At 39.1% G+C, this 72089-nt stretch overlaps 1 protein-coding gene across 1 annotated transcript; it reads right to left on the reverse strand.

The window, feature by feature from the left end:
- Positions 1-14208: 14208 nt before the first annotated feature.
- Positions 14209-57924, reverse strand: RGS7BP (regulator of G protein signaling 7 binding protein). The gene is made up of 6 exons (XM_082074319.1): positions 57251-57924; positions 54364-54530; positions 29778-29908; positions 19121-19268; positions 17624-17694; positions 14209-15207 (listed from the first exon to the last, which is right to left on the reverse strand). Exons 1-6 carry the CDS (start codon positions 57407-57409, stop codon positions 15116-15118), a joined length of 768 nt encoding a protein of 255 aa, XP_081930445.1. The 5' UTR covers positions 57410-57924; the 3' UTR covers positions 14209-15115.
- Positions 57925-72089: the final 14165 nt, after the last annotated feature.

Raw genomic sequence — 72089 nt, forward strand, 5'->3', positions numbered from 1 at the left:
AAAGACACAAACAACAATACAATCACTAAAGCACAAACAACAAAATCACTGAAGGTACCTTTACCAAATTACTGTTTTCTCTTTAAGATTACTGTTTTCTTATCTTCCTTCCTTCCTTCCTTCCTTCCTTCCTTCCTTCCTTCCTTCCTTCCTTCCTTCCTTCCTTCCTTCCTTCCTTCCTTCCTTCCTTCCTTCCTTCCTTCCTTCCTTCCTTCCTTCCTTCCTTCCTTCTCTCCTTTTCTTTTTTTTTTAATTTCTTTTTTAAAGTTATCAAAGTTACCAAAATGCAAAGACCCAAATGCAAAGACCCAATGTGCTGGTGTCACTACACGTCTCTCACGTAGGCAGTATGCAAAACAAATCAACCAAAGAAAAGTGCCTTATCTCTATTGGTGGGGTTTTACCCACATCCCAAGCTGGTCCAGGGGTCTGTGGTCCATTCCAGGAAGTCCCTGGTACCGGCATAAGGTTCCAGAAGTCTTGGGATCCACAGGAGGTCAGGCAGATTATCCCCTCCTCATCATCAGAAAATGATACTGAAAAGTTGGCAAAAAGACTCTTTAACACTGTTTGAAAGTGATAAAAAGCAGGCACTTTTACTACAACATGCCAGACACTCCAAGGATTGCTCCTCTAATCGGGCGTGCATTCTGCTTTCCCAGCTTGCAAGACAAGGGCATCCTGCTTTGCCTCATGTCCTGTCTCTATAGAGCTGTTGTTTCTCTATTAGGTTTCTGTTACCTTATGCCTCGTCTTGCTACATTATGCCTAGAGGTTTCTGAAAGATTTTTGTTTCAGCTGCTTCTCCAGGTTATTAGATCAACAGGTCCTGACCATTCCTGAGGCACAGGATCTTCTACCATCCCTAGAGGCTGCTACTCTTCTGGTGTGCTGGTACTATGTTGCTGCTCATTACTACTTCGCCCAGTATCATTGCAATTCAAAAAATTCAGAATGTAAGAAGTTTCCCATAAATGCTCCTGGGGTGAGAGCCCAGGCTCCCCCTCTTTTGTTTAGTTAACGCAGCTTCAAGGTCTCTATGAGCTCATTCTGTTGGTGAGGTATTCATGTAACGTGGGAAGTGCCCCATTAATTTAAAAAGAAGTGAACTTTACTGGAACAATAGGCTGGACCATTTTCTGTTTTTATACATCGTGGAACTCCTAAAACAGCAAAATATGTTTTAACCAATGTTTGCAGACGTCATGTGCTCTTTCACCAGTGTCTGCAGTAGCAACAAGAAATCTGGAATGAGTGTCTACAGAATCATGTACATATTTGCATTTACCACATTCAGAATAACACATTACATCAGTTTGCATGCAGTCCCACCCCCCACTTCCCATTTCCCTGGGAAGGGTTAATTTGCTCTGAAGGCTTAAGTGGCTCCCTCTTTACATTAACCCTCAAACAACATTCACTCGCCTGCCTTTTCCACATTTTGGACAATCTCTTGGAGGTACACCCTTTGAAGCCTGGCATGCATACTTCGTGAAATCTTTCTTTGTGTGACCCAGTGCCCCACAATGAAAACATCGTGGTCTCAGTTTTGTTCCCAACACTTGAAACTGTGCTGCTAAAGTGGCAGCTAGAGAGCTAGTATAATGTTCAGTTGACCCTATGTTTTGACACGCTCCCACCATCTCTATTATAGTACACTTTTCCCTATTCCTTATAACCTGTAGCACACACCAACAATCAGCATTAGCATTCTCAAAAGTCAATTGTTTCAGTAACAACTCACTAGCTGGATCATTATCAATTTGTCGCTCCAAAGCAGTTTGCAAGCAGTCTAAAAACTGCACATTAAGGTTCTTGTGATCCTTGCAAGGTTTTTGAAAAAGACATGCTAGCATCTCTCCCAACCTCTGGTAACTTCTGAACTGCTTCCATTGCTAATTTTGCTCTTACACCATATATGTCCCTGGGATATGCAACTTGATTCTCTGGCAAAGCATGAGCACCTTCCCCAACTAAATGACTGCAATCAATCCCTCTTTGCTGATATGCATTATCACTAGTCTTCACAGTACAGTTCTCCCGAAAATCAGCCATACAGTATATTGAGTAGTGGATAAAATAATTTTCAACAAAGAACATCAGTCATGCAGAGTAAGTAGGTAGGAAGAGCTTAACACTCCCCAAAAATTTATAACAAATTACGAAGTAACTCCATTTCCTTTAGCTAATGTCTGCAATTCCTTTACAACATCATACGGTATCTGTTGAAAGCCTGGAGTTTGCCGTTCATGATAGATCACAGGGCATGCCATAACCACTTTCCAGTCTCCTGCTTTCAAAGCCTCTTCTCTGCATTTATCCCACATGGTTGAATTAGTGTGCACTTTTGGTTGCAAAGTAACATCCGGGGGGAATAAATCAGGTTCTCGCTCCAAGTCTGCTGGGCCAGGATCAAGGGCGTTGTCGGGTGACTCCCACAAACCATTTTTTGTCAAAAGCATTCGCTGTAGCCTACAAGCAGGGGTTTCATTATCAGCCAGTGCTTTCTCCGTTACTGCATCTATGGTTAGTGTATTTCGCCCGACACAGTTACAGGATTCCCCTCCTTCCCTGGCAAGGGAGGAGCAGAAGGTTCATAGTTAGTTGTGACCTGCACAGCTACCTCCTTCTGAGCCTCTTTTAAAGTAGTCATTATTTTTCCCCAAGTAGATAAATGTTCACCAGCAGCATTATCTCCAGACACTGCCTGTTCAAATAGTTCTCTTCCAACTGTGTGCTATGCCTCCAACTGAAATGTACCAGTTGTAGGAAAGTCCGGCACATGATTAGCAATCCATTCTAATAAAGTCACTAATTGGACTCCTGGTATGTCCTGATTTTGCTTTCTTAATAAACACTGAAGGACATCTAGGCTTTGTCTTTGTTCAAGGGATAACTTCCCTCCCATGGTTCCCAGTCACTTACCTGTTCTCGGTGATGAGTGTGCACTTTGCTGGTTCCCGGTTCTGTTTCCCAGCTTTGTTTCCCTGGCTCTGTTTCCCAGTCCTGGTTCAACTAGGCTTCTCTACTGGAACGGCTGCTTCCTTTACAGCTACATTGAAAGTCCTTGTCCAGGGAGCCATTTGTAGTGAATGAGGCACGGACTCTCAATAAGGTGCAATGAGAGACCTTTATTACAAATTCAGGCTTGCATTTATACTTGCTAGGATGCTTGCTTGAGCATTACTGATTTGCTCAGTTATGCATTACATAAGTGATGCATTTTGCGTTCCCACCAAAGTTGATACCATAAAAGCATTTATTGATCTATCACAAATTATCCCCCTGTCCTTGATGTATCAATCCTTTATCAATCCCTCTGTCCTTAAGGAATCAATCAGTACACAGTCCTTGCTTCTTGTATTTTTCCACCAACGCTTGTTCCCACATTGTCAACTCGCATGGTTTCTCACAGGCCCGATGTCAGAATACTGCCACACTTTGCCACCTCAACTCCCAAGAGAAACAGATTCTCAGCTTTCACACAAGCTCATAATGTCAACAAATATAAGTTTTCTCTTCTAAAGATCAGAGTGGAGTAAAAGAAACAGAACCATACCTGCATATGAACCCCCTCTCCTGCACTTCTCAACAGATGCATTCTTTTAGATTACACCCTAGATTACATCTATCAAGGTATGAGATTCCACACAAAACCCTTGGACACACAATGGTGCATGAAAAACAGAACAGACCCTGGTGAGAAGTCTTTTTTATGGAACCACGAAATCCACAAAACACTATCATGGCAAGATATCTCACACTACGCAAGTCACAAGTTTGCGATATTTTTTTTTTTTTTTGCAAAGCACAAAGACACTGATTTTTATTGTACTTTTAAAACTTTTTTATCTAGTACTATTCCCTGCAACAGTGACAGACACGCTAGAAACACAGATTATTTTAACATAGCCATGAAATTCCATATATTTGCCCCAAAGAAATTAAAAACAGAATAACAGTCAGTCTCTAACTTACCCTTTACTTTTTGATATGAGTCCAAGAGACTGACAGAGCCGGTGAACAAATGCTCTTTCAGTACTAGTGAAAGAAGAGGGAAATTCCGTTTCTTGAAAGATAATTGAAAAAAGCAAACATAACACATCATGCAGCATTCTTGATGTGCTATCTCTATGCTACGAGTTTTTCAATCCCCAAACCTAAACCTGTCACGACCTCTGGTGAACAACGGAACTAAAGGCAGTGCTGTTCCTTTGCACCTGTGAGCAACACAGGGCTCACAAGCAAGCCATCCTATCCTGGCTCCATCCAACTTCTGCAGTTGAGGCTTCGCTCCTCATGGAAACCTCGAGCTCCACCGCAGGGAGTGGTGGCAGGGTCTGCATCATCAGACTAGACATCAGCCTGGACAACACGGTGCTGCCCACCATGCTCAAATGTGAGGGGCTGAGCCATTTTGAAGAAAACCAACGTGGGCTGACATTTCCCAGTGGGTGCAAGGAGAGAGTCCCAAGGAGAGAAGGCCAAATTCTACCCCGTTCAGTGTTTTGACACTTTCCAGCCTCTTCAACCTCTGCATGGGGAACAGGCAAGACAGAGACAAGTTGCTTCTTTTGACAGAGATTGCGCTGGCTCAGCTGGACCAATTAAGACCAGCAGAGCAGATGATTTTGAAGTATACAGCTGTCATCGTGCCAGTGTTTACCACCCAGCTGCTGTCACACGTTGTTCCCACTGCTGACAGGCACAAGGTGAATTGCCTGTTGGACATGCTGGTGAGCAAAAACATCCTGAGGTGACTGAAAATCATAGAGGTGCCAGAAGATGCCCAACATCCTACTGAGGGGCCACACACCTCTGTGCACGCAGAGGGTGGTAAGTGGTAGCAGTAAGGTGGACAAAGGAGCTCCCAGCTGTGTCCCAGTGGAGGGCGGGCCCGGGCCTGTTTTGGCTGATGGCAACATACCTAGCTCCTGCCTGGAGCACAGCTGAGCACTGTGTCCCCAGGGCTGTGCTAGTGTCAGCAAGGCAAACCGAGCCCTTTCACTCATGCTGCAAACTCGGAGTGCAGCAGCGCCGGTTCGCTGCCACCATGCAGCTGTGGCTGATGCAAAGGCCCTTTGCCTTGCAGGTGTGGAGAGTGCCTCTGCGAGCACTGAGATCATGGCCTGGCCTTCTGTGATCCGCTGTAGCGGGAGGTTGCCTATGAGCTGTGGCTGGAGAGAGAGCGGGTCACCTCACACCACAGGTGTGCTGCCTTTCTGCAGCGGTACGCACACAAATGCAAGAGCTGCAGCGACGGAGACTTTGTCCCCTTGCACCGCTTTGGCGTCACCAGCACCCAGGATGGACAGAGCTGTCAGGGCCCTGCTGACCAGGGTGACTTAGGCACCGGGGCGGCCTTAGTGCTGTCAGGAGAACAGCTGACGAGGAAGACGACTCACATCATTGAGGGCATGCTGTGCACCATGCTCTGCAGCCCGGGCCCTCCAGGAGGCCGGGGGCGTGTGCTGGGGATCGGGTGGCAGGAGATCTGCAAGGGATGAGCCCAGGAGGGGAGGACGAACACTGCATCCCTTCCTCGGTGTGTCAGGACCTTTGCAAGGATGCTTGCAAGCCCCCTGAGAATGGGAAAGCACGTCTGGAGAAGGCCATGGTCAGCTGCAGTCTGGGAGACTGCCAATGGGTGACATGGTCTACCGAGCAAGGAGGGACAGAACCTCTGCACCCTGCTGCACGAGCTACCACGCTGCTGCAGCACAGTGTGGGTGGTGGTCACACGCTTCACATGTTTCCTAATATTTTGGAAGATTCCATAAGCATTTGTTGACCTTCCAGATGCACTGTGCGAGAGCAGGATATATTAATACAAACAACTCCACATCTGGAGATTGTAAAATTTTAATTTAATTTTAATTTAAATACAGAAGCATGAGTTTTTTGAGCATGGATTGGTCCAATGTATGTTTCCGATTTCAGTTATTTTTCACCTAGGAAAAATACTCAGATTTTGGCAAGCTGTAACAGTCTTTCAGAGGCCTGCTGCCAAATTGTGCTCTAACAGTTCACAAACTTGGGCACTATTGCAGGATTTTTATTTCTTTAGAAAAGAATAAAATTACTAGTACAACTTTTTTCATCTTTCCATGTAGTTTTCATGCTTGCTTGCTATAGCTCTTCTTTCAATTCATTTATTCTGCTATATTACTGTTCTATTTGACTTCTCCTTAGTTGTTAACTTACTGTACTATAAGGCTGCCATAAATTAAGTCTGCTCACTGTCAGCGTTGTTTGTGGTCATTCTTAGATTAAACTGAGAGCTTTTTCTGAGCCTCTACTTTGTTTTTTTGTGTCTGCTGAGAGTATTCACACAGTTGAGAGTACCCTGTGTGTTCACTCTTGCATCCTGCATAGTGACTTCCATACCTAAACAGTCGGATTTGCCTTTGCAAGACCACCTGGCTCCTTGTATGGCTTCTGTCACCTAATATGGCCTGTCTGGAGACGATACAAGACTTCCAGACTCGTGTTCACACAAGAATGTGGGGCTGTGCTGCCTGGTACAGGATTTCTGGGCCTCATGTTCACCAGGAACAGAGCTGGTGCAGAGCGGGTGCAGAGCCCAAACAGTGCTTCTGCAGCTCAGTGGTAAAAAGGACAGTCCAGCCAGGGCATGTGCATTCCCCAAGGTTGTTGCCTGGTCCGGGTCACTTTTCTGGAGAGGAAGTCACACCCTGTTGCCTGCCTGATGGCCATTGTCAGATGCCTGGTTCTAGCCCAGTCTTGATGAATTACTTGACTTACTATTGTTACGACACAGATAATTATACTATTGATCTGTCTTTTTTCCTGCACTGTTATTTGGAGATAAATGCTTTATCCCTGAAGCTGTTGGTCTGGTGTCTGTTACCATATTCCAAACCTACAATTTGGCAGGGCAGCCTTAAGCCCTTACACTCTGCTGACAGAAGTGGGGTATGGTATGGTACCTTGCATGGTGACCAGCCCTCACCCTGTAGTTCATTATTTTGGGACCTTGCCCTGCCAGCAGACCTCAGATTCTACTTTGATTAGAGAAAGTCAGAAAGACAGAAACACGAAGAGTTACCCTGCTTATTATCTTATTGTCTTGTTAGCTCTTATTATTATTATTATCTTGTTATCTGTTGTTGTTGTTGTTGTTACTATTACTATTACTATTACTATTACTATTACTATTACTATTACTATTACTATTACTATTACTATTACTATTACTATTACTATTACTATCTTGTTATCTCTTAGCTCATTGCCTTAGCACTACTGAGCAGCCTTTGAATGCAGCTGAACCTGTCGTGGTTGAGACGGACAAACGACATGGACCAAATTCTTTCAAGATGAAAGTAATAGGTGCCATTTATTGCTACAAGTGCATTTTTATACAGTTCTACCAGTTCATATGTCTTTTCACTATTGGTTGCAAGTTACAGCACTAACATCTCATTGGTTAATTTTTCTATCATCCATGTTATTCTTCTATCCCCTTCTCTCTCACGGGTACATCTCTCCTCTCTCCGGATACTCCTTTACTCCCATCCTTCTCAAGGGTAAATCTTAATATCTCAAGGCTGATCTCTACTCCCATATTTTCTGTAAAGTATTCCACAGACCCGCTGCAGTTTCCCACATGAACCCCAAGGTAACTGCCTATCAAAAGACCTGGCCCACACCCAGCAGGACACTGGGGCTGCAACAAAGAAGGCTCCAGCCCCTGCTATGTTAAAAGCTCTCAGGCTAATGTGGAGGAACTAGAGTAACGTGTGGTCCCCCTCTTCACAGTGTCTGTCTGGGAAGAACTTGACCATCACCTGGAAGCTGTGCAAAAGGGAATTTCCTTATGTAGAGACCCAAAAACCAGGGATGATACTTGATCTGATTCAGATTTAGTGCTGTGTCAAATTCCTCCCTTCCTGAAGCCTTACTAATCCAATCCGTTGTTAAAACATAGTATGACGCTAATGGAGGTGTGACAGGTGCCTCTAGATGCTCTTTCATGAGCACAGACAGAACCAGACTAAGCGAGCACTATCACACATCTGTTACTGTGGAAAATTTAACCTGGATTGAAAATAAGTTGCTGTCGGAGACAGAAAAGGTAATGTCTCAAACACTGTGGCAAGAGCAGTTCTGTAACATCCAGCCACAACAGATGGGACCATTTGTGATAAGGTGAATTGCGATTTACAAGCTAAGGAGTCACAGACAGGAGGTGGAGGATGTGTTAAAGGGCACGGAGCTCCATCTCCTGGTAAGCCCAGCACAGCACTAAGGGAAAAGACCCCAGACTGCTGACATCCATTTTGGTTCTAATAAATTTCTCAGAAATTGTTGTTCAGTTGCCCTCTGACTTCCTTTCCTGTTTGCTTTTTCTGCTTTCTCTCATTTTCCCGTGAAGTTGCACATAACTTCCTGGATATGCATTCAGGATTGCTGTTAGCATCTGAACTCAGGAAAGACCTCTCAGAGATGAGTAGTGTTTGGAGAACAGATCTAGGGGATTTTCTTAAAGCTACTGAAGCACTGAAAGTTCAACTGCAAGGAGGTAATTATGCTGGTTCTTAAATGATTATTTCTAAAGAAAAAAAGCAGCTTGCCTCTGAGCTCTCTAATTGTACACTCAGTGCCACAGTGCAGCAGCGCTCCTAGTGACCTCTGAGAGCACATTTACAAAACAGAGTCAGCCAGTAGTTACTGCTGCTCATCCTTGGACTTCTGTCATTCAGCAACAATTTAAGAGACAGTGTGTAAAACTGAAGGTAAATGCTTTTTCCATGAACGGCAATACTGCAACTTGTCTATGCCATGGTTTGCAACAAGCATTGCATAGTGTATTTTATATCCATAGTGGATTTAAGTGTTTCCATAATTGAACTAAGTTACTAGAAGAGGTTATTTTGAATGAAGAAACACTGAATTATGTGATGCATAGTAATCTTGTTTTACTGTGTCAAGTCATTTGCAGAAATATTTCCAAATAAAAATACATGTGCTGTCATTCCTTTCTTCATCTGAAATGAGCAACTCTTTCTTGGTAATACCATAGTAGCACACATTCATGAATTGTAACTTTCAATAAATCAGCATAAATTATTTTTGAGTCAGTCTGGCTGAATGTCTGCAATAAAATATTCCATTCTTGAAGCTCAGAGGAAAGTGGCCTTGTTTTCTCAGGTGAACTACTTTAGTCATCCATACAAATTTTGCTAGGTTTCACTCAGTGGAAATAATGGTGTATCTATGGCCAGACATTACTTAATTTAAATCCATGCAGAATGTCTGCACGTTCATTTCACTGGGCAGTGACGAATTTTTCTGATAGTTCTTTCCACAGAATACCCTGCTCTGGTTTCATGTTATGTCTCTAAACCACTTTGGATGTTTTCGAAAAATGCTCTTTTGAGCCAACAAGCCCATTCTAGATTCCTGAACCTTTGTTTTCACTCCGCTCTTTGTATCACCCTGGTCTCCAAAGAGGGAGTCACCTTGGTAGCTGTGCATCCCTGGGACCAGCTGTTGCTTAAGCTGCGTAAGGAAAACCCACGTCCACGGCAGGGAGGGAAGAGGGGATGGTTACTGCCTGGCTCCCCAAAACACGGTTGCATGAGACAGCAACAGACTGGACATACAGCACCAGGTGGCCTTTTGTACCCCAGAATTCGTGTTACTACCGGTACTTAAGTATATTTAAAAAGAATGGAAAATATAAAAATATCACACCAAGAAATCGTACAGATAACAGGAAATAGGTGAAGTCTCAAGTACAAGTGAACTGAGAGTTGACAGCTAGATGAGTTCAGACAGGAAAACAAAACATATTTGAGGCTGGGAACCTGAGGCTAGATACGGACAGCCCATTATGTATATGCTGGGAGCAGGTTAAGCTGAAAAAATACATTAGAGGGCACAACCACCAGCTGAGGAGTGAAGGTATACCTCTTACCTGAGGTATGACTGAGGCAGTAATTGAGATTTTAAACATACTACAAGGAAATAGAATCTCAGGCAAAATATTTCTAGATTTAATATAAGTGATTCAGCTGTGGAACTGAAGTCTGTGTTTCACACTGTGTCTCTTACAGCGTTGTCAATGTTGTGAAGGCTACGCACACAAAATGTGGGGAGGGAAAAGCAGTGGGGAGGGTCAGGCACTGAGTGCGAGGGGAGGCCCCATGGCAGAGTCAGCCCACGCTTTTCACCTGCTGGTCGCCTCTTGTCCAGGCGCCATGACTGTAGTGGGGAAGGTGGCAGTACTGGGGCAATCACGGTGTGTTTCCCACTTAAAAAGCAGATGGCTCTTCTCTTGCTGTTAATCCTGAGAATGGTTATTTGTGGGAAAGCTGTGACTGGGGGAAACCTTGTTTTGTATTGTGCCTCTGAGCATTTTGCTTGCTCGCTTCAGGATCCACACTTATCAAAGGGCGCAATTGTAAGTTACTTGTATTATTATCATAGCTGATGAGAGGATGCTGTTCCGCTTTATAAGGAAACTGGTGGAGCAACTGGTTGCTGTTCTAGTGCCAAACGTCCTCTCAGCTATGCCTGAGCAGCGTGGCGATTCTGAGTGCAATTAATGTCCCTCAGGTGTCCAAAGATGGATTCAAATCCTGACAGGATACAGGATTTTGCCCATTGGCTTCTTTTATAGAACTCTTGAGTTACTCAGACTTCTACAATGTGATTGTGGAAAGTGTTTCACCAGTTGTTTTTACCACTCACTTCCTCATAATGTGTGCTACTTTCCTTATTATTCAGATATTTCTTTTCCACAAAAATGCATTTGTAATAGTTTTTACTTTAAAGCTTTTTCAAGTGCACACTAGATAACAATCTACATCAGTCTAAAAGGACATAACCATGATGGCATTGAGGCTGGTAAGTAATATGTCCTCATTCCTTCTCTGATCTAAGGAAAACATAAACATGGTGCAACAGTGATGTGATCTGTGCTGGATTAAAAGAGTATCACACCTAAATTGTTTCTGTTTTATGCAAGAGAAGATCTGATCCCACATGGCAAAGATGTTACTTTATATTACATGTTGGCTTTTTTTTTTTTTTTAACTGAAATAGCTAACGAAATTCTGTATCCAGCTAGTTCTCTTGTTGAGAGGAAAGGAATACTAGAACAGAAAATCTTTATAGAGAATGCATTAAAATCCTGGGGTTTTGAAACACAGAAATACTCACATGGCAGAAGACTGTCTATTCTGTACGTTTGTATTTTGCTTCTGCTCTGAAAACTGGGGACTTCACACTGTACATAGACAAGACTTTTTAGACAGTTATTTTTTATGATGTGAAGTATCTGTGAAAAGAAGAAAGGTACTGCAAGTGAATGATGCTTATAAAGAATTTGGTTTTACTCTGAGAAGCTGGAGCTGCACAAAGTTTTAGTAAAAAATACTCAGTGGAACTTGACATATTTGGTGTGTACAGAAATTGTGCTTCTTGTTTCTTACCTTGCAAAAGAGTTGTGGTGCCTTTACCCTACAGCATTTTCAAGTAATATGTTTTAAACCCCATTAAGAATTTACAAAGCAAGTAGTGTTTTCCTCAGTATTTCCCCCAATATTTTCCCTAAGTTGCTTGTTTCTATGCATTCAGGCATTTATCAATGTAAAATTGTGGTTTGTTTTTTTTGGTAATACTTGGGAAATAAACAAATAAAACAGTGGTTCTAAATAATAAATAATCTATAAGTATCTATGTCATTTTCATGTGGGAACTTTTAAACTTTGATCCCGCACTGCCCTATTCCAATTAGCTAAAATGTAGTAATATCATTAACATTTATCCTTCTCGGACCTAGGTAATGTTCTGGGGCTTAAAAAAAGTTTCTTCTGTTACCTTTTGAATTTTAGTGAAACATCATCTTCTGCATTCCTAACTAAGCCAATTTATTCCTTAACACCCTTTCAATTCAGATACTTACCAGGCCTTGGTTCATGGTCACATTCTATTAAAAGGTAACTGGAGGACATTCCATTAACCCCCAACCAGCAATATTCCTTAAGTGGCCATAAAAACTTGGAAATTAAAGCATGTGTCCACTAGGATTAGTAAAATGTATAATAAATATGAGGGATTTGGAAGAAACTACAAAATAGAAGTACAGAAAGGCTTCAAAATGAGCAAAGACTGAAATTTTAGTAGTCTTTAGTTCAGGAAGAAGAGACATGACTAAAGTTTCCAGAATAACAAAAGGTACAATGATGTGCGTATTACTGTACACTTTAAAACAGTGCAAACAAAAAGGACTTTAAAGACAACCTATGTAAATCTGTTTCTGTCACCATATGTGCTAAGGTTGTGCAATTTGTTGTGATACGATGGATGTCAATAGCTTTGCATTTTTAATTAACATCTATACATTTCACTAATATATATTCCACTGCAATAGATGCGATAAAAATAGAGAAATAGGACCTGCCATGTAACGTGGCATGTTAACTTCTGTGTGATCATATGTGGACTGGTACTGCACTAGACACGCTTACTGCTTAATTTGCCCACCTTCCTTTGAACATAGTTGTTAAAAAGACATCACTGACCTGATACAGCAATTTCTGCGTGCGTACCAATATAAAAGATTTTAAAAGAATTGACACGGTTTGCTTGCATGACATTTTCTTTCTTCCTTTCTCTCTTACAGCATCACTGCATACTCGGTCTTGTGTTCATACACTGTTTTTTGGCATTAATATCTACAGGATTAACGTTAATAAAATAATATCAGTCTGTCTTGTTAACTTATGCAGAGCCAAAATTAACTGGTTAATTGTAATTACAGATCATCTCCCCAGACAATATTTTTTAATACCCATTAGATAACAGGAGTTGTTTTCCCGAAGTTTAAACAGCTGCAAAACCTGTTGTTTCTGGGGGGATAGAGTCACAGAGCCAAGTCTAATGGTTTGTAGACTTTTAATGAAAACATGTCAGTGCTGCCATCTTTTGGACATTCTTTAACTAGTTGTTATAGAAAACTGACCAATGAAGACATTGTTCATCTGGGATGTCTGGAAAACCTCAGAGAATTAACTTTGCAGAAATGTTCTGCTGTGGAGTTCGATGCCATTCTCCCTAACAAGGCATTCATGCTGGCAAGCACACAGATTTGTGAGTGCACAGGGATCTCCCCATGTTAAATGCCGTGTATGCTGAAGAATAGTTTGTGACTTGAAATCTGAACACTCATTGCAGCTACCTTTTTCTGTGCTATTTAAATAATATAGTCATGCATTCCTCAGATGGAAATCATTTTGCTTATGGCAAGACACAACTTTAGATTTATTTGTCCTCATTGCATTTAAAGTATTTATTTGGGGACCTGATTATTCAAAAACATATTTTCTCTCAGGGAGACTGAAAGGCAAAAGGTAAACAGACCAATCCAACCTGGAATAAAACAAACCACTCTGCTTTATCTGAATGAAAAGAAAAATATCCTTCCAGAGAAATGCTGGAATCTCAGGTATATGAATGCCTAAACAGGAGTGGTACGGCTCTCCCAGAAAACTTCCTGCCTTCCCAAATTTTTTGTCCTTGCTATAGAAAGTACACTAATATTTCTGATAATGTGGGTGTTTCCTTCCTTCTTCAGCAAACATCATTCCAGGAGAAAAACTTGGCGGAAAAATCAGGCAGATCAAACATTTTATGTGCCAGATAGAGTTCAGGGAATAGCTATCCTAACAAACTGCTCTGGGGAGTGTACTAGCATCCTACCAAAAACCACTGAGAACTTAACTATTTGGGTGTTTCCTGCCAGAAGGGCACAGTACCTCCTTACCCACCACTAAACCCTGACACAATAAGAAGGAATTTGTTTCCCGTTGACAAGCTGGGTCATGGTGAAATATGGCAGAAGGGCTCATAGTCACCTTCCTCACATATAACTGACTACAAGGGTATAGTGACCTGCTCGGTACAGTAGTTACAGATTATTACAGGTTTTGTAGTGTTGCAGCCCAGCACAAGTTTATTTCTTGCCTATCATCCTGAAATATCAATGCAATGAGTCTGACCTGTTCAGAGCTATTGCTACTGCTAGCTGTTATTTTAGGATTTATAGAGTCATCAAAAGTTTTTAACTGTCTTTGCAAACATACTTCTTGAAATAGAAAAATTATCAAAACTTTGTGTAATGCTCTAACAAAACAACAACAACAAAAAGACATTCTGGCAATGTAACTAGAAAGAAGACAACATTTAAATAAAAAATTTATTAACAATGTAAAACGTTTAATATCTTACAATCTGAGACAATTCTGGCATGCCCTATAAGAGTTAATACTTAGTGATGCAGACACCATGCTTTGAATTCTACTGGAAACAAAATAAGTTTGTGTTGTGTTTTACATTGTTTATTTTAATACACCTTATTTTAATAAATTATTTATTTTTTTCAAAAGCTTATAGAGATCCTACTGGCTTCAAAGGAAATCTGTTGGTTCTATGCATTGTACAGTATGTAGATATGACTTCTCTGTATTTACAGGTTCTAAGTATTTTCATATATGGTTTGTGTATCACAAATTAAGATTTTTTCTATGAAGTTTTTAAATTGAGATATAGTGGAAGACTAAATATGAATGAAAGCACAAAAAGCAACTGGAGATTTTGTGCAAATTCTGTTACAATATTATTTAAATGTTTTAGAACTTTAATACTTTTGCTGTTAAATAGTTTTCTATGCTTAAAGACTGTTAGAATATGATGCAGTATTTTAATATGATACTAATAAGAGTACTGTACTATGCACAAACTTTTAGCTGCAGTTCAAACAATAAAAAACTTCAAAATTATAGGTTAACCATAATTCATGTGTCTTTGCGTGGCTGAAAGTAAGCATGCAAAACATACTTTTAAAAGTTTTAAAAACATTATTAGTTATGCTAGATTTATTTCACAGCTGTTTTTTCATCACCATAACCTTAAACTATTAAAACCCTTATTTTGAAAAGTGGGATAGAGCAGAAGAGAAAAAGGAACAGGCAAGTGTAGAAAATGTACTTAATAATCAAGAGTAGCAATGTTCATCTTTCCAGTGGTCAAATAACAGTGGTTTAATTAAAGTTATGATTTTCTTTGTGCCTCTGTACTTAGTCTTCTAACTTGAGACAAGACAACACAGTCCAAAGAATCTTCGCTTTCGTCTTCTTACCAATGGATACGGAGTCAAGTTTAGGAGGCTGCTATCATCTGTGATGAAAAATCCCACACTTTAATACAAGCACGTATACATGCACACACAGAGTTTGTATCATTTTTGTGTCCTAACGGCACCTACATGATCAAGTAACAGATCCCATTTTTCTAGGTGTAAAGCAAATAATAACCTGAATTTTGTATATGAGAGTCTTACAATCTTAATTATCACAATCTCCGTGATAATACAATAGAAATTTTGGCAAGAAGAATACTACTTCTACGAAAAAACCTAAATAAAATTCCATCTTTAGTACTGGGAGACCTTACTGCATGGATGAATAATGTTATAGTCCCAAATGAAACCTAAATATAAGTAGCTTGAGATCTTCATGCAAATCAGTGAGAATTTCCATATAAAAATGCAACACTAGAATATCTTGTCACATCTAAGGAAAAAAGACTTGTCTGGGAACGACAGCACAATATCTTCACTCTGTTTCTGGTTAGCTTTCTACCTTTTATATTAACTGCTTCTAAATTAATACAAAAGGTGCCTATCCTTAGTGCCTATCCTTACGTTAACTCATGCACCGTCAGCAAGCTATCCTGAAAAATCTTTAGAATTCACTTCCAATTTGAGCCATCTTCAGGCACGGTTTCAGGCTAGGAGCTATGCCTCATTATGTTCCCATTCTGGTTACATGAGGGACCTAGTTTTGATTGTAGGCTCGAGACACTACTCTAATACAAATACTTAACTACAGTAACATAGATAAGAGATCATTCAATGTTGTGACTCTAGATTACAAACCTCATCAACTAAATTTCTTAGCATAGTAACTTTCCTGCTGTCACTTAAGAGAATTCCATACAAAAAAACAGCTCTGTGAGCAGTCAGTAACACTATGTAAAGCTTTTGTGGGCTTGCAACCTTAACTCTATTCTGGCTGTCACTGAAATTAACACCAAAATACTCATTTACTGAGAGCACGATTAGGTCCTGTAAAGATGAGCTCATTCAATGGCATTCATTTGTCTCATAATCATTCTCTTAAACAGTACTTGTAATGCATATACATGGCAAAATTGCAGTTCAGATCATAGTAATTACCTATAATGGATTTTGTTTATTTATTTACACTGTTAACTAGCTTTAACTAATTAAAGGTCTTGGAACATTTAAAAAAATGTAAGTGCTGTATGACTAATGAGTATGACTGTCCGTTCCTGAGGCACCCATTCTCAGAGGTCACCTGTAAACTATGACCACAGTTGGAATCTGTGAGAGCTGCAAGAACACCATTTATGATTACCTGGTCCTGAGGCACGTCTCAGAGCTTTTGAACTCTAACTGACATGTTTCACACCCTGCTGCACCAACGATCAGTCATTTTCTGGCCAGTGTTGAAGGGCAGTGCAGACAGCAGACAGTGGAGAATAATTCTGTATGCCTGTATGTGTTCTGAACTCAAGTTTCTATAGGCTTTACATCCCTCAAGTTTGTCTTCTCCTTCCTTATTTCCACCACGCTCCTTTCTTCTAGGCTAGGCATAGAGTTTTTGGCATTTTTCCAGTCTCTATAACGGTACATCTGTATAATTTATCATAAGCGATTTCCTTTCTCCTTTCACATAGTTTTCCACCAAGCCATCCTGCTGTAAACTCTTACTTATATAATCAATTAATCAGTTCTATATTAAGCTCTTACCATATTATGATGATGCTAGACTGCTCAGTTACTTGGGACAAGATCTAGGACCCGTTAGACTTCATCAGATAACACTATGCAAAGACTACGTACGCAGCGTTTAAGAAATACACATTACCAAGAAGAAATCAAAAAGGGTATCACTGTATGTTGTTCATGTGAAAAGAGTCCTTGTAGACATGGAAAATTTAACATTGCTGGGCCACAAAATGAAGGCAAATTGCTAAATATATGCATAGGATGGAGATACTGTCCCCCTGTGCATTGGTACATGGTGCCTTATGACTGGTCCCTGGGAAAAGCAGGCTTGTTAGCAGACTCAAGGCAAGAATCTTTTCTGCAGAGTCAGTGTCATGTCACAGCAGTTACAAGCCTTGCAAGGGTAAAGCACACCCCATTACTAAGCAAGATCCCTATCACACTCTGTGCAACTTACACCTTCATTACCTTTGAAAAAGAATGCCTCCTGACACAAGGATTAGTTGTGCTGCTGCCTTCATGTCACCTTGAAAAGTCTATTGTCACCTTGAAAAGTCTATTATTTTATCTATAGATGCCGTATCTACAAAATTCCAGAATACCTCATATGAAACTCGAGAGGCCAAAGTTCACATACCAAATTCTGGCTCAACTTAATCAGTAGGGATAGATTTTTCTTTTTATAACTTCTATTAAACTACACTAGATTTTTTTATCTAGTAGAAGGCAAAACCTTTCATTATCTTAATTTTCCTTACAGAAAGAAAATACAAAACCTACCTTGATTTTTCAGTGGTAAAGGCATAGTCTCCCTGAGTTTACTTAAAAGGTTTTTCATTTCTCTCATATCTCTGTGGAAACAAAAGTTGAAAGAGATACAATGGAACAGCAGTTGAAAAATGAATGGGGAATGGCTCACAGTATACCTTTATATGCTGAAATAATGGAGCAATAAATACAAAAACCTATTGGGCAAGAATTTGGTTCACATACGTGTAACAGAAGAAGCACATCACAATAAAAGGCAGTAGATTTAATCAGGGAGCACTTTTAAGCCCGTCTGATATTAACTACTTGAATCTGGTCCAAATTTATCATCTAATCTGGCACTTGTGTATTCCATACTAAGTGAGTTGGTGGGCACAATGTGATCCTAGTGGCAAAGTACACAACATGCCTTAAAATTAGCACAAGCAAGCACTATTGTCAACTTAATACTCTTTATCAGCATTTCGTATCCTGTGCCATGAATGCATTTCATTGTTCAAAAGGAAATTAAAATCCCCAACATTTAAGCTCCCTGCACATTAAATGAAAATTTCAGAAACAGAGCTGTCACTCTCACCCCTCTTAGGACTCTGGCGCAAAATTTTCTACAAGGCAGAAGACAGAAAATATGATAACAAAATACCATCTCACAAAGCAAGTTACGTTTGGATATATTTTGAGAAGCAAGAAGTTGCAAAAAGGTTCCTGTTTTACAGATAGATGGCAGACTAGCAATTCTGTGTGCAGGTTTGTTATGTCTTAAGCCTTTCAGGATTTAAAAACAATGTGGTCTTGACTCATTCATCTACATATAAAATGGTTCTTAGAAATGAAGCAGCATGACTAACAATAAATTGCTGTTTTATTCTCCAAGTTAATCTCTCAGTAGCATAGAACTTCATTTTATATAAATAAACATGGTAACCATTAAAATCTCAGCAGCAGTAGCAAAATAATCAAATCCATAAAACCAGGTATTTTTGGCAAAAACGTTGGCAATCAGGTTGCTCCCTACTGCATGCTCTCATTTTTGCCTTTCAGCTGCACAGTTAAGAGAGTAAAAGAAGTCCAAACCCATGGATGATGTTCCCCTCCCCTCCTAAGACTTCCACATTGATAACTATGGGCAGAAACAAATGAACTAGATTCTGTGCTTTTGATTTATGAAACCAGAACCATAGGCTAGCAGATTTCACATACAAAATCAGAAACCACTGAAGATGAGACATAAGCTGCCTCTTTCAGAGAACCCGGTGCACTAGCAGCCTCGTTTCCCATACTTTGTTTTTAACAACTACCCTCTGGTAAGCAGCGTAATTAAGGATGTCACTTCTCTCCGCCTTTCTTTCAGGAGTTGCTCTCAGATGCATTAAATGTAACAGAAATGCTAACAGATTATTTGATTTACTAATACCTTTTATAGTAGCAACACTGGCTGCCTAATTGGAAAAAACTAAATAAACCGTAGACAGAAATTTGTTTTGTTTAGGAATGAAGTGCTACACATACCTGTCAGTGTTTTCAATATCTGTGGAAACCTGCCATAAATGCTGTTGAATATCTGTTGGTGATGATGATGTGTCTTCTAAAATAGGTACTTCAGAACTCTCCTCCACTTTAGTATCTAGGATCTTGGGTGGGGCACAAGGTTCTTTTCCTTTAAAATATTTAAACAAAACATACATCCCCATTAAGTTCTGTACTCAGATTATGTAATTGATGTTTTTGAGCCTGATCTTGCACAATATAAATGAAGTGGTGAATGCAAACTCTGAGGAAGAACTGTTCATAAAGAGAGCAGACCGCACCAAACTGCTAATCAGTGCTGATACTAAACAAAACTGAGAGAAGACCCATGCAAGCATGTGTCACCCGTAGAATTGTACACAGTATTATGAAAGGTTTCAGTTAAACTCCAGTGACTCACATGTGACACAAAAATAAGAGCCAGAGGACAAAACAGAACAAAACAAGTACAGAAAATACAGCATACATTCTGAAAGCAACTTGAAAATCTTTGACACTAAAGAACACTGTAATTACAGCAATACTAAGGGAAAACAAAAGACGAAAATGTGCAGCTTTTTACTTCAACATTTTAAAAGCAATACATAGCTGCGACCGCTCACAGTCCAATATGCATTGTATTCCGAATTTCCATGCTTACACTTGCCTAATTCATGCTCACTATATGAAAAAGAAATGCGGTGTTGGAATTGAACGGGGGCTTCCTGACAGATCTGCCAGAGCTTTTGTCAGGGAGATAAAGTATGTGCCCCATGACAGTGGAGCATGCAGGAGAGTTAAGCACTGGTGGGGTTTTTTGGCAAAGTTGCAAACCTCCTGTGGGCTGTCTGATGGTACTCCTTTTCTGTAGTGGCACGTACAGTCCTGGCACCAAGTACATTTAAATGAAAAAAATCAAATTAGAGTGCACCTCAGGCACATTATCGAGAAGTTAAAAGCTCTTCCCCCTCTGAGTTCTCCTTAAATGAAGAAGACAATCCCAGAAAACAAAACAAAACAAAACAAAACACCCAAACCTTTCTAAAAATAGAGAAAAAAAGAGTGAATGTTTAAACCAGTGGTATAAGGAGTTGAGTAGGAAATATTTTTTTCATCTCACAACTGTTGCAATTCGAAAACCTTCCACATCAGTAACCTGAGTAGTTAATATAAGGTTTGACAAAGAACAGGAAGAACAAGAACAGCTAATAAAGTAGTGGTCATTTAGCCCGTTCTTCTGGTACACTAGAGACCAAGGTTGCAGATCATGCTATACTGCTCTTCCACATCACAAGTAAGTATCCCTGCTATCAGGCTTGTAACCTTGTTTTTTTTAAACTAGAAGTTTCTGGATCTTAAGAAACTCCTTTTTTTTTTTTTTTTTTTTTGGCAGATTCTCTACATTGTTGTATTCTGGTAAATTATTCCTTTGCTGAAAAAAAATATTCTTAGCTCTTTGCCTGAACATCAAACTAGACATTACCTAAATTACAGAAAATCCTTGCCAAATGTTTTCCTTACTCTTTAAAGTTGGTAGGAAGCCCTTTTCCCTGCTTCCCCCCAGTAAAGTCATCTAGCTATGATTCCAAGAGATTGCATGATCTCACATAACAAGTTTATAATCTATAAAAGAATTATGTCCTGTGTCCCTTCTCTGCTGGTTACTTTGGCATCCACTGCTAACTTGTGCTTTGCAAGATCCCTCAGGTAGGCACTTTAACCCATCAAATGGTAGAAGATTACTTCAAAAATAGGAAAAGTAAAATGTTTAAGTTTTCTGATGTTGCAGTGACATAAGTCAGGTCAGTAAACAACACGACATCTTCCAGAGCAAGTGCAAGATGAGGAGGAGGATGATCACTGCCAGATGCAGTGGAAGGGAAGAAGTGAAGGCATGATGAGGGAGGGGAGATGGAGAGGAAGGGATTAAGATCTTTCTGTTGGTAACAAGTAATTATTCTGACTCAATTGCTTGTAGAACAGCAGCCTAAGCCTACTTCCCAGATAGGTTTTACTCCGTACCACTTGCATTTTTTTCTAGTTCTTAACTGCAGAGTATGCTGTTACTTTAAGGTAGTAAATATCGTACAATTTAAATTGTTAATTTGTGCACACTTCATCTTTCCCATTACAAGAAGCCCATAACACAAGACACTGTAACCAATATCTCACTTATCCCTTCTTTGTGAAAGAGGGTTGCCCCAGGGAAACCATCTAATTTGCCACTGATACCACAAGGTGTTATTGCTGGAACTGGGTATTAGTTAATTCTCCCATTATTTTGAAATGTTATGTTGGAAATCTGACCTGGCCTTTGGTGACATGCTGTCAAGAACAACCCTGTCTATAGATGTATCCTTCAGGGATGTGAAAAGTGTTTCAATGGAAACAATAACAATAGTAGATGAAATAAAAGTTAATGGCTCTTTTTCACAACTTGAGAACAAGAAGCACTGAAACTGTAACATTCTTTTTGTTAGCACAAAGGCAAGCTCTTGCAGATTTAACAGAATGAACAGCACAGATTTCAACTGAAATAGCTTTTAACCGTAATTCTGTTGTATTGTGAACAATTCATGAAGCCTTTATTGAATTTCAGAGCATCTGCTCAGTCACTTGAAAACAGCTAATAATAAAGGCTTTGCTTGAATAATAACGTATATGACTCAGGCTTAACATGTCTACTACACAGCCCGCAGAGAAACAAAAGCTCTTCAATCTTCTCATCCTTCTTGTGGGGGTAAGGATATCTTTTGTATTACACATTCTTAAAGTACAGATTTGAACCCTGAATTTTACTTTCAATTTAGTTTGTGGACTTTCATTAATTTCAGTTGGAGCTTGATCATGCACAGTATTTTCAGAGGTATCCACAGTCACTTGTTCCTGCCAGTGGACCAGACAGAGTTTCATTTTACTGTGAAATTTTACTATGAAGCATGATGTATTCTTTGTCTTCTCTTTGTCTTCTTTTTTTTTTTTTTTAACAAGCAGAAAATGCCTTTGGTATGATATTAAATTCACTGAATTAAATAATGCTGCAGATTAAACTTGCATGAGAATAAATAAGAGGGTAGCAAATGATCAGTTCAATAAGGATACATATATCATCTGTGACCACTGGTCTTCATGTGCCCCACCTGTTGTGCTCCTTACTGCTTCCGTGGTTATCTGTATGTGCTTCTGTTGTGCTGCGCTGTGTACCTGCTCTTAGTCATCACCTGTTTCCCAGAGAAAATTTCATAATGAAAAAAAGAAATCTGTTACAGGTCCCTCAGAGCTAGTTAGGCTTCACTGCAGATGAACTAGAAAGATCTTTAAGAGGAATAACAAAATTTAACAAAGCTGAGAGAAACCCTCTCTCAAAAAGAAGGCAGCATTTGCATCAGACTTCTAACCTGGCAATTAAGGATAAATGCACAAGCTATAGGTCACAGCTAAAGTAAATTAAATGTAGTACATACAAAGGGGAATAGGAAAGAATCGCGTAGGAAGTAAAAAAGAAATGTGGCAAATATGGCTAACAATCTGATGAACTTCATTTCTGACTTACACTTGGGACCTGCAGAACTCAGAAGTTGTCTCACTGGAAATACTATTATTAAGAAAAATGCAAAAGAAACAAGTCTATGATAGAGATTGTATTTTCCTCCTTCCATGCTTGCTTTTGTTCCATTCATTTTGGCCTCTTCGCAGTGTCCACACAAGAATGGGTGATTCCCTGGATTTTTTAAGCGCTTGTTCCTCCATACCTGTGTGGTTCTCTTCCCTCATGCATCTTATCCCTCTTGTGTAAGTAATATGTGTAAGTAATTACACCTATCTACCAGTCTTTAAACAGAATGCTAAAATCACAGCACATCCATTAAACAATCCTTCCTTTCTCCTTCAAAACTCTAAATAACATGTAATGTAAACAAAGCCAAATAAAACAAAAATCCCTTCACTGAATTGAGGATTTATTTTTATAAACTGTAATACAAGCTATCACAGGCTTTTAGTTACTATTTTAAAGAAATATCTGTTGTTATCACAAAACACATACTGGAAAAAGAACAATAATGGTATGAACTTCTTATATGGTAGATGATACACAGTTACTTGTGATTTGCTATCATTCTCATGTACCAACAATGCAGGGATGAGTTCAGTCTGAATTTATGTCACAAAAGCCTAATATTTTCTGTCCATAGTATGCACACATGATTTCCCCATAAGATTCAGTCCTTCTCTTTTTTACCTAAACATGCAGGCACCTACTACTCTTGTTAGTGCTGGTATCATTCTGCCCTCAGCTATGTTTATACACCTGAATGACAACACAGTCACTGGTCCCAGCCAGCACAGGTTCCTGAGGGGAAAGTCCTGCTTAACAAGCTTAATTTTGTTCTACAACAAGGCTACCCATCTAGTTGCCCAAGGGAAGCCTGTCAATGTGATCTTTTTGGATTCCAGTAAAGCCTTTGACACTGTCTCTCACAGTATCCTCCTGGACAATAAGTCCAGCCCACAGCTGGATAAACACACAGTGCAGTGGGTGAGCAATTGGCTGATGGGCCAGGCTCAAAGAGTTCTAGTAAATGGGGTTATGTCAGGCTGGCGACCAGTCACTAGCGGGGTTCCACACAGATCCATCTTAGGGCCAGCATTCTTCAATGTCTTTATAAATGACTTGGACACAAGACTGGAGGGAACGCTAAGTAGGTTTGCCGATGACACAAAATTGGGAGGAGCAATTGACACTCTCAAGGACAGAGAGGCCCTGCAGAGGGATCTGGACAAACTGGAAAACTGGGCAGTCACCAATCACATGTGCTTTAACAAGAGCAAGTGCTGGATTTCACACCTGGGACACAGCAACCCTGGCTGGGGGATGAGAGACTGGAAAGTAGCTCTGTGGAGAGGGATCTGGGAGTTCTGGTTTATGGCAAGTTGAACATGAGCCAATAGTGTGCCCTGGCAGCCAAGAGGGCAACCGTGTGTACCTGGGTGCATCCAGCACAGCATTGCCAGCTGGGCAAGGGAGGTGATTGTCCCGCTCTGCTCTGCACTGGTGTGGCCTCACCTGGAGCACTGTGTGCCGTTCTGGGTGCCACAGGATAAAAAAGATATAAAGCTACTGGAGAGTGTCCAGAAGAGGGGTACAAAGCTGGTGAAGGGTTTGGAGAGGAAGCCGTATGAGGACTGGCTAAAGTCACTCAGTTTGTTCAGCCTGGAGCAGGGGAGAGTAAGGGGAGACCTCATCATGGCTACAGCCTCCTCACAAGGGGAGAAGGAGGGGCAGGTACTGATCTCTTCTCTCTGGTGACCAGTGACAGAACCCGAGGGAATGTCAGGAAGATGTGCCAGGGGAGGTTTAGGTTGGACATTGGGAAAAGGTTCTTCACCCAGAAGGTGGTGGAGCACTGGAACAGGGTCCCCAGGGAGGTGTCACAGGCCCAAGCCTGACAGTGTTCAAGAAGAGACTGAACAACACCCTCAGACACATGGTGTGAACTGTGGGGTTGTCCTGTGCAGGGACAGGAGTTGGACTCAATGATCCCTGTGCATCCCTTCCAACTCAGGACATTCCGGGATGTCAGATGGGGCCCATATATCTCTGTTTACAGTGGTAGAGCTGTACTTCTTTCTTCAGGGCTTAAAATAGGCTTGTGGTAAAAATAAACAATATGTAGGTAACAAGCATTAAAGTATTTTGCATTTTATTCTGAGAAATTAATGTATAAAGATATCATTTAGAAAAAAAAAGACACAGGAAAGAATAAGACTTTGAGAACATTTCCTACAAGAAACTGTAAGATTCTGGGAATCTAATATATTGTGGACTTATTTTTTCCCATACATTGATTCAAATTCTTTTAAAATGACTAGAGCTATGTGTAAATAACTGACAGCATAAATTACCTCTCCATGTGTGTACGCTTCTTTTTCAACAAGTTTCAAACAATATACAAGGTTGAACAGATTCTCAACCACAAGAATATATTCTTATAATTACACATAAACTATGAGTTATTTTTTTCAGACTTGGCATAAATGGCTCTCGCTTTCCAATGTCACACTTCTTTGACAAGGTAGCTTTAACTACTTTTACAGCATGTTTTGAACTTTGGAAAACACTTCCAGTTTATTTTACCTGTCCCCTCTTGCTTTTGATTTGCTATATGGGCCTACTCCCTTAATTCCTAAAACAAGTACTTTGCTCAAATGCTGCATAGCTAGCTAATAGAATAAGTGCAATCTGCTATTTAGAGTTTAAAAAATATTTTCTAATATATGTAATTTCATAACCAAACCAATTATATCTGTAGATGATCCTAAGAAATTAATGGATTTTATGTAAACATGTATAGACATTAAATTTCATTAATGTGCACCACCACAGTGACATGCTATAATAATAATAATAATAATAGTAACAGCAACAATAATAATAATCTACAGTTTCTAAAAACAAAAGGATTATATTATGATTGTGGATATATGAATCAGAAAAGCTCTTCCATCTAATATGTTTACACATTAAAAATGCAATTAAGTTCTTTATAAAGTATCAATGAAAACATATGATCCCAAAATACTTGTGGCTGAATACAGAAATGTATGCTGGAGTGCACTTAAGAACGTTGTGACAGTTCTGGGTTTTCTCAATGTGGGACTGTGACAACCTCAGTATTAATTTGAAAAATGGGTAATCATATCCAGCAGCTTCCATGGAAAGAAAATATGTTGACTACTTCTTCTAAGATGTTGCTAGCTAAGCCAGGATTTGTTTATTTAATCAATATTGTGACCATGCAATATCAGTAAAGTAGACAAATAACATTTCATGGAATTAGAACTGAATTTTGTAAACACTTCAGAGAGGTACCTAAGCTCCTTCAGAATATCTTACGTTCCATGAAACTCCAATTCAACTTTTAAGAGGTATTGCTTGGTTAAAGAACTGTGTTTGACACTTCTGCCTAAGGCACAAAGCTATATAATGCAAATGATAGAGGGGAACAAAGAAAGCAAAACCAAGATAAAGAGAGAAGCTGTAGATCCTAGGTAAGTGAACTCATCTGTTGCTTGACAAAGTCTGAGAAAAATGACGCTATCCAAAGAAGTTCTGCCAGAGTGTGACAGTGATGCAGAAGAAAACTGGGTGAACAAATGCAGTGAGAAGCTTCACAAGATTTGCTGGAAGAGACAGAACAAGAGCTGCTCTCTGCCCTATCTGCCACCCTCCCATGAGTATTTGCTGTGGTCACCCCCAACAGGTACTGGCTATGACAAAAAAGACAGGAAGATCCTTAAAGCCATCGTATTAGAAACAGCATGAAGACACAAGAGAGTTTCTCACAGTGCTGCCCTGAAAACTGAACTCTATACCTGCCCAAAGTTTTAATGTGATTCTATCCAAGTTGGTCAAACACAGGTCCTCAAAATAGTTATTGACAAAGGATTTCTAATTGATTGCTCAACCCAGAGACTCTTTGCACTCAGCTCTAAACGAAGCTACCGAAAAATTATAAACACTACAGCAGTGCATCAAGCAACTGCAATCTCAAATTCTAAATTAGCAATCTTTAGCTTAATCTCTCTTTGTTCCTTCTGCTACTACCTCACTACTTGAGGCAGTTCCGAAGATAATCCCATCAGTGCAGGAGTTACTGAGAAAGGTCTGAGGAATAGAAGAATTATGTTTTTAGAACAGATTTGTGCATAATGCAATGTATGAACACCGAACAATTTGAACAGACTAACTACAAAAAGCCTGAATTAAGGCTACTTGGGCATGTTTCATTATGTCCTTTGAAACTTTCTAAATGTTGAACTCTGCAAACATAATGTAGATTCAACACTGGTGTTTTGTGGTGTATGTATCTTAGAAAAACACCCAAATCATTAGAAACACTTACTTCAGCTTATTTACTGCACAACACAGCGGAAAATATTTATGGATTTTGGCCAAACTGCCGCTGTTATATCTCAAAGAAATAACAGACTGACTTTTCTAGCAGAGATTGTCTGACAGTAGTAAGTTAATCTAAAGCACTGTAAGTAGGCAAGAAATTTCTGTACAGGAAGCTTGATATGAACTATGCAGTCTATATAGGAATGTTCGTTCAGTAGAACAAAAAGATAAGGGGAGATGAGAAGACCAGTACTGCAAAAGTCAGTGAAAATACCCAGAGCTCAGCCTTTCAAACCACAGTGTGATTTTTCACTAAAGAGCACCTGTTTCCCAGCAGGGAGCATTGGCTGAATTTCTCTTGGAAAAAGAGCATCAGCATGAGCCCACTGCCTTAGCTTTATCAGTTCTACAGTTTGTTTGATAATGTCTGGTCATGATACCAGTTACCCACGTTAGCATTTGTTAGCTGCAGGTTGCTTAGAACAGCCTGGATGTCATTCCACTTGAATCTCTGATGGCTTCCAAGTAAGTACATAAATACATGAAATCTCATGGGAGATTTAAAAACCTAACAAATCACTTACTCAGCAGGTAAAAGGACTAGAAAATCGAAAATATTACATCCACATGGAAAATGTTACCTTCAAAAATGAGTTTTGAAACACAGCAAGAACATCAGACAACAGACATTTAAGAATTAAGCTAAATTTCTAAGGGTAGTAATCTTTGTACAAAGGGAAAACTTTTTTTTTTTAATTTTTTATTTTTTAATATGGTCACTTGGTGAGAAACCAGTGAAAAACTAACCAGGTGAAAAAGTAAAAAAGCTATATACTAGCAACAGCACAATATGCCATATAATGGTGAAATTACCATCTCTTTCATTCCTAGAGATAAATTTATGCACTTTGCCTATACTGCAGTACCATTCTCTGTAAGTAAAGAAATTAAAGAAAGATACAGGTTCATTCTACTCCTTGGAAAATAGTATGTTCTGGCAGAAAAAGAACAAATAGATTGTAAGGTCATCTAGCCTAACACCCCACTGAAAGCAGGGCCAACTTGCATCTGATTGCTCAGAGCTGTTTGAGTGATCAGTATCTCCAAAGATGGAGATTTCACACCCTCTTTAGATGCCTGTTCTCGTATATGGCTGCCTTCACTGTGAAAAAATACTTACCATGTAACCTGTTGCATGATGCCTTTACAACACTTCTAGGTGGTGTAAATACCAAGTATTTAATATACAAGAGCAATGTTCTATTGGCTAAATTCCAAAATTGAAATTCTTTGAATCCCTCTGATTAATTTTTGCCTATTAATAAATTTTCCTAAAGAATGTCACAGAAACTTAGAGCCAAGTTACTGTGGTTATCTATATGCATACAGCATATTTAGCAATAGCAGAATAGCTACCATGACTCTCTCTACGGTGAGATGAGGAACTAATGTGTACCAAAAGTATTGCCGGACAGGAACTAAGCTGGCCCATACTGTAATGCTGTATTTCATCTTATCCAACTTTAGACATCTAATAGTTTGATGTTGAATTTAAGTTATTAATTTGGATTACATACAGAGCCAAGAGGGAGAGACAAGACGTATCTGGGTTATCGATGGTACCTCAAGCTACTTTCTTTCTGTGATTACAGAAGGTGGTTTGACAACTGTAACCAATGCGAGGAACTGTAGCGCAATCTATCTTAAAAAAATGATGATTCATTTTAGCAGCTACTGGCATGTTGTTATACAATGGCTCTCTAATTCTGCTTCTTCCTATTTTAAAGATTTTGACTTGAGAAAACGACTGAGAAGTTCAATTGAGCAATCATAAAACTCTAATTCTTATTTTCATAATAAAAATTTGACTGGCTTTGTCTGTATCCTATAGCTAGATGTGAAAAATACATTATGGGATCTTTCAGCAGGGCAGGAAATATATAAGGCTCATTACAAGGCCTTCATTACAGTTCATTACAGAACTTTGTCTTGTCTTTACCTAGTATATTCTGATGAGATATTATCTGCAGAAAGAGCATTTACAACTAGCACAGATAGAGTCCCAATCAGTGTGCACCATCACTGAGTAATGAGGTTACTAAGTAACCTAATTCACTAAATTATCGGCATTTCTCCATCTTCCTTTCATTAAGTGTCTAATCAAATATGAAATCATTGGATAGATGCATTTTCGCTGAAGCAAGGACATCTACTTTGTGGGTAAAAACACTCTTTGAGATAGATTTAAGTTCTGAATCTAGTATCTAGTTTTACAGAGTTTGGCAGCTTTTTAACTATATTTATCTGTCTTTTGCTATAAACTAGCATTGTTGGATAAATAACAGGGATACTAAAGAATGAGTTTAGTACTAAAACCATGCCTTATTGCTCCACCAAGTGCCCTCAAATATCACACTCAAAAAATACACCTAATAAAATGACTGAGATAGTCTTCTCACTGATTTGACTGACAGCTAAAACATATGGGACCGCTATTTTAAAAGAAGAAAAATTCAGACTTCTAAACTACAAGGGCATTAGTGACACATGCCTGATATGGCACATTTCTGTAACAACAATTATAACGAAATAGGAATACAGCTTTATTTCAGTAGCTGCAAAGCTTCAGTGGAATACTTCATTCTACAGTTTGGTGCTTTGTCTTTCATGAATACCCATGCATGTCCTAAAAGACTGTTCTTGTTTTGTTTTGGTTTTATTTTTTAAAATCAGGATCAGTATGTTTGTGCAATTCAATACCTTTCCGATGAAACTGCAGTGATCCTAGCAGACATATGGACTTGAGCATTTCTGTTGTGTACATTTCTAAGCAACACTGTAACTGGATGTATAGTCTACAGATTTCAGGATGAATTTCACCATCTTCTGGGCTGCAGTAAAAGAGAAAAATTTTAGTTAGGAATGGAACTGGAAGAGAGGGTCATCAAATCCACTTCCCTACTGTTGCAAGCAAACACATAGTAATCTGTTTCATTAAGCTATGTGTATATAATAAAAACCCTGTTTCTACCAAACTCTATTTACAAACAATTTTCTAGCTCTATAAAGCTGTAGACTTAAAACAGCTAAACTTGGGTGGTCTTTGTAAGATTTCAGGTCTTCTCCTCTGTATATTTTTGGAAAAGAGGTAAGTAAGTGTCTGAGATATCTTCTCCTTTTTAAAAGCTTGGGCTAAGTATTTTCTGGTACATTAAAGGGTTATTTTACCATCCAGTTCCAGTTACTATTGGTCCCGGTGCAGATGCATAATCAACCCTACTTTGAAGACACTCTCATCAGAAACAAGTCAGTTGTATTATTTTGGTTCTATACTTTCTGCCTGAAATTCTTCCCCACCCACCCCGTGTCTAAATTAGTAATCAAGTGATACTGCACTGCGAGGAGAATGGGATGCTCAAGAATTGTTTTCAGAAAAGTAGTAATAAACTTGAAAATAAAAACTGAAATCAAGAGTAATCCTACCCCTCCAATTAATTGCTTAAGACACTAAGAGAAGAATTTACCCAGATCCAGGAACCAATTCTCAAGCCTGGCTGTAAAATCATAGAATCATAAAATAGTTTGGGCTGGAAGGGACCTTCAAAGGTCATCTTGTCCAAACTCCTTGCCATGAGCAGGGACATCTTCAACTAGATCAGGTTGCTCAGAGCCCCATCCAGCCCGGCCTGGAATGTCTCCAGGGATGGGGCATCTACCACCTCTGTGGACAACCTTGGCCAGTACAGTGTGTTTCCAAAAGACGGATCCAATTTCAAAGCAGTATATTTAACTATGGCAACCTGTTACAATTACACAAAAATTTACAAACAGCTCGGAGAGGCATCTAGTGGTAATTATTTGAAACTCTATGCCCTACCCTTTCAAGTGATCAGAGTTTCATTCGTGGGCAGCCCATAGTTGCAGAGATAATAGTGTGATTTCAAACTGGGTCCACCTTTTACAAACACCCTGTTTTTTAATACCCTCATTGTAAAAAAAAGTCTTCCTAATGTCTAGCCTGCATCTCCTCTCCTTTAGTTTAAAACCATTTAATCATTTCCCCTTGTCCTATCATAACATGGCCTGCTAGAAAGTCTGTCCCCATCTTTCTTACAGGTCCCTTTTAAGTACTAAAAGACTGCAATAAGGTGTCCCCAGAGCCTTCTCTTCTCCAGGCTGAACAACCCCAGCTCTCTCAGCCTGTCCTCACAGCAGAGGAGTTCCAGCCCTCTGATCACCTTGGTGGCCTCCTCTGGACCCTCTCCAACAGGTCCACACATTAAATCTCTCTTTTGTAGGCTGAGAATGCTTCACAGGCATAAACATAATGCTTATAAACTTAAGCTTTTTTCTGTAAGTGCTTAGGAAGTGATTTACTCACTTACACCTCAGAATAAGGTTTTCAACACTCCTTCTAAATGTACTTTCAATAGGCCAGGAAGTGCAAAGATTGAAGAGTTAAGATTTCAGCCATTTCATGTTCAGACATTCTTGCTATTGGTTTCCTACACAGCGACGTTAAATGGTAAGATAAACCTCAAAACTGGATTTTATAACAACTACAGTAATCTGCTTTTCTAAATAACCTGAACCTAATGGCATTTCTAAATAACACTACTAAGAAATGAAAAAAAATTTTCAGCCCACTTTCAGATTTCTAGCCTATGAATAATAGAAATGATGCTTTTACAATGAAAAGATTGCTCGCATTCTTTACAGTGCTTGAACTTCCTGAGTTAAACTGATGCTTCAACAGACCCTCCCATATATGAAACAAAATTAGTCTTGTGGATTTCCTCATGCAAACCAAAGCAACTTACCTGATAAATTATTCACAGCAGCACTAGATTGGGCTGCTATGGTTGAATAATTTTCAATACAAATCCATGCCAAAGGCTTTGAGTCCTACAGCATGCAATGTCTACTTGAACTAGTAAAATAGGTTCTTTCTGACCTAAGACAAGAGGTTATTATTTACACCTAGATCCAGGGTACAGTTGAAATGGTAAGCCCTTTTGTCAAGACCAAAACTTCAAAACTTCATTTTAAGGAAAATCTTCTCAGTTTGTGCTGATACAATCTTACTGAAGTACAGTTCAAATGATTACTGCATACTAAAACCTGTTAATTCTTGCATTTGAGATTCACTCTTACTTCTAGCAAAGGAGACCATAAGTTGTTTTGAAAGTGTGTACGTTCTGCTACAGATTTCAGTGATGTCAAGGAAGAATATACTTAGTTGTATCCTGGGGTAAGAAAACAGGGCCAGTATAAGATAGGCCCTGATGCATGTGGCTCAGTGGGCAGGAGGAAGATGCTACTTCAAAGGAATATTTGATGCCAAGATTTGCCACAATCTGCCTTCAACAAGGAAGAAACTGTGGTTTTCCAAGGTTCTAAAGGGTTCCTGTCCCCACAAGGGACACCAGAAATCAAATGGAATCATGAAGGTTCCATAGAAGTGTTGAGAACCTTCCTAAAAGGAAAGAGCAACCTTAGCACTTCCATAGCATATGAAGAAAAGACTATGGGTGTTTGTACATGCCAAGAAAAAGTGGTAGGAACCACAGCACTGTTAAGCTGTACAACCAAGAATGCTTAACCAACCAAAAAATGCAGCCAAAAAAAACCCAAAGCAAAAAAGCAAGCAAGCAAACAAACAAACAAACAAACAAAAAAACCAACAAGGTTGGAAAAGACTGAAGATTGAAAAGAAATCATGACTTAGTCAGAAGGGATAAAGGAAGATCAGTCCCACCTGCCAATCCATTTCAAAGTAGACCTCCTAAAAAAGGCAGGAAATGAATGACTGGAGTGCAAATTGCAACTGCTGTGGTATGTGTTACTTCAGGAGCAATACCACACATGATAATAAACCTGCCCAGGAGCTTTATTTCTTTTGGCTAGACTATAGTATGTGTGTGTCTCTTCAAGCCACATCTACTTTTCTACTTCTAAAGTTAAGTTTGTGTTTATTGAAAAATTATGCCATGCACAATATGGTATTTCCTGCATCTTAGCATAAATATGGAATAAAGCTATAGTGCCAGAACAAAAAAGGTTTCAGCCCCAATATCCTGAAGATGTCTTCTCAGATGTTTCCTATATTCCATCCTATTCTCAATGATGCCAATTAGGAAAACATTTGATAGCCTTAAGATACTGAATATTTTTCCTGAGAAATTAGCGGCCTGACTTTTTGTTTGCTTATTCAGAGTCAAAACCTTAACTCATATAAAACCACGTATTTCCTAGAAATGGATCCATGTTGAAATCTCATGTTCTTTTCAAAGGACATGAACATAAATACTTTTAGTGACTGCATAAACACTAGTATAACAAAGAATGCTAGAACTGAAATGTTGGAAATTATGCTTAGAAGACACAGAGCATTACAACACACACATGTATATAAAATTATTTTGGGGATAAACCAAATGTGATTTTTTAAAAGCTGTACTTAATTGCAGACTCATAAGACACCTAAAAGTCCTACTTTATAGATTACAATATTTTATATTTTTTACCTTGCATTAACTATCTAGTACTTTTTTATCTTGCATTAATCCATAGTACCTAGTCCTGGTTTAACAAGACTTAACATTTTCTGCAGTTTGCTGCTTCTTTCATTTTTAACCAATCTATTTGTTATATGAATTGCAGATGTTATACCTGTGATCAATTTGCTCATTAGAAATGGACTGTTCTCTCTACATAAACAATAACCACAAATTTAACAGCATTTCTCTTCAAATCAGAAGATGGCAAGAACAGTTTTTAGTACAATTGTATTAGTATTAACCAAAGAAGATAAAATACATATTGCCCAGATATACATTTAATTTGGTGTATATAGATCAGGAGCAGTTCTTCAGAGATAGACTGTTATTTCAAATTATAACAGTATTTTCAACACCAGAATCTACTCGTTCATTTTGCATGTACTGCTCCTAATGATTTCAACGTTTTCTGTAAAAGAGTTACTACAAAATTGGATTAATCTTACAGCAGAATAGGATTCTGATGTTTGATATAAAAGGCAGTCCCAGGAGAAGATATAACCTTACAGAATTCATCTAGCCAAGTAAAGCACAAACAAGCAACTAGGCAAATACAGCAAAAGTACAGGACACCACGTTTTCTTCCTCTGGAACTGTATTTAAACTTTCTGAACTTTGGGTCTATATATACCTGTCTTTATTTCCCTGATAGCTAAATTTAAGAACCATCCGATACATATTTAGATAATACATGGCCTCTTGGAGGCTTTCACTATCCTGATTTGTCCTACCTTTTAGCTTACAGATGAGACTGTTTTATAACCTCTAGTGTCACACATTCTTACCTGTGCATTCAACACTCTTCCCAAGTTCAACACCATCAAATTAATGCAGTAGATGCAGACCCAGCTTTTTTTTTTCCTTTCCATCACGTGCATCACCTGCTGTTCCAGCTTGCTTCCCCATGAGTGAATTTACAGTAATTTCCTTTGAGCTATCCTTACCAACAGAGAGATTAAAGTCTCTGCTTGAGTTTCCTATATGCCTAAACTTTTCTTTCTGAGCAGGGTTTCATTGGTCCTGAAGACAAACAGTTATACAACCAGTGACGGACAAATGAGTCACTGATTTGCCTATTCCACCTGCAGGGCACTGCCCCAGAAACATTCATGTGCAAAGTGGAACCTGCACAAAATAAAGCCACCACAGATGGTAATGATGACCTTCTTCTGATCAGTCATGAGGGCCGTTTCTGGTACGGAGCTACAGATCTACCCTACTCTGTTGTGCAAGCAGAGCTGAATCTGTCTAGCTTTTCTGAAAGCTTGGATACTTTAACCACGGGTCTATCACGATGAGGAGCATGGAAACTTAGATCATGAGAACATAATTTCCTTGTAGCAGATTTAGGTAAAAATGGATTATGGCTGTCCTAGTGTCCTCTGCATGGCTTCAAATGGTAGAAATTATTAAGATTTTTTAGAAGTCATGGCCATTACAGGAACTTTATTTACAAGGTTGAACGTATTTCTTCCTTTCTAGCTGCCTCTGGCAAAAAGACTGAGGATCTACATACAAGTGTAAGAAAACAGTATTTTCCTTATATGGCTATTTCATTTCTAAGAAGCAAAAATGGTGAAAACCCTTCTTTAAAACTTTTTTGGTCTTACAGAATTTTTAATTGTACAAACTAAAAAACCAGCAATTATATACAAGATGATTGGCTAAGAAGACAATTTGAATTTATCAGTAGCTTCCTATTCACAAATGAGCTGGAAGAGTAATTGGAAAGCACAGTAACAGGCATTTTAATTTACTTTTTTTTTTCTGCTGTAAATCTAGTATATTGTTCTTGTATATTTATGAATAGCATGAGAATAAGAACTAGGAAGACCTATGATATACGCATGTCCTGACCCATTCTTGTTTTTTTCAAGGATATGAAGCATCTGTAAATAAATGGACTGTAGGCAAAATTCTTCTCTCATTTGCAAATCCATACTAACAGCAGTGACATCCAAGAAAAATATATTTAATTATCCAAAGTTCATACAATGAGAATCGTTTCCAGGCCACTACCCTCACTGATTGTCTCAAACTGTTTAATTAGAGTTGAATTGCAATAAGGATCACGAGAATTCCATTAGCTTGAAATGAAATAATTTTCTCCTAGCAGGTATATAGACCTCATTTTCACCTCTGAAAGCCACATGCTCTGACGCCAATGCACATAAAGATTTATTTTATAATCCTTGAAGCACCTTCTGTGTAATGGGCTTAAAATTTCCATTTGAAGTGTCATCAATTTCACCTCTCTCAGTAATTTTCTATATGTTCAGTGTCAAGCTGCGAGAAATGTTGAATAGGGAACTAATACAGACATAAGTTTCAGAATGTTTATTATGGTATGTTTATTATTAAATAGCTATAGCTATATTTATATATATATATATAGCTATATATATATAGCTATAGCTATAATTATAATTAAATAGCTATAAATCAAATTTACAAAGAAAAGTTAATGCAAACTTGTATTATTACACCCCAAAGTCAGCTACCACTGTTTCAGTTAGTCCAGTCAATTTCTTTATGGAGATCACTTTGATGTTAAAGAGAAATTTCATATCACGCAATCTCATAGAACTGCTGTGCTAAATCATGTTTCCAGCTGAGCTGTTTAACAGCTTATGGGCAGCTGGACATATGAGAGCTAAGCACAGCACTGAGCACCTGCCTATGAGCCAAAGACCAGTTTCTCATTGCTGGCTTTTGAGCAGCTGCCACAAGGCTGTGAACGGGAATTGTGCTCACTTCCTGCATCCATTGTGAAGTAAAGAGGTACTGATAACGTTCAGACTACAGACTGAAACACAGGAGGTTCCATCTGATTAGGAGGAAAAACTTCTTTACCTTGAGGGTGCCAGAGCACTGGAACAGGCTGCCCAGAGAGGTTGTGGAGTCTCCTTCTCTGGAGACATTCAAAACCCACCTGGACAGACTCCTGTGTGATCTGCTCTGGGTGAACCTGCTTTAGCAGGTGGGTTGGAGTAGATGATCTCCAGAGGTCCCTTCCAACCCCAACTATTCTGTGATTCTTTGATTTACAGGATTTGGATACACAGGTTGTGGCTTCTTGGGGATACTTACCTGTCAGGGGAGGACTGCTGCCTTTCACAAGACTAATGAAACGAATGGCCCATGTGGCAGGGACCAAAGATAGAATTTATGGAATTCTACTGCTCTGAGAAAGCCTCTTGCCAGTGAAGTGGTAAGACACACGTGTTCCCATACATGACAGGGGGGGGGACGGTGAGATGGGTGCACATGTGCTTATGCAAATATTTCACATGTAAGGTGAAGTCTATAGGTACATACAAGCTGGCATATTGCTTAATAACTATCAAGCTTCACTCTTGCCGGATCTTCACTAGAAAACAGTAGTCTTTACTTTTCAAATAAAGCTAAGAGAATGTGTTCCTTCATACAGAGATTTTTTGGGTTTGTTTTTAATTACAAAAACTCTGTACAAATGAAAACCAGATGGTTAGCTTATTACTACTAACAACCACATTTCCCATCCTGAGGACTGTAAGATTCCAGGTCACTTACTTGACCTGGAAACAATTGCTGATGTCTAGGGAAAACTGGCAGATCATTTGTTTCTGTTTTCCTTTTTCTTCTCTCTGTTAAATTATAGCTATATATTAAATACTTTGAAATATTCTGTCCTTTCCTTACTAGGAATTTCTGTTGTTATCGCATGAATACTATACCACCAGGGTGCCATAAAGGATCGAAGTCCTTATTCAAAGACATGAACACTACTCAGTCAGTGAGAAACTCATATTGCTGTGTAAGCCATATTTCTGCAGTTTGAGAACACTGATGTCTACATGAATTAAAAGTACTTAGGAAAGAGAAAATGCTGGTTTATTTCTTTATAAAACAGTAGCTTAAGTTACACAGCTTATCAAGCTGCTACTAAAATTACAAGTATGAATTTTTATAAATACAACATAAATTGAAAAAATTACATTTTCATAAAATTGACGGTTTTGCTTCCACCAAGTCCTGCTTTTTCAAAATCAGGTCATGTTTTTCAACGGAGTATGTTTATGAAGCACTGACAAGAGGTGGAATTTATTTTCCTTTCTATTTTCCTAAGATGATATTTAAAATAGAACCTATAGGGGGAGCTCTTACACCAACCATATAGTACCTGGTATACTGAAGAAAGGTGAAGGCTGCTCTTTGGATACCAATTTTAAAATACAGGAATAAACATGACTAAAATGCCCCTCCTTAACACGAAAAGGTGAAGAGTGAAAATTCCACTTAAAATTTTGATATTTTTTTACAAAATAGATGATTTTATTTTACTGCCAAAATGTTGATTACAACAGAAAAACACCTTCACGCTTCCTTGAGTTCCGACAGGTGTCCAGAATCAATTCCATTGAAATTACTGAAATTTAAGACAACTAAAACTGAACGAAGATTATGTTCTAATTCTGAATGTAACTTAGAAATTTTAGTCACATATTTTCAACAGAGCAGCATTTTACTTTTACAATCATCAACATTTAAAAATACATACTGATGTATCTTTGGTTAACAGAATACCTAAGTTACTTGAAGGGGTTGATACATCTTTTTGCAAAAAAAAAGTTCAAAATATAACATATATAATAGTTCTAAACTATAATGAGTTAAAACAACTATCTAGACATATAATGAAGGCTGCTTGTCTTCAAAAGCTAAAGGAAAATAAACCTTTGGCAAATTCTAAGTGAAAATGAATTAACCAAATTCTGCCTTATGTATATGTTATGTATGAATATATGTACTTCCCATGAAAACAAATGTAAACCGGCTTGATACAGTGTGGAAAATCACTGCCCACAAATATTACCCTGTACGTTGTCTTTCACTTTAGTATCAGAAACACTGCAGCTTAGAAATATATAGCAGCTAAAAGATCATCACACAAACTGCTGTCAATTTCACTATCGTGTGTTATTTGTTCTGTACTATTGTGCTGTAATACTGTGATACAACTGCTACACAACGTGCCAGTCCAGCTAGAGGAAAACCAGGGCTAGTTCTTTCTCGTAAATGGTTACAATGTTATTAAATCAGATTGCTGTTTTGAAGCAGTTACACCAAAGCTCTCCAATAACAGAAGACAAATTTTATTTAGTTAGACCAATGTAAATCTCCTATTACTCTGGAAAGGCTGATGGAGTAAATCTGGGGATATGGTAACACAAGCAGAATAAAAACAGAATGCAGTGATTTATATTGTAGAGACATTTCTAACTTCCAAGTTGATGGCAGTTTAGGTATTTCCATGCTAGAACAATTTACCTACAACAGCAGGAAATACACTTTTCTTACCCTTTCAAGAAAATCTCACTGACTTCCATAGAAGTTATCTGATAAACTAAGGGCCATCCATCTGTGGTCTGTAAATCACAATAATTTTGAATATGTTGTTGTTTCCTTATTCTGGCACGCTCCCCTCTTTCAGAAATAACCCCAAAGGAAAAAATATAGCATCACTTAGATTACTGGAGTCTTGAATTTTTTTATGTTGAAGTTCTACCATTCTTTTGGAAACTTACTATATAATTACTACAGATGCAGTAACTTTTAAAATGGACTAATTAATTATTAATTAATTAATACTATGATTCTTCCACACTCCTGACTTCACGTCATCAGGACAAGTATCACACACCGTACTTAAGAGCTGTGCATGTACTCAGCAGCGTATCCAGTATTTGCGAGTCCTAGTCAGAATACTTTTTTTTTTAAACTATCAGAATCACAGATTGGAATTTTCTGGATTTGTTCTCTCAGAAGTGCATGTTACCAGCTGAATCAACTGAAGTGTGGACAACAAGTAAACTACCAGAGGCCTATCCAAACTATTGCAGTAGGAACGAAATCACTTTGTAAAACTTCTTGGACTTGAGTCAAACAGCATTAATGCAAGACGTTTTATTCACACTTGCTCCACTTTAGGTAAGACTAGGTGTATTGGGTGTAGGTGGCAAGGTTTTAGTAGCAGTGGTGGCTGCAAGGTGCCCGCTGTGGGAGGAGGCAAGGGGCTGCGCTGCACCTGACATGGCCGGCTCCAGACAGTTCCTCACAGCAGAGCCAAGGCAGGACACAACTGAGCCCATCAGCCAAGTGTATGGCACCTCTTTGAAAACTTACTGCAAAAAAAAAAGAGCAGAAAAAACAGAGAGAGAGACGAAGAGGGAACAAAGAGTGAGAAACAAGAGAAGGGAACGTCAAGGTCAGAGAAAGGAGGAGGAGGTTGTCCAGGGCAGAGCAGATCTTCCCTGCAGCCTGCAGAGAGGAACACACCAGAGCAGATGGAGATTCCTGAAGGAACTGCCAACTGTGGAGAACTTACATTGGTGCAGATTTTCCTGACAGGATTGCAGCCCACGGATGAGCCCAAGCTAGAGCAGAGGAAAAGCGTGAGGAGGAAGCGAGGCAAAGCAGAACTGCTGCGGACAGTGACCCCCCTATTCCCCATTCTTCCTGCACAGCTCTGGGGCGGGGGTTGGTGGAGGAGTCTGGGATGAAATTGAGCATGGGAAAGGTGAGGGAGTGGAGGGGAGAAGCTGTTGTTTTACTACATGTCTTTTTGTTCCCCATTATGGAAACTAGTAATTATTTCTATTTCTTTATCCACCCCCTCCCCAGATTTCTCACTCCTGTTCTTCCTGTTTTCTCCCCATGTCCTGCTGTGGCATGAGTGAGCAAGCAGTTGGGTGACAGTTTGGCTGTTGGTCAAGGCTAAACCCGACAGGGTATTTCTAAGCACTTGGAATTCCAAGTGAAATTGCACAAGTCTTTAATTATGCTTTTGAGTTACTACAAGATTTTAAAAAAATCAATGCAGGGCTTGACCACCAAAACCATTGTGAAAACTAAATCTAAGCCCACTTTCCATAATTTCTTCCTTGAGCTGGCTGTCTCTTTATCTTTGGGAAATCCAAAAGAAGTCTGATGAGCCAAAGACGAACTGAACACAACCCTTCTCTCTGCACGTTATCAGGCTCATTCTTGAGAAAAGGTGGTGTCTGGTTAGACGAAAGAAGTCTTTGGGTGAGCTCTCAAATCAGCCGTGCTTAGCTGTAGCCTCAGCTGGACAAAAGATTTCACAACCTCACTACCTCAAATTACATGACAGACACTACTAAATAATAGGGAAACCCAAACCATGACACAGACCTTACAGAGAAGATCTGTGTTCATCAAGAAGGCGGCAGATTAGTTGAATATGCAACAATTTTTAATTTTCTCCAAGGAATTATTTTTTGGCATCTTGCCTTGTCAGCATACACAAGTTGTTCTCAAATGAATTTCTCAATTAACCAGTAGCGAGAACACAGACAGGTCTGTGCCAGCCAACAGGCTCAAAACCAGTATAGGTCCATATTGCCTTTTATAATTTGAATGCAGTTGAAATTCATGCTTGTTTATGGATTTGCCCTTTGATTTTACTTAGGCTCCTAAATTCTTTAAAATGTCCTGGAATCACTTACTACTCATTAAAAAACAGTTTATAAACTCTTTCAAAAGCCCACAAAACTTAAATAGTAAGAATTCATCCCTACATTCCTGTGTAGTTCCTTTGGTTGGAAAGAGAATGTCTGAAAACTATCAAAACAAGTGTCTCATGTGGCATGATCTATGAAATTTGTTCTGATATGTGCGGACAAATAAGGTCAGACTTCCCAGAAAGGCTTGAAAATGACTGCAATGCTTTGAGTATTTGGTGTTGTAGGATCTAGGTCATAACAAACTACTAACATACGGGATTTCAAAGAATGCTGCTGCAGGCAAGTGATGCCATCTGCTGTTGACCATCCACAGGACACTAAACCAGATGACTACTTTGATTTATGACACTTCTCTTTTGCATTTTTTTCTATCTCTACTACCCACTTTGAATATAAATTTCAATTTATTTTTTTTTTCACAAGGGGCATTTAAAGTACTTGTGTGATATCTGTTAGCTGTTTGTAACTTAGATTTCTGGTCTCCCATATTTCAAAATGAGAAAAACAGAGCAGATGTGGAGAGATGGTAAAAGGAGAATGGGTAAGGAACAATGTATTTGCATTTCCTCAGAAATATGATAAAACACTTTGGTCTAAGGACTATTGAAACTAAAGGGAAAATGTTCTGTAAGCTTTACTGGGATTTGGGTAAGAGCTGGATTGCTTTAAAATTTACTGAAAAGATCCATACATTCTCGTACATTTTTTTTCTTTTAGTAAAACAACGTGACTGCTACAATTCTAAACTGGAAGGAAAACAGTTCATCAAGTAGATCATTACTAGGTTTCCCAGAATAGGGTAGTATTCTGGATTTATCAAATGCTTCTACGAGTACTTCGAACAGGCCATTCTCAGGCCCTGGTTTATTTATCTATCTTTTTGAAAACAAATATCTCTACATAAAATCTTCCAAGTGAAAAAGAAATAGTAGTGTAGTGTCAGCAGAAGTATCTTGCACAGCCCCACCAGATATTTCACAGATAAAACCTATATCAGTAGTTAAAAATGACAGCTGAGAGACTGCAAGAAGACCTGAATGTGTCAAAAAAAAAAAAAAAAAAAGAAAGAAAGAAAGAAATAGATTAGCTTCCTGGAGTGTTTGAATTCATATATGGAGAAAGACATTTTTAAAACCATCTGGTGATAAAATGTGTTCAGGAAGCAGTGGTTTAGCATAAAGAACTTAAAATTTTTTTCACTTCATAGTTTTGCATCCTGCTCTACTCTCCACTTGACTCTGTGAACTGGTCTTATTTCTGACTGGGAGGCAAGGATGCCTCCACAAAGTGGTCCTTGGGCATCAGGCATCCTATATCAGCAGCTGCACAGACATCCTACTCATTTTCACAGCTTGAATTATGTGAAATCAATAGCAAGACTGTACACACACTGCTTTGGGTAGGTCCGCCCAGACTCTAGAATGTCCACAGCCTTGGGACCCTCGTGTTCTTCAGCGGGTACGAAGGGGCTGCTTCCTCAGCACACAGCCTCACGCTGCTCAGCCTATGGCCAGGCCTATGGTTGCACTTGTCACACTATCCCAAAGTACCAAGCTCTGTTTTGTTAGCATTGGGGTGTTTTGGAAATGGGTGTAAATGTATACGGGTGGATAACTCTGCTCCAAAATAACAGCTCCAGAACTTACGGAAGTAACTGGAGGCTGCCGTATAAACAATGCACTTTTAAATATTTTCCCATTTAACCATGTGCCATGCTGTCAAGCTTACCAATGGCACATCTGCAATGATCTGTCTTGCCATGATAGACAGAGATATGAAGTGTCAGCTTTCCCTTGCTCATCCAATAAATGCACACTTGTTTTCTTCTGCAATGGGAAGGCAGTTTCTTCAACAACTTTGAGCACATAATTTAATATAATATGACAGTATCTGAATTCTTATGCCAAATGTGATGGCAGGGAATGTTCATACAGAAAGTATTCATATGAAATATAAGAACAGCAAGGTAAAAAATGAAACATAAGGAGAAATTGAAGAGCTACAGTGAATAATTGTTCATATACCAATAACTGAGTATATTATTTCTCTGATAGTTAAAAATGATGTAGAAAATCTAAATGTAGATCCACCAAAGAGGAAACAGTATCTAATAACAGCTGGCACTTCAGTATATATTAATTTTAAAGCATGACTTTAAACATCATTTAATTGATAATACTGGAAGGATTCCTGATTAAGTAATGCTTAATTTAATGCCCTGTTCATATAAGACCTTAATGCCCACATAATGGTTTCAAATATTTAATTGTTATGAAACAGAACTATTAAGCAAATAGAAAAATCAGAATAGATATCACACACCTTATAATAAATTTAGATTTGGTTAGGATTTTCCCTGTGTAAGCCTGACAGATCTGAGATCTCCTTTGGTTGGAGATTGATTTTGCAAGTTACTGATGATGCTGTTGAGGGCATCCTTTATTGTTTGGTACTTGACATCTTAATAGAGCACACCTCCATGGACCAAAGTTGACGATAAATACAAATTCTTTACTGAGATGACTGAGGCACTTGAAGGCGCTTGGGTTGTGAGAAGGATGTGCACTTAACTGCATGGTCCTGCAACAGCTGATTTCAGTGAGGGGCACAGAATCAAAGTTGTTTCTTGTAACTAGAAAAAAGAGTTTCAGAATGTTGAGAACTACTGAGAACTAGTAAAAATATTTCTGCTAACAGGAAAATTTCAGTCCAAAACTTAAAAAAAGTTAAGAATTTGGAAGCTAAAACCCAGTATACGTGGAATTCTAAAAGCCCGTGTTGAAATGCTTTTCTAGAGCACAACTTCATTATCTCATGTTCTCACTTCTCCTAAGATACATGAACATATTGCTAAAATAGTCTGGATTTATAAGAATTAGTGAGAATCAGAAGTAGTTTTCTGAAAGCAACAGAACCAAAGCTATACAGAACCAAGGTAAGCTGCGTGTCTAACATGAAAAATTGCAGCCACGTGGGATTTCTTAATCAAATGGTATTTAAGAAAATTATCAGGAAAGAAACACTTAAAATACATTGCTAAATTTTCAGCTTTGGCCTCAACTGTGTTTCAGTAGAAATCTAGAGAAGAAAACTACTAAAATATGCTAATGAGACAGATCTCAAAGTAGTGAGCCTAAACAGGGCATAAAGGCATTCTTTTTGACTGTCTTGGTTATAAGTCAGTGCAACTGCAACTTTTAAACACATCTGTGAAACTAGGCATGAAGCTTCGGTATATTTTTATTTTCAACAAATGTGTTTTTTGCAAGATGTTGCCAAGAAAAAGATTTTCTCTCCGAAGTACTGAAATGAAAAAATGATTTTGGATTAGTCCAGCATTAATTTTGAACCCATGTAGGCTTCTATGGTACCCCATATATTTGTTGGCATAGGGTCATCAGCACAACATGAAAGATTAATAATTAGCTGCACTTGTAAGTCTTAAATACCTTTTAAAATTTAGTTCTAAATCCCTTCTTAAAGCATTATGTACAGATACAAGATTTCCAGACAAAAGCTCAAGAAGAGCTTACTGACTGATTCCACCTGCGACATGCTAAGATACATACAGGAGTTGCAGTACAGTGTTATGTGTTAGGGCCTAGAATTCCAGCAACTTGACATTTAAAATCAATTTTCAATAATAAAAATAGGCAAAGCATATGACAATAACGTAATCTTTACATGCTTTATTTAGGAAACACCATAGCAATAATAAAATAGAATATTTTAATACTATGCCTTCCCTTGAAAGACTGAAATATGATGTAAAAGCATTAAATAATATACACAGTATTTTTCAGACATAATAAGTACAGGTACTCCCATATAAGAAGTGATTCACCTAAAACATCATTCAGAAGTTGAATATAAGATTATCAAGACTTCTCCCAAAACATCAAAAAATAAATACTGAAAACATATATTATTCTTGTTAACAATGTTTGTTACAGTAATGCCACAGATCTAAAGGTAAGAGGATTCCAGTGGGCTTGTTATAAGCACGTTCAGGTCTCTGCCCTGAAGAGTTCCCAAACAGCTGACAACAGCAAATTTGATTTTAATTTAATTACTGTTTGGAGATGGGCTACATGGAAAAAAAAGGGCAAGAAACAGAAACACTGAAGGAAAGGGTAATGAGGGGGAAGAGGGTATGGGAAAATTTGGAGTGAAGATAACAGCAACTGCAAAAAAAGAGTCAACACTGCAGTTTTGTTGGTATTTCAAACTCCCCACAGTTTCTGCTTCTACAGATGTACCTAACAGCTGGATGGATCCTCTGGCTGAATACTGCCTAAGAAAACTGCTTTCATAGACAAAGTCTAAAAAGCCTTTTATATCTAATAGTGAGAGCAGGAATTCTGAAGGAAGGACAAAGTGGGGCAAGAGAAGGGCAAGAAGTTAGAAAATGCTTGCAGCAACACTGAATTGTCTGAACAAGGTCAGCTCTGATGCTGCAACATTTCTAAAGGGATCCTGCGAACGCCATTCAGTCCTCAAATCTCTCTGGCTATGTATGTTGTTTTCCTTCACTTTAGTTTCTGTTGTAAAAGGTTCGTATAGTTCAAAACAGAAGTGTAAAACCGAGTAGTTATTTCACCAATTGCTACAGATAAATAGGCTTACCTACAGCTAGAATACCCCATTATTCCCAAATTATACTTAGAAAAACAAATCCTCTGGAATCTAACCGTAGTGGAATGCTGCTTGTGCACAGCAGAGAAGAGCATTCCAGTGAAGGACTTAAAATACAGCAACGCCTTATTTTTTGGTATCCTCTTCCAGGCTGGAGTTGTGGGTCCAGAATGGAGTGCTGAATGCAGAAGGCATGTCAAAATGGAAGCCTAACCACCCTGAAGCTGCAGCCTACTCCAGCTCTAGACCAAGGTGCTGTGTAGATGAATTTATGTTCACAAGGCTGAAGATGCAGAACACTGAAGAGTACTCAGTTTTTATGTGAGTTCTGAACCTCTGTTCCCCGGCATCTTCACAGGTTTTATCTGCTTAAAGCACAGAAAAAGTCTTGGGAGCAAGGACTGGAAGGCAAATTCTCCTTACCACCAAGGAATCTCCTTGACAGTATTCTGTGTTTACCTGCAGTGGCACTGCTTGAAATCCAAGTACAGAGCAGACCTCTGAACCATTTTGCTCCCTTGTGCACAATACACAACGGCATACACAACGGCAACGTGCCCCCGCCTTCCCCGCAGTTACCTCACAGCTTCAGGTCACATCACAGAGGAGAAGCTGTGTTGCTCTATGCCTGCCAGGGAGAATATGGCTATTTGTGGGGATCCTTGAGCACAGAGAGAGTCCCTGGCTCCTGGGCTGGGACACAGCATCTCTTCTGTTAGAGGACCCTTCATATACGGGACAGGCTTACCTGTCTTACCCAGCATGTGCAGTCCTTGTTCCTCAGCAGTGCTGCACTGGGAGGTGCTGTGAATGTGCTAGTTGAGTTTCAGATGGAAGAAAGGGGCAAATAACTGACTAAGATGATGTCTGTCCTATTTTAGCTGTTGCTTTACCCTGACTGTAGTCAGGGCATTTTTCTGGGAAGTAGGTGCAAGTGGTCTAGAAATCAAGTTGATCCACCTTCAGCTTGTGTTTAAAAGAAAGAGGCAAGTGCCACCATGTTTTGTGAGGAATTCAAAATTGTCAGTGTGTGTTAGGCTCTGAGGGTGTTCTGACAGCACATATGGGATCAAGCTCACCAGAATATGGACAAGCAAGAATGTCTCACTTTGGCCTGCTGATGAGATTTAACCATTAAGCAAGGTGATAATCTCTTCTACTTTGTCAAAACTAAGTTACATCGTGTCACTGTAGATGTAGAACCTTCAGGTTTTTCAGAATTGCTGTTTTGGACACAAAGTAAATGCTAAATTCAGTTACAGGTATGTTTGCCCTTTACTAAATCTGGCCTCCAGTTATGAAAGATCTATAAAGGGAAATATTAATACCTTGTGTCTTCAAATCCCAAATGCCTATTAGAGCATAGTTCCAAAGACAAAGGTACAAAGGAAAAGTGAGTCTGTAGAGGTTAGCTATTTTGAGATCTCTAGCTTTAGTAAGTAACCTTGTTTTCTCCTCCACTATCTGCTTTCTGAATTCGCCTATTAGAACCTGAGGTATCTGACTTAAATGATTTTTCAACTTGCAACTTAAATTGAGTAAACAGGTTATACTCTCAACAACAGAACCCACCTTAATTCGCTTCCCTACAAAATAGTCTTAGCTTTTCAATGTCACTTTGATCATTTTATATGCACATGGCTTGCATAATTAAGAGAAATTTTTGCAAAGGAAGCTAGTAAGAACAATATATGTGCATCTTATCCCCTTCAGAAAGGAGTAAGATAGGGTATATTTACTGTACTATCATGTGCTAGTTTGTCCATAAAGATCATGTTCACAAAATATCATGTAGACCAACTCCCTTTAGTCAAAATGGGATTTGAGTCACTGGAACAGGTGCAGTCTCTGACACACTGTAGCAAGTCTGGAGCCACTTCACGACTGACAAATCACTGAACATGTTCCAAATGAAGTGGAACAAACACAGTCAGAATTTGCCCTTAGAATCTGATATGCTTAAAATCTCAAGAAAATTGAAATCATTTAAGAAAGTTGCATATACTGTTTACAGAAGCTGAATGTAAAGGCTGAGTGAAAACAAGACTTTGTATGGCAAGAATGCTCAGGAAGGAACTTGCTCCCAACCCTGAAAGCTCTTCTTCAAAGGAAGACAAAGGTACCCCTGACTTTTATCATTTTGGACAGCCCCACTTAAGTCATCAGGACAACTTGCTGAGTAAGGTGCTGCTGAATGATTATAAGAATTATGGAATCTGCCTTGCCAGACTGGAACAACTTGATAAGATTATTTTAGTATACGCCTGTTGAGTACAAATGGGAAATTTTATATTTCCAACAGTTTTCACAATTGAAGAATATCAACCTTTTGTACTTACTTAATAGCATTTTTAAGACCAGATGTTACGGTCTTACTGTTTTAAATATCTTCAATATTCTGGCAAAAAAATCCCCTTATGTATTCAGGGGGCACTATACTGTTGGTATTATTATGTGTAACTATTGATTCTTGCAGTGAATATTAACTGCTTTCTTTGCTTTCTTAGATGTCATCACATTATTTTTAATATTTAACTATACTCTCATCAGGCCACATTCTGGTTACCACGGTGCAAGCTCTGTGAAGCACTTACCTTATTCTTAACTTTCATCTGGCTGTTGAAACAATGCTAACTGTAGTAGGATACAGGGGCAACGCCTGTAATTCAGAACTCCTGGGATCAACATGAATCCCACTCTCCCCATCTCTGACGCATACAGTTAGAGGAGTACAATGGCAGCGATTGCCAAGACATCTAGGGAGGGCAGACATCCCCCTACAGGCTGCTTGGCTGGTATGTAGCCTGGGCAGAGGCTAGTGTGTTGCTCTATCTGCTGGCATCATGATTATAAAAATTCTTCCTTGTTGAGCTAAGTGTTGCTGCGTGTTGTTTCTCTCAGCTATACCACCTGCCAGCACTGCTTTATTGAATATCTGAGTTAAACACTTAAAATGGTTTGTATTATGTCTGTCTTAATGCAGCTGTCATCAAGTTATAAGCCTGCTGTCTCCTTTTAATTTGTAAGATATTTTGGAGTAGTCTAATTTGCCTGTGTGCTTTAGAAAGCAGATAATAATTTTAAAGTGTCATAATTTGGGGAAAACCCAGACATTTCAATACAAATTTGGCTACAATTGTGTGCCAATAGAATGTTTTAACAAAACCTTAGGAACTAATCGAATATTACTTTGGTCTGAGAAACTACTCTCTATTGCTTATGGAGAATGTCAGAAATCTAATATAGATTGCAAAGGAAAACAAAAGCAGAAATTACCTAAAACTACATACTTAAAGCAACACTAGAGTAACATTTTTGTCCACTGCAATAACGACAGGAATGCAACCAGGACGTGATTTTTAGTTCTGCTTCTCTAGCTTTTCTTGAACTCAGGGAAAGCTACATTAACAACTTTCATAAAAGATGCACTTCAATGCCAGGTAAGGAAACTTTATCCTGGAATCTTCGCAGTGAAAAGATTTACAGTGACTTTTGTCACAGGCTGGAAGGGACACCTAGAACTAATCTAGTCCAACCCTCCTGCTCAAAGCAGTGTCAGCTACAGCAGGTTACTAAAGACCATGTCCAGCTGAGTTCTGAGTGTCTCCAAGGATGGAGACTCCACAAACTCTTGGGGCACCTGTTCCAATATTCTACCAACCTCGCAGTAAAAAAGGGGTTTTAAAAATGTTGAAATCAAATATTCTGTATTTCAGTTTGAGCCTGGTGCCTGCTGCCCTGGATATCACCGAGAAGAGTCTTCTCTACGCTATGCCATCAGATACTTGTTACACACATTGATAGGATCCCCTTCCAAGCCTTCTCCGAGCTAAACAATCCCAGGTCTGTCAGCCTCTCCTTGTGTATCAGATGTTGCATGCTTCCCTTCATCTTCGTGGCCATTGACCAGACCTGCCCCAGTATTTGCCATTCTCTTTTCTACGAGGGAGCTCGGAACTGGAGCCAGCATTCCAGATACAGCTTCAACAGTGCTGAGTAGATGGAAGGATCAACTCCCTCAACCTGTTGACAACACTTCCTAATGTAGTGTAGTAGGCTGTTTGCCCCCTTTTCCACAAGGGCACAGTGCTGGCTCATGTTTGACTTGGTGTTCACCAGAACCCCCCAGGTCCTTTCCTGCAAAGCTGCTTTCCAGGTGTTTGTCCCCCAGCCTGTCCTGGTGTATGGGTTTATTCCTCCTTAGAGTCAGGACTTTGCAACACCAGTCTGAACAACAGAGGACAACCACATTCAAAGCTATGTTCACAGAGATGTACACTGCCATGCAACCCTGAGTTCCTCTCACAGTTTCATTTCATAAAAAAAAAAGACACTGTCAACATATATATCAGACTGTCACAGAGATACTGCCAGTTCTGGTTTCAGTGTGCCAAGTACACACAGAAGTACTTGCATTATATAACCGTATCAAGTACTTGAGAATATGAAAGGGACATTTACAAAAGTGTGTACCCAGTTGTGCAGACCTGTATCTTAAAATACAGTTCTGAGGTATCTTTCCATTTAAATCCCAGACTTAGTGAACTTCACCTATAAGGCTGACTCTTTATTTGATGACTTCTAAAATGACACCAGTCTTTACCATCCCATAAAGCAGACCCCCTTCCAAAATACAAATTTTCACTTTTTTCCCCCCATCTTCCAATTATTACAAGTATTTTCCTTTTATTTTCCTTCAGGAAAAAAATCATGCTGACTCCTTTTCTTGCTGCTTTAGTTTCTCCAGTTTTGATCATGACATCTGATGCTGCAAGGGTGCATCATGTAATTACTTCAAGATATTTAATTTCTGATAAATTAATAGAGCAGAAAATGCAGTGAAAGGACCAAACCTTACTCACTTTCTTTAGAATACAGTTCATTAAAAATCGCTAAGAATTTTTAGTAAGAGTGTCATGAACAGGAACTGACCTGAGGTCCTGAGAAAACCAACACTGAAAGAAGAGTTTACTTTTACTTGCATTCCTAAAAGATCATCAACTAGAACTAGGATATTTCAATATAAATTACTTTTATTTCTAATCTTTATTCTCTGAAGGCCATGATAGTGTTGGTAAACTGCATCTGTCCTTTGATAAAAATCCACCTATTTCTACAAGAAAAATACCTAACAGAGCAAGTTAAGAGCATGTAATAGTTATGAGGACCTATTAAGTTGGAGATTGAATCTGAAGTTTAATTTCTCAATAATCACTTGGTGAGGGGTTTTTGTGGGGTTTTTTTTGGCTGGCTGGTTGGTTGGTTGGTTGGTTTGTTTTTTTTAGTAAATTGGTTTGTAACATTTTTAAACACATCACAGTGTAAAGGTGTCATTATTAATCCTTAGTGTTTTCTGAGTAAAAGACCTTGATATTTAGACAAATCTTGAAATCTTCTGTGAGAACTCGTATTTGTCAGACACAAATTGTTCAGATGCAGCCTTTGGCTCAGATAATCTCTAAAGTACAGATTGCTGGGTGGTGGCAAGTATACTATGGAAAGCATCGTTTTACACACAGCCTGTTTTTTATATGCTTTTTTACGAAATCTCTGCTACTGGCAGCTGTCAGATTTGAGCTCTATGAGGTGATACAGTCTAATGCAGTGCAGACTTCATAATGCAGTGGAAACTTCAAACTTCATGATTCTATGATTCTATTCAACACAAAGAAGGATTTAAAACCACGTAGCTTGTAAACGTAATTCATAAGGGTTATGTTTCCTTGCTACTTCCTTATCTTTGTCATAATCCCCTTTGTTTTTCTTTCTCTAAGTGTGGCTTTCACTTTCTTGATCTCCCTAGCTGAACATCCTTTTGATGGCATTATCGTTGTATACTTTTCCTACAGCTACAACTGCAGTCTTCTCCTCTTGTCCATATTATACCACTGTCCTCCTCTGATGTCCTGAACTGATATGCCCATAATCAAAGCTTTTTTCCTCCTCATGACTTCTATCCTGTTTTATTCCTTAGGCATTGTCTCCACCTCATTTCTCTCCATTCCCACAATTCCCAAATTTTCTTTCAGAGCTGTTTTTCTCACCACTAGTGGATCTGTTCCTGTTTACTTCCTTCCAAGTCTCTGTACCTTTTTTTATTCGCCCTAGTCTTGCAGAACACGTGAGTTAAGTAGGGAAACAGGTGCTCCTTCTATCTGCCTGAATCAGGAATGTGTTTAAGAGTCTCAAATCCTGATGTATTCAAACAGGAACCATAAAATGAAGCTGTCTGCTAATATTCCAAAGAAGACATCAGTACAAACAAGATTAATGAACTTAAATGTTGTCCTAGACAGTGATGCCAGTTTCTTTAAAGAAACTCAGTGCCCTGCAACAGCGCATGTCACTTTGAGACTAACTGAACGTTACTGATGACCTTAACTAACAGAATGCTGATATATATAATGAAATTTCATAGTCTAGTAACAAAATTAGCTAATTGCTATCATTCTTTCTAGGTGGGAAAGCAATCGTCTTTCTTTAACAAGCTCTGGAAGACAGAATTTGTTGTGTTAACCAGAAGTTCACAGAGTCCAGTGCTGTGCACTTTGAACTAAAGCAGTGAGCTAAATGAGCCTTTGTCCCACCTGCTGACTATCAGTGATTTCTGAGCAATGCACTACAATCCTGATCACTCAGTACTGAGGATAATTTGATACATTCCCGTCCCCATTTATTTTTCTCCCTGATGATTTTTCTTCTTACCATATTTTGTTCCCATTCCAGATCTTATGCCATATGTACAACACAGTTCTTCCTCTTGAAATAATGACTGAACCTCTAAGACTATTTATTACTCCTGTCCTTCTATTTCTCTTCTACACTGAATCTTCGTCTCCCATCTTCACTCACAGATACACCAAACCAGTTAAGTTGGTTCGTACGGCTTTCCTCAGCTGCAGGGCAGTGGGGATGTGAAGCACATCTTGTAAAGTATCTGTCAAACCAAACAAGTAACTTCCAGAGGGTTCCTAACACCTACCAGTTGTTATGGATATCACATTATTATCAGAGTTATTTAAAACAGTTTTAGATTAGTTAAATGTCAATCTCGCAGCAACTGCACAACCTTCAGGACATCTTTGTGTATATAACAGACTCCCAGTTGTGAAGCGATTACTTAAAAAACTATATACTTCTAAATTAGCAAATATTGATGGTTTTCTTTATGGGGGAAAAATAAGATTAAAAAAATCTGAGTTAGGTTCTGCTGTTCAGAAGTATTATTTTAGTTTATGTTGGTCTCTCTTTTGAGTCTAAAGGTGCACAAGATCAGTTTTACTACTGTTTGCTTCCACATTTTCAGTGCTACCATGTTGAGGTAGTGTACACTGGTTAAAAAGAACTGTATCTTTTGGTTGTGGTTTTGTGGTTGGTTTGTTTGTTGTTGTTGCTGGGGGTTTTTTTGTGCATTTTTTTTGTTGTTGGTTTTGGTTTTTTTCTTAAATCCTCATAGACTTTAGGAATGTAAAGCACATGTCTGAAGAACAATCAGAAGCTACAATAACAACTCAAGAGTCTTTGCATAAAATTACATCTATAAACACTGACAGTTCTACTACAATAACCAACTAGTGTTTTCTTCTGTTTAGTTTATTAGTATGGTCTTCCCTTATATACTAAACCTATGACAGATTTCTCATAAACATCAAAGTGGTGAAAGAGCTATAATGGGCATTAGGTAGAACTGCAAAAAAAGAAAGCTGTTTTTCAGTGGTACACAATGGTTTACGGTGGACAAGGCAGGTGGACAAAGTTCTGATGAAGTGCAGTCAGACAGACACAACTTAGAAGGTATATGTGTTAATACAAATACCTCAGTCACCATAATATGAAGAATCCGCAAATAATTAGACATTGTGTAAGCAGCATGAATTCCCATTTTGTAAGACACGTGTATTTACCCCTAGTTTATCTTGTAATGAGGCATAGTCTCAAGTATGTGATGATCCATTCTGTCACTATGGAAAGGAATGTATATAATGTAATATCAAAGAATAAATGAAAATATTATATGCTTGCATAGCTTCAGTCCTCATTTCAGTGTTAGGTTAACAGTTTGTCTCTATGATCTTAAGGTCTTTTCCAACCAAAATGATTCTATGATTCCATTCAACACAAAAAAGGATTTAAAACCATGTAAAATGTAAGCACAAGTTTTCACAATAATATTTGTATTCCTCCCCTTATATAATTTTCACCTAATTATTTTTTTCATTTAATTTTGTTCATTCTCTAGTTGAGCTAAGCCAGCTGTCTGTAAGTGTTCAATTAGGTATACCCAATGAAAGACTGGGCAGAAAGCTATTGCTATTTCATGCCTGAAACACAAGGTTTCTCCCTAGATCCTTTTAAGTTGTCTAGTGATACAGAGTAAAATCCTGTTCACCTTACGTAGAAGGATCCAGTGAAACCAGCAGGATACCACCTTGGTAAGGCAACCAGCATTTGACCCAAAGTTGCACTATCATAAGGATATGAGCATTCTGTAGAATTTGCAGTCATACATCTCTATGCTGAAAACAGAAACACAAGTCAATGCTTTCGCTGAAAGTTCCCTAATGTAGTATTTAGCAAAGACGTGCACATAAGTACAGCTTCAATTAAACATAAGTAGATGCCTACCCAGAAATTGCTGCTAGTTTTTGATGAGCCTGATAGGCCATCTCACATCCTCGGGTTCGAGTTTTGTGCATTTCCGCATGCAGAGACGGACAGGTGACTGAGACATCCCCAATGGAAATAACCAGCTCCCGATATAGAGCCACTTGGGTATTGAACTCCTGGACAAGCTGAAAAACAAAGATGACTTACTTACATGAGACATTTAACTACACTAATAAAAACAATCAAGATTGTAAAAAACGTGCCCAATATAGGGCTTGTTCATGCTGCTCCCACTTTCATGGCATATAGGATCAAGTGCCCAAGATTTAGTAAATGTTTAGGGCCTCCATGGCAGCTGCCTCTTCTGTTCATTTGCAGGAAAGTAGTGTTTCTGTTTCTAATCTCTGAAAGTGTTTGAGTTATTAGTCGTAAATATAAAGCAGACAAAAAAACAGCTGTTTTACTAGTAGCATGAGGTCATTTTTTGCTATCATAAAAGACAAATATATCTCCAGAAATTATCACCCTTGCCCCTCCTGCTTGCTGCTTAACAGTACATTTAGGGACTGGAAGGTAGCATTTGCTTTTACACTGGCAATTTTGCTAATTTATTTTGTAATTATTTCTGTTCTGTCATTGGCCTCTAACCCAGACTTCAGACTTAAAATTCATCTGAAGTTATTAGCTGAGAAGAGGAAAGAGACAGGCACTTTCCAGTTAGGATTCTAGAAAGCACTTTTTTCCATTGTGGAGGGGGGAAAACAGACAAAAGTAAATAAACACTACAACTGTTACAGAAACCTAATATCCAGCACATACACATGGATGCTAGTGGATTAATAGGTAACTTCTACAGTGATGGAAAAATCCCACATAGGTGGGATTATATTTTAAGAAAATGAAGCATTTGCTGTCTTCTGAAAGCAAGCATGTCAGACCATTTGCTCCACATGGTGATGGGGGTGGAAGGCATAGAGCAATAAGAAGAGTATTTATTTACCCGTGTTTTGCTAATTTGACCTCAATTTCCAAACTACATAAAAACAGACAAAAGCAACTGCTCGTAATTCTGCAGCCATCACTACCACGAGGAGTTCAACATATCCCAACATCCAAGTCTTCTAAAAACCTGGATTCCATTAGATCTACCAAATTTTAAAGTCAAGCTCTCCAATTCTCATAATCAGAAAATACATAAGTTGCTTCTCCCTGCAGTATTACATTCTGTCTCTTCATGCATCCCACTGTAACTACTCTGTATAACTGAGATGTAGTATCAGGACCTGTTTTCCAGGCCATACTTTCTTAAATTTCATTATAAGAGTAGCTAATAGGTTTCTCTGCTTCTGGAGCAGCAAAACAATCCCAGTGCATTTCAGTACATCTGCACCATCCCACTCTCAAGCCCCAAACAAAATCAAAAGCACACACCAAACAAAGCCCCAGGCACAATATTTGCTAAACCTAGCTTCAACTCTCTCATTCTGTAGCTTAAGACCACGCATGAAAGCAAATTAGAGGAAAAAGCAAACAAACAAACACTACTACTTTGTGTCGTCGAGTAATTATTCTGCATTAAGAAAAAGAGAAGAGCGTTTTATCCTGCAAGTGGTAACTGGCTGTGCCACACACATTTACCACCAGTTCTCACCTGACATCCCTTGTCTGAACAGAGGACACATTCAGCCACCTCAGCATTGCCAATGAAAACAAAATCACACTGATGTTGCAGCATCAACACAGTGAAACAGAAAAAAGCCACATTGGTTTTATCTCCTGACTCTTACTGCATCTTGACAACCCATCTGTAAATCATATTTTATTTCTGATCAGTGAATTCTATAAAGCCGGCACTTCTGTTTAACTAACTGCATTATGCTGTTGGGAATGAGAAAAAAAGGCAGGACCCAGTAGGATCCACTTGTTGGGTGTATTTATAGAGCTACTGTGGCAGCTTTTGTTCCTGGGTGCACTGGAAGTTGCTCCCAATTTTGAAGTATCAGAGTGAATATCTGCCAGCACATTTTGCAGTATTAGAGGGAAAAAAAATGCCAGGATACGGCAGAACAGAAGTAGCAGGTACACTCCTAATGCTACTGGACAGCTTTAGCAATATCCAGATTTTTCAAGCAAAGTAGCACAGCAATTTCATTTGTTTTCTATTTCAGTCATTGGTTAGAGAAGCAATTTTGGGGGCCAATGTCAAGCTGACTGTAGCTCAAGGAGACAGATATGGGCTATATGGAGCCGGTTTGGAGAAAAGTGTCAGGATCCAAGCATTTTTAATATGAATGGAGAAACATGTCATATCATAATATGACAGTCCAAAAATATTAACATGGATGTGGGTGCTTGATCTGACGTTTTACACTTGCAACCAGCTACTCTGGGGAGTCTGGAAACAGGTATCATGTATAACAGGGATGGAATTTCAGAGTCTCAAATTCTGAGTCCTGTTTTAGTAGGATTTTAGGGGAAGAGTGTGGTTGCAGCACCAGATAGCAAGCCGAGAGTGCAGTGATGCAGTGGAGGCAACTATTTACCTACTTAGGCTTCAGCTAGTGCAAGTCTAAGGACAGATTTGGCCGGCTCTAGCAAAAAGCAACTCCAGCTGCTTGGCAGCACCGCAAAGGCGGTGTGTGCCCGGGCCAGGGCTCTGGTCCCTGCCCTGTCCCGCAGCACCCGGCCGGCTCCCCACAGCTCTCGCTTTCCCTCCCCTCCCGCCTTCGAAGCGCTCTACGAGTTAGGCTACGGGGCAGCACCCCCGACGGGGACCGCAGTTTTAAAAATAGTGCAACTGCACGTGATGGGAATAGGCAAGCTGGCGGGAGGGGCAGCGCCGCCGCCAGCGACGAGAACACTCGGAAGGGATCAAAATTGAGGCAAGCCCACTTGTGGTACCCACCATCTTGCAGTCATCCAGGGCTCTCTGGGTCTGGTAGGCGCTCTCGGAGCTGCTGCCCCGGCGTTCACTGTCGCGGCCGTGCGGCGGGGTCTTGCTGCCCTGGAAGATGGAGGCGGCGGAGCGGGGGCGCTTCCTGCGCCCGCTCGGTGCAGCGCTCATGCACACGCATCCGCCGCGCGGAGACGCCCGCCGCGCGGGGCCCCGCGGGCGCGGGCAGCGCCTTCCCCGCCGCCGCCGCCCCGAGCAGGGGTGCGGGCCCGCGCCGCTCGTCGCCTCGGCCCGGCCGGGACCGCGCCGCTCACGGCAGGGAGCGCGGCTGCTGGGGGCGATCGCCGGGAGCCTGCGGGAGAGCCCGGCAAGCGCCCTGCAGCATCGCCTCCGCTACCGCGCGGAGAGACGGAGGGGCTGGCGCCTTCACTCGTTCAGCAGCATGTCAGTCCCTGCGGAACCGCCCCGCCGGTGGCATGCTCTGCCGTCCTCCTTCCCGCAGCCGGCGGGGAGAGCGAGCGCGGCCGTGCCCGGCGGAGAAGGGCTCCCATCCAGCGGCCGCCGACACCTGCCCGATGCTCCCGGCGGGGGAGCCCGCCCCGCCGCTCCACTACGCGCTCTTTCGCGGCGCGTCTCACCCGAGCACCCGCCGGGAGCCGGCAGCCGGTCGGAGGGGCCGGTGGGCTGGCGAGGCCCGGCGGGCTGACGCCGTCAATAGCGCACCGCCCCCACAGGGCGGGGGAGCGAGCGGCAGCCGCCTCCCGGCCCCGCCGCTGCCCGGCCCCGCCAGCGCCGACGCCTCGCCCGGCTGCCGCGGGAGGCGGGTCAGCGCCGGGGCGAAGCGCCCTGCCGGTGCGTGCCCCGGGGGGAGCCGTGCGGCGCCTTACGCTCTGGGTGGCCGGAACCGCGGCGGTAGCCGGGCCCAGGCCGCCGGGGCGGTTCTCCCGTCGGCGTTAGCACATCGCGTGTCCAGCTTTTGCCGGAGTTGATACTAGTCTTCAGGAGGTGTACTTAGAAAGCATGTTTCAGTTTAACAACGACTTGGTTCACTGCTCAAATTAGTTTTCTTTCAGTAAAAAAAAAATCTTGCTTTGGGGCTCAAAGAAAAATGTACGGAGGGTGTGGTGCAACCACACTGTAGATTGTATTTGTTCATTGTAGAAAAGATAAAATAATAAATGTTAATTCCATGCTCCAAAAGAACAGTGCAGTTGCAGTTCAACAGGCTGATGCCCGGTCCCCAAAGGCCTCAGGACCAGCCCATCCAGTGCAGGCGGCTGTGGGGCTGTGACTACGCTGTGTCTGCTGCCACTTCCCATAGGGTCCCCTGGAGACTGCACTGCCTTGGGACAGGATACACCCTGAGCCACCTTCAGCTTCAGGGCTGTTTCTGTTCCTCTCTATAGCCTGGTAGCTGTGGCTGCTTGGCTCACTTCTGGTATAATTTTATTTCTTCAGGACATTAAATAAAAGTTTTTTATGTTTCAGTAATGTTCCTGATACCAAGGGAATGCCAAAGACCTCACACACAGAAACCCAGTCAAGGAGATTGAATATGCCAGTGATGGCACTCCGGCAGCCCAATGGGCTTTTTTCAGGCTGTGCTGAGGCTTACTGTTACGCAGACAGCTTGGTTCTACCTGAGTCTGGATGTGGCCTATTAGTCTGCTGTTTTGCCAGAAATGGAATGTACTGGATGTATATTAGTGCTGGTGGGTTTGCAGCACTTGCAAGCAGTCATTGCTTTAGCTAAAACTAAAATGACCTTGCAATTATAATGTTACCATTGTAAACATACTACTAGATCTTCAGCATCCAAAGCAGCAAGAAAGCAGGAACTTGCAGTTTGCATATGCTATTTTTAAGGACTTTTTTTTTTTTTTTTTTTTTTTTAGTAAACTTATTTCAATTACTCATAGGCGATAAATGCTTGGATGTGGTGCTGCAGGAACACAAGCTTTGAGCCAGGACATCATATTGCTTCCATATACAGACAAGCCATTATATAATGGCAAGGAAAATATTTTAATACTGTCAAAAAGCAAAATGAACACATCCTCACATCTATATAGAACAAAACATATATTTGTAAAGGAAAATTACTATGACACATTAATGCTAGTGTTTTAATCGTTGCTCATGTATCATTTTAATCACATGTCCTAGTCTTATTTCAGTCTATTTCCAGTCTTATTAAGAGTTACAGTAATAGCAATAATGAAATAATCCTAATACTAAAACCAACAAAAAAAATTCTACAAAACAGTGCAGCATGTTTACTTGTAAGTTACCTGGCTGAAGTTCTGGTCCCTTGAAGTCAATGCTAGAAGTCACAATGACTTTTAAAGCAGTTAAGAGATTAGTTCCTGGTGATGTATCTGCCCTCTATAAAGCCGAGTCACAGCCAAGATTGGCCCTTCAGCCAACATCTGGAACAGTCTGAAGTCCTGGTGACCTACAGTGTGTTCAGTCCTGATTAAATGTGGCTTCAGTATGTCCACGTTTAGAAGTGGATCTGGTGATTCTTTCTGTAATTTATAAGACTACATGTTTTCATAATTTTTCCATCTGACTTCTGAAATCATCATGGAACATGATGAACTTGATGGCACCCCAGAATTATGTTAGAGAAGCAGGAGTGACAGGGACCAAGTCAGTCTGGGATGCATAAGAAATAATTACTTTTGTAGGCGTCCCAGTTCTTGGGCTGGGGCGAAGAGCTCCAGGGTAAGCCACTAAATGCTGTTGCAGGGCAGGCAGCAGGAGCAATATAAGATCCAGTTTGAAAATCCATACCACCAGGAAACAAAATGCAGTCTCGAGAAAACAGAGGTATATGTGCTGCAATGCTTTCATGAATACAGTAAGGCATGATTCTTTCTTCTTGTTTGAATTAGAGCTCCTGTCACAAATGGGCTTATTCTAGCTTCATCTCCTGATGTTTAATGGATGGCAACAAGCAGGGGCTTGTTGCTCCCTCCTGGAGCATCCTCTCAAAATCACGGGTGGGTGACCTTGAAATAAATACAGAGAGTACTTGGGCCATTACATAGACAAATTCTTTGGCAACTCCACAGCTCGAAATGAAGTAAAAGTAAATATGTAGGCTTAGCTATACCCAGCCTATATTGTAAATCTGAAAAGTGAACCGAGATGAACTTTTTACTTGGGAGCCTCTTTTGTTCCATTTTCTTGTAATCTTTGTCTAATCCATTTATTTCTCTGGTTGCTGGCTTCTGGTAATATTTCCCAAGGGTGAGAAGAATGTCACGGACTAGGTAAGGTGTGAAAGAGACACTGATTAGCTGAGAACTATGATGAGGTGTATTTGGAGGAGGAAAAAAAAAAAAAAAGATGGTGTGGAAAAGAAGCAAATGAATAGAGAAGGAAAAAAAGGGCCATTTCTGTAGAACGAGATACAGAGAGAGGAGTGGAAACCAAGTCACAGGTACTGAAGAAAATAAGGGAAAGTAATTGTGTATGATCTCCTTTGGAAAGAGAAATAAAATATAAGTTTAAAAGTTAGGTTGAAAATGAAAACTTAAGAATAATAACAGAGACATTTTCCAATTTCTTTAAAATGTGTGGTGGTTTTTTTGGTTGTTGTTTTGTTTTGTTTGTTTGTTTTTAAGAAAGTGAAGGGACTGTCTTTCTAAGCCAATATGGTACATTTTAAACAGAACACAAATTTATTCCCTGGAAATGCAGGATCAGATCAGTGTCTGGAGGTAAAGTACTCTATTTTTGTACCAGGCTTCCTGTGGTGTAAAACTGTTTGACCCTCATAAATAACAATGCAGAAATGCTATTGAGAATCGCATCTTCAATGGCCGTTTCTTTTTTATTAATCATTTCCTACAGGCTGGGAAGTCAGGGAAAGGGGTGCTACATGAGGCACTATTCTGGCCTGATCCAATAAACAAGTTTTTTATGTATCCAAGGAGTTAGCCGTCCTGACTAGAGATCCTCTGGCAATAGCTCCCTGCACCCCATTTGACTCAAGTCAAATCATTGCATGGCAAAAATTGCACATTAGTACATTTTAGTGTCTGTTTGTCTAATACTAAGATATAGAAGAATATTATACTTAATCTCCTTAGAAGTCAACACAGCATTTTTGTCCCTAAATACAGTAACTATATATTTTTTTTAAATGTCTGAAAATAATTTATGTGGATACCCCTCAAAGCAAACAAAGGCACCCCGTTCTGTGAAATGTATAGCCACAGTTCAACAAATACTAGCAATATACTAGACGAGGTTGTAAAGACACTCTTCTAAGTTCTGTTGTGTCAGTCTCAACAATTTCCAAGTTTACTTGGGAAACTAATGTCTATGGAGTGTATTAGCCATGGAGATGCTGAGGAAAAGGCTTATTTTGCTTGCAGACTCTGAAAGTTAAGAAAACCAGAGTCATTCGTGAGTCTGTCTGTAGCTGTCAGCCCAATATATGCATTCTGCTCCTGGATATGAGTGCATGAAACAACATGCTTAAGCTAGCAAAAACGTCAAAGTGGTTTAGTCTGCTTTACTTCCCTGTAAGTGTTGCAAATGACTCCTTGTGACACTTAAATCATGCCCTGAGGATGCCAGAGATTATTGTGGTGAGATTTTTGGCACTTAAGAACTATCGCAATCCTTGAATCAGAGGATGAAAGAAATTCTAAATCAGATAATCAAATGTATGTTCCCACCTTCTCTGTTTCCTTTACACATGTATTTACTTGTGTAATTCCAACATTAATTTGTATGGAAATACCTGTGGGAGCACTCAGGTAGCTACACAACTGTTTCAAATTTAGGCAGATTTGCCCAATGCAATGTAGGATTTAATGACAAGGAAATCTTAAGAAAATGTCCCATACAACCAGATCTTCTTTGTTTTCACCTCTATAAGTATATATTTTATTTTAAATATGACATCATTACTAAAATAATGCTAATGCCACCAGTACTTCTGTTATTATGAAAAAAAAACAAATGCCTACTTAAATAATAAACATTAGCATAACAAATCTTCCAACTAGAGAAATTAAGAATTGTTTCAGAAAAGAACAAGGCTAACATCAGTTTCTCATTATGACAGTATCAATAGAATAATTTACCTTAAGCTATAGTGTAGTCAGCAGAATACAGAATGATTGTAATAAATTAATATAAATTTGCTTTAGTGTTATTTTTTTTGTTAGAAATTCTGCCATAAAACCAAAGCCACACAATGAATGGAAGATCAGAAAGACCACTGATAAATCTTCCTGGACAGGTGTATTAAAAAAGACAAGAAAAATTATCTTTATGGTCATAAAGCACGAAGCCCCAAATAATTTAAAAATATTTATAAGAACTAACAATTAAAACTTCAGTTTTATTACATTACTTAAATTCCTTATGGATAAGAAGTTCTATGATAAATTTCATAAATGACTGGGTAGTAAAATATTAGAAGAAAGACTTACACAAATAATTTAGTACATTATTTATGGAATAGTGAAGATTAAATTGTTAAAGCAAAACATTGTTATTGATAAAAGTAGAATAGGAACAGCTATGGAAAAGAAAACACCATGGATTTGTGAGGAGCTGTAAGACACAGGAGTGAGAGAATACCTGTCTAGCCAAATGGATATTTAAGAAATTAATTTCTATAGTTGTATCAGCACTTTGCTTGTTAGAAAATGCAATATTTGGCATATAGTGGATTGGAGACTGCTTGATGGATGTATAGGAGAAATATGTGGGGATTGTGTTTTTTATTAAATGTATAAATTGCAGTCCTATGTGTATTTAGGGAACATATACTTAATTACAAAAACCAGGTATAATCTTTTGAGAATCTGAGAAAAACACATAAATACTGAAAGCAAATAAAATTCATCGCCCTTACTCCTACAGGGAAAATGCCTGGACCAATGCAGAGACCCTCTACTACATCTTCAGGAATGTTTTAAAAAGTCATATGCTTTATAGAATTTGAATAGATGACAAAATTTGTAGTCATTATCACGTCCATGGTTGTTCTGTAGACCCATGGGGGTACTAGAAATAAAAGTCCTATAGAACATTTCTGGTTTAGTCAGCATGAGAAATGGCTGATCACTGTGTCTGCACTGTGTTCCAGTCACACGGTTTGGGTGCTCAGATGTGGAATAGCAAGCAGCATAAACTATACCAACGAAAGGAATCTTGCTAGTAGGTTCGTGTATACATTTTCAGTGAAAGATCATTTTTATATTTTCGCTGTTCTCTTTCAAGATTTCAAAAAGCAAAGGTCTGATAACATTTCAAGAAGGGCGAATATTTTTGAATTTCAGAAGCAAGTCAAGGATAGTAAAATTGCACTACTGCATCTAATGTAAATACAGTATAAGAATTATGCTGTTATAGGTCACCTCAGAGCAGATGACCTAATGCAAATCCAGAAACTAAATCAGACTGGACATGCAGGCTTAGTCAGTTTGACACAATTCTGTTTGTTTCATAAGAAGATGAGTACACAACTCAAAATTAGTGAACTCACTGGAAGCAGCAGTACTCTGAAACCTCTTCTGTTTGCCATCTGAATTTGGCCTTTGTGAAAATGCCTTTTCTGGCTACTTTATATTACATCTCCACTCTTCTGCCTGTTCTGATAACTATTCACTGGCTTCATGTTTGAAAGTGACATTGTCGCCCTACAAAGCAAACGCTGACTTCAGTTTCAGTTATTCTGTTGTTGCACGTATCTGTTAAATGGTGGGAAGAGATACAGCATTGATTTTTAAAAAATTATCATTACTTCACTTTAGAATCAATGTTTTATTGAAATGAACAGAAATTCATCACATCCTCTTTAGGGCTGTCATCTGGACTGCTACCTTGCATGTTCAATACATTTTCACATTTGAAATATTATCTTAATAACCACATTTTCATAATTTCTTTAAATGAAATCTTAATCACACAGAAAATTATGTGGTTTCCGTGTAAGTGTCATTAGAGCACGCCAAAAACAATGACTTAATCTACTTTTGGTACGTGGCAAGTGCAGCAGAGTTCATTTTTATGTGGAGATGCAGTGTGGGTTGAATCAAGTGATCAATGGTTTCAGAGGAGAAACATGAGCTCTTACTCTGCCCTACAAGCTTTTTAGCCTTGCTGCTCTGAATAACTGCACTGAAATCAAACTGTCCTTAACAGTAGCATATACTGCCACGTGTCTCTGTTGTACTTGTCCTTAATCAGTTATCAGTCTGCTTTCACGAAGTTCATCAACCTACTAAATTCACTTTTTAATTTTTTCCTTTTTTTTTTTTTTAAAAAAAAAAAAGGTATAATTTTCAACTCAAACAAACCAAACCAAACCTGTAATTGTTCTTGATGAATGTTGTGCATTTCTGAGAATCTGGCTCTGCATGTGTGACATACAAGGACAGCAATGCAGATCTTCCTTATCTTCCTTTTTTTTCTTTCCTGACCTTTAGATATCACATTATCATTTTAAAAGTCTAGAAAAGGATTGAGAATGATGATGCTGCCTGATGTTATTCCAAGAGTATTCACTGGAAGCACTAAGGCTCTTAAAGAAAACTAGAAATGAATATACTGGGGAATTGAAGAATGTGAAATACAGAATATGAAAACCAGCAAAAAAAAAAAAAGAGCATACTATTACCCATATGAAAGCAAATGAAAGATTTTTTTTTTCCCCTTGGTATTTTAGAATCATAGGATGGTGACTTCTCAGAAGACACTATGCAGGATTTCCAGTTTTGTCATTTTGTTATATGCACAATACTGTAAAATGTAGTTGAGTTGAAAATTGCTTTGATATTCACTCTTTACCCATGCAGAGAGTTTGGTAATCCTTATTGTGGTGTGGTTTTGCTGTTTTGCTGCTGTAGCCTTGCAGTTTTACCTTGTTGCATGGTTATTGAGGCAGTGGAGAGATTCATAAATACAAGAAGTGGCCTTTTGCATGTGGTGGCAGCTGCATTACTTAGAACCTGAGAAACATCAGGATGAAGGCACTGGCTGGCAACTTCCATCTCCTCCTTCCTTCCTTCCTTCCTTCCTTCCTTCCTTCCTTCCTTCCTTCCTTCCTTCCTTCCTTCCTTCCTTCCTTCCTTCCTTCCTTCCTTCCTTCCTTCCTTCCTTCCTTCCTTCCTCCCTCCCTCCCTCCCTCCCTCCCTCCCTCCCTCCCTCCCTTCCTTCCTTCCTTCCTTCCTTCCTTCCTTCCTTCCTTCCTTCCTTCCTTCCTTCCTTCCTTCCTTCCTTCCTTCCTTCCTTCCTTCCTCCCTCCCTTCCTCCCTTCCTTCCTCCCTTCCTCCCTTCCTTCCTCCCTTCCTCCCTTCCTCCCTTCCTCCCTCCCTCCCTCCCTCCCTCCCTCCCTCCCTCCCTCCCTTCCTCCCTTCCTCCCTTCCTTCCTTCCTTCCTTCCTTCCTTCCTTCCTTCCTTCCTTCCTTCCTTCCTTCCTTCCTTCCTTCCTTCCTTCCTTCCTTCCTTCCTTCCTTCCTTCCTTCCTTCCTTCCTTCCTTCCTTCCTTCCTTCCTTCCTTCCTTCCTTCCCCTTTCTGCTTTGCAGATGGCAGAAAGGAGAATAATTTCTAATAATTCTTACTTAGGTTTGCATGATAGTGGAATAAATAGTGTCATCAGAGTCAAAAAATAATGAAACACAGTCAGGAATTCTGATAAGGGAAAGTTTAGGGAGACATATGCAGCAAGACAATGTTTCTGACAATGTATTTCAGGGGCCAAAAAAAAAGCAAAGTAGCTTAGGTTTTAATGTGTCTTACTTAGATTATGAAAAGGATATAGCATGTGGGAGGACCTGCAGAGATTTGGAAAGATACAGCACATCCTTGTCTTGAAATATGCTTTAAAATCCTGCACGAGGTGGTTGTGCTGCCAGAAAAAAAGCTAAAGATTTGAGAATTTATGAGTACTCTCCTAAAAATACAGAACTGCATTACTGTTTAAAGGCAAATAAATAAGTGCTTGGTTTCAATGTTATTTCATAAATTTGCATTTTTGTTCTTGCCTTTTCTTTCCTTTTTTGTTTTCCTGTTCTTTTTAACTTTGTCCTGTTGCTTCTTTGCTTTAATATCTTCACAGTTTATGCCATATGGTTTTTCAATTGGCCTGTTTTCATCTTCTGTTTGTTCTTCTAGTCTCATATTGTCCTTCTACTCTATATTTTGTCCTTATTTTTCCCATTTCATTTCCCACTCATTTCTCTGTTGTCCACATTCCCATCTGTTCCTTCTGTTTGATCAAAGAACAGTTTTGTGTTCTGCTCTTCTAAATGACAACTGGAACTATAGTTTTGATGCTAGTGTGTCAGATCTCCAAATATGAGCAAAATTTAAAACATAGCCTGCATAGGCTAAAACTCATGATAAGAGAGGAAGATTTATTACACAACTGAGCTTTAAAAGCTACATAAAATCATATGTAGACACGGACAAGACTACATGGTAGATTTACATGGACAGATCCCTAGTCCTGCCTTTGTTCACTATGAGTAACCACAGGGGACTGGAGAAATCCTAAGCAATATATGCTGCATATATAGAGAGTGTATTTATATATATACTATGGATTAATATCTGCTTAGGTACTATTTATTTCCATTCTCCCTGGAGAATGCTAAAGCTAAGGGAGGACAAAACTCAGGGGAGAGAATGTGTAAGATACTGCACTTTGGTAGAAGTTACCCACCATACAAATGTAAGACAGGGGTAGGTAAAAACCCTGCAGAACAGATCTAAGCTTTTTCATTGAGTTGAAGATGAAGCTATTACTAAGAAAGACCCCTATCATACCAGGAGTCAGAATTAGTGTTACAGCTAGCAAGATACATTAAAGAATGATGATTCCACTTAGTATTTACTCAGTCTTGGGTTTGCCAGTTGGAGTACCCTATGCAATCTGGCACTTTGCACTTCAAGCAAGAAGTGGGCCGCTTGCAGAGAAGGGGGAGGGAGGAAAAATTATAAGGTGGCCTAGAAAACATGAACTCTTTACAGATTGAAAGTACTGGAAGTAGATGACTGAGGTAAACCAGCAGTTCTCAAGTACATGAACTACTACAGCAGAAGGAAAGGAATAACTTTTTTTTCTTCTGGAATCATAGAAACATATAATAAATTTCAGCAAGAGTACTCAGGTTAGATTGAAAATTCTTTATGATGTTAAGGATAGTGGTGGGTAGGATTAGTTTTCCACAGGAGAATTTAGCTTAATGTTTTTAAGAAAAGTATAGACAATCTTCTGCCAAAAATCATGCACGTGTTGTTAATCACCCCTTGGGAGGGAAATCAGATTATACACTCCTCAAGGTCATTTTCAACTCTATTCTTCTGTGACTTTTTTGAATTATAAAAATGCCATGCCAGCTTCATAAAAACTATTAACTTTAAAATATTCATATAGGACGTAAAAATGTCTTCTTCTGCAGCCTTCCCCAGTCCTGTCATTTCATGGATGTTTATTTGTCAATTCATGAGGCGGATACTTTCTTCCACTGCAGTTACCGCTACTTCAGTATCTTTTCCACTTTTCCAATTCAGTGCTGCTGGAAGGAACATTTTTTCACATTCAGTTGCTGGAAATGCTCTTTCCAACAGAGCACTAGGGAACTGATTTAATGACAGCAGTGTCAGTGTTGTTAAATATTCCAGAAATTTGTGCAGCTTTTCAATGTAAGAGTAACGAAGAAGTGGAGAAGAAATGAAGGATGAGAAAAGGAGAAACATATACTAACATAAAGAAATGGGGGGGCGGAAAGCTGAACAGCAACAGGGAATGCTTGTTAATGATGAAATAAAGCAAAATGGAAAGCAGTAGAAGAGCAGTTATTTATGAGTGATGGTCACAATGAGACAATTCAAGTCAGTGGGACACAGAAAAAGAGCAAGTCCACACTTTGCCTGTAGCCTTTTCCTATTTCTCCCTCTCTTTCTATTCAGAAAATACCTGCTATTGTCATTTGAAAAAGAACGAGGTGTTCTAAGCATTTTTTGTCTAATTGTAAATATTTTCAGTTATTTTGGGGAAATGCCACATATAAAAAAGTTTGATTCCCTGAGTCCACTTGTTTAGTGGAGGCTGCCTAAATCCATCAGCTTTATGTGTAGCAAAAAAAAAAAGGAAAACGTGATTCCAATGTTAAATGTGCTGTCCATTTGCGGTCTTTCGTAAATAAATCTAAGGTAAGCTGAATTTCGTAATACCTATAGTTTGCTAGTTTATTCCCAGTTGTGTGTGGTCATCTGCTAATTTTTGATTATAAGTTGTCCCAGGCAGGACCTTGTGTTCTTACCTTTAATGCAGCCTTTGGTCTTTGCATTGTCAACGCAGCCAAAATTCTTGATGTGACGGGCAGAAATAGAGTGTCTCGATCCTGTGGCAGAAGCAGTGCTCTGCAAGCCTCAGCACAGCTCTTGTCACAGCAGGACAAGCTCACAATTTGTATAATGACAGCATCTTTGTGGCTCTTCCAGTCCCTGTTAGAGATGTACAACAGTATGTCTGTGCTCTGCAGAGCCCAGCCTCATAGGATGTGCAGGGTGTAGGGCATCACTTTTGCAGGCTCTTCCCCCAAGCCCCTGTCTACAAGCAAAATATCCTCTTCAGGAATGAATAAGAAGTCAAAGTTTTCCCCTAAGACTGCAGAAATAAAAGGAAACTCTAATCCCAGTGGTATGTGGGCATAATATAAAACCACCAGTCAACAGTAACTTACTGAAAAAACAGCTCAGTTCTAATCTAAGTGCAACTTGTATCAACTGTGGTATCACTACTTTAGGGGAGAACTAAATCTGAGACCAGTTAAGTCTATGCAAGATTTTTGGTTTGTCCTACAATCTGGTTCAAAATTAACAGGCAAACCATACAAAGTGTGCCTTTGTAAAGAAATACTGTTTAATAAACAGAGAAATTGGCTCTTAGCTGAAACAGACTTTTCTTTGGATGTGGGCAGCAAGTGTTCAGACTCTCAAATGGGATTGTGACAAATAGTTTCAGAAAAACAAAACTGGTTACTGAAAATAGCAGAGTGGTAACCCAGGAAATCATGAAACACAAGCTAGTTTGTTTGGCAGCTACCCATGTAAGTAAGGCAAAGGTCCTTAAGGGCTGCTACACTAGCACAAGGCTTTGAATGAGCCAGAAAGGGAAAGCAAAAATATGTGAAGTAGATGATTCTTTATGTTTTGTTTTGTTTTGTTTTCTTTGTGTTTACAAATATATGTGTCCTTTCATCCACAATTTTTGTTGGGTGTAAGGATGAGGTCAGCTAGTCTTTTTTCAGTCCTTAATGTTTTTGATTACTCTTTTGCAAAGCTTCAAGGCTAGTTAATTTTTAGGAAGTAAATTTAATTCCTTATAATCAAATTTTGTTTTCTGCTCTTGTTTTACATATACTCCAAAACAAGAATGTACACACCATGAAACATGAAAAGATAGTATATTTCAAAGAACAGCACTGTAAGTGGTTGTATCCGTAAAAATCTTCCTGTATATGTACTAAGAGTCAGTTTCACATTAAATGGTCTTTCTGCTCGTGCTAGTATAGTTTCAAGTTTAATAAATACATGGGATTTTGCCTGTAGCAATTAAATCCTCTGCAGAAGAATCTTAGCATGCAGAACCCTCTAAGATAATTCATCGAACAGAGACTTTTTCAGGGACTGCACCAGTAGCAGGTCCAGGAATTGAACTGAAAGCCCATTTAGTGCTGCCTTTATGTAGGATTCTGTAACATAAGCAGATTTGAGAACACTGTGGCCAGTATTTCTTATGCCTATTGTTGTATTATTTAATGATTTTGTAAACTACTGAGAATTTTTTTTCTCTCCTCCATATTATTTCATGTTCAATACAGAAAATAATATCATACTAAGCTGAGAAGTTTTGGGTTTTTTTACCTCAACTACCTGACTGGGCATTAAATATAAACTTTTTTCTTGAGACTTCCTAAAAATTGCGCTCATAAGGATTATTTATGACTGTTTCAACTTCAGTAACTTGTGAATTGAAATAGATGCAGAAAAGTGTCCTTTACATTTGTGTCTGTCTAAAATACCTGCAAAAATAAAGTAAATTTATCCAGCTTTTTTTTTTTTTTTTTGCTATAAAGGACAGATGGACTAAGTCTGCTATCGAGTGTATTTTAAAGACAAGGTAAAGTGTATGTTTCCTTAATCTCTAGCTCATGTTAAAAGATACATGACAGAGACACTTGGCTAAAGTTCAGTTGTTTTCATTAAATTTAAAAGAATATTTTCTGAACTTTTTTTTTAAGAAACCATGAATTTAATTTTGACATTAGAAATTCTGAAGAATATGTAAAACAAATGCAGTTTTCCAGGTTTCCTCTGCAATGTATATGACATATTTACTTTGTAACTGTTGGGTCACAGCACAGTCAAAAATAGTTAAATGGAATAGCATAAACATTGGGTCAACAGGCTAGACACCTTCACTACTATAAACAAATTCACAGAAACTATATATAGGTTATATCAAAGCAGCTAATATCTGCAAGACATAAAGCAGAAGGAGCAGAATTTATCAGAGTTTATGACACAAATAAAATGTCAGACTTGCACAGAGTATCCGTGGAGTAGATCTGATGCAAGTTGGCCGTGACAACAATTATGAAATGAAAAAAAAAAAAGAGTAATGGAACATGCATTATGGAAGAAGTCTGATTTTATAAATTTCTAAAAAAAAAAAAAAAAAAAATCATCAAAACCAACAAACAACAAAATAAACAAACTTTGATTCATCCTTTCAGTATAATTTTCATAGAACTGACATTCTGGGAAATCCAGAAAAAGATTTATGTATAAAATCAGTGATCAGAACCTTCAGGTGGGTGTGATTTTCTTAATGATCTATTTAAAAAATAAACAACTAAGAAGAATTAGGTTCAAATTTATTGAAAAACAACAACTGTTTTCAGTGGGCATATCAGTAATATTGGACCAGGAAGCATCTCTATATTCCTGGATGTAGAGATTTACCATGGCTGCATCCTGACTCTGTATCTGAGTGTCAGTTTCGGGGGTAAGAAGCTGTAAGTGCTCTGTGTCCTGTACTCTATATTATTTTAGATTCAATTAACTATACTGTGTTTACTTTGCAGCCATAGGATTTTCCTGCTTTTGTAAATACAGTTTAGAAATATTTTTAATAGGAATTTGTGAATTCCTTCTATCTTGAAATGAGATCCATATTTCTTCCTGTTTTCAGTAAACTTAGACCACAGAGGAAAGTTACTTTTTTTTTTTTTTTATTTTATTGTTTCAATTTAATATTTTATGGAAGGTTACTCTGGTGCATCCATAAGTTGGTTACTATTGAAAGACATCACCTTATCAAACTTAGTTTTAAGCTCACCTATGAAAATGGCATTTAGAAATCTTGTACTTTATCCAGTTTGATCCTAAAATATGACTGTATCTGCAGAACATAGAAAAGCTCATAGTAAAAAACCATACTCTTGACATCTCTCTGTGTATTACTTCCTGAGTTCTTGAGAGAATTAGTTGGTAATAGTATATGTGGAATATGAAGTATACAAATGGTATGTGAGTAAATATTAATTAAGTTATCCTTGACATATCTACTCTTTCAACACTCAGAAGCAATGGCAGAGTGAAAGAATGCAGTATTCAATAACATTTTGTTTTATGGATGCTGTGACTTTCTAAATGAAAGATCACCATCTATAATTAAAAATGCCTTTTATTATAGCTATTTATTAGTAATACTATCATTAACAGTCCAGTCCCTAGAGGTTTATACATAAATCCCTTATGTGTTTACTGCTGTTGAGTTGCATAGTGCATTTCTACTGTGAATAA

This window comes from Streptopelia decaocto (assembly GCF_964273445.1).
Source record: "Streptopelia decaocto genome assembly, chromosome: Z".
NCBI classification, from domain to species: Eukaryota; Metazoa; Chordata; class Aves; order Columbiformes; family Columbidae; genus Streptopelia; species Streptopelia decaocto.

Bases quoted from the DNA above. Each gene is read 5' to 3' on its own strand.
- RGS7BP (XM_082074319.1), bottom strand. From the start codon at position 57,409: ATGAGCGCTGCACCGAGCGGGCGCAGGAAGCGCCCCCGCTCCGCCGCC. The intron at 54,531-57,250 runs GTGGGTACCACA...TTTGTTTTTCAG, and splicing joins CCCTGGATGACTGCAAGATG to CTTGTCCAGGAGTTCAATAC. The intron at 29,909-54,363 runs GTAGGCATCTAC...CTTTTACTGCAG, and splicing joins AAACTAGCAGCAATTTCTGG to CCCAGAAGATGGTGAAATTC.